General features: G+C 25.0%; 2 protein-coding genes across 3 annotated transcripts in view; both read left to right on the forward strand.

The window, feature by feature from the left end:
* LOC145834682 (uncharacterized) overlaps window positions 1–5,644 on the forward strand; it is a 13,431-nt gene extending 7,787 nt beyond the window's left edge. The window contains exons 8-11 of the mRNA XM_082942178.1: window positions 1–170; window positions 3,776–3,999; window positions 4,888–5,056; window positions 5,227–5,644. The exon at window positions 1–170 is cut by the window's left edge and continues 11 nt beyond it. Of these exons, the coding sequence (XP_082798304.1) occupies window positions 1–170; window positions 3,776–3,999; window positions 4,888–5,056; window positions 5,227–5,317 (654 nt within the window). The 3' untranslated portion in view covers window positions 5,318–5,644. The remainder of the gene's footprint in view (window positions 171–3,775; window positions 4,000–4,887; window positions 5,057–5,226) is intronic.
* A 22,367-nt stretch (window positions 5,645–28,011) lies between these two features.
* Window positions 28,012–56,605, forward strand: LOC145833869 (golgin subfamily A member 1-like). 2 transcript variants are annotated; one of them, XM_082941103.1, is made up of 19 exons: window positions 28,012–28,111; window positions 31,481–31,557; window positions 31,635–31,725; window positions 32,664–32,866; window positions 34,165–34,314; window positions 35,522–35,691; window positions 38,944–39,055; window positions 44,950–45,045; window positions 46,878–47,006; window positions 47,971–48,162; window positions 48,233–48,349; window positions 48,988–49,140; window positions 51,835–51,930; window positions 52,595–52,766; window positions 53,222–53,379; window positions 54,075–54,299; window positions 54,434–54,631; window positions 54,818–54,904; window positions 55,610–56,605. In XM_082941103.1, exons 1-19 carry the CDS (start codon window positions 28,036–28,038, stop codon window positions 55,676–55,678), a joined length of 2,571 nt encoding a protein of 856 aa, XP_082797229.1. In that variant the 5' UTR covers window positions 28,012–28,035; the 3' UTR covers window positions 55,679–56,605. The 2 variants fall into 2 exon arrangements, with proteins under 2 accessions (XP_082797229.1, XP_082797230.1); XM_082941104.1 differs by lacking the exon at window positions 44,950–45,045.
* Window positions 56,606–60,948: the final 4,343 nt, after the last annotated feature.

Below are 60,948 nucleotides of genomic sequence, written 5' to 3' on the forward strand. Positions count from 1 at the left end.
GTGCCTTCATTTTCTAGCAACAATAAGACAAAAGCACCTAAACCGAAGAAAAAACCGAAATCAGAGTTTAAAATGAATCCATATATGAAGGCCATGGTATCAAAACGTACTGAATCGCCATGTGATGACAAGAGATCCTCTAATAACAAATCTTCAGTTAACAATTATAAGTTTGTATGGTTAATTATTTTTAAGACTTATAGCTTTTTATTTAACTATAGTATTAATTAAGTACATAAATTTCTACGTGTATTTATTAAGCTATTACTGCTTTATAAATAATTTACAAAAATTGTGTATGAAGTTAATTTTTTATTGAAAAAAAAAGACAACAACAGGTTTTTTGGAAATTTATTTTTCAGTATTGTTTGCACGTTGATTTTATAGGTTGATATTCCAATTTTATTTTGTTTTCGAAACTACTATAGTATTTTTCATGGTTACATGACAATTCAAATTTGGACAACTCAAATTTCGTCAATTCAAATTCTTAAAAAAAATATTTAAAAGACTATATCTCGTTAAGTAATATAATTTTGACAAAAACAAAAAATACGTATGTAGATCTTATTAATATCTACAAGCCACTTTTTTTCATATTTTTAAAATCGAAAACACTTTTAAAGATATTCTAAAATTACTAAAAACTACTATGTTTTTTACTTTATTTAAACTATATCTCAAAAAATATTTAATGTTTTGCGAAAGAAAAAAGTGGCTTGTAGATATTAATATAACCTACATATATAATTTTTATATTTCACAAATATACATTACTTTTTTATTTGTGACTGTTTCACTTTTTTTTAAAGAATTTGAATTGTTGGAGTTTGAATTGTCCGAATTTGAATAGTCATGCACCCATTTTTCATATGTTAAAAGTAGTAATTTCTTTTGGTTCTTGAAATTTTGATCATGGTAAAACTTTGAAATTATGTTATGGTAGTTTACATGAACTAACAGTTTTTGTTTTTAAAAATATTATTCTTAAGTTTTTTAATCTTCTATAAAGTAAGTACTAGTTTGTTGGTCATACTATTGTAATATATACATAAAAAAATTGTGCCATAAAATATAAAAAAAGGAGTATATCCATGCTTTAAAAAAATTTATTACTTTATGTTAAACAATGCGTACAAAATGTAAACTTTTTATGTGTATACACTTAATAGCTTTGCTACTATTGATTTAGTTTTTAGATAGTTTAAAGAATTGTATGGAAATAAAAATAACGGTCATTTAGATTAGTTAAATACGTAAAACTTAAAAATTTATTTAAGAAGTTACGACTTTATTCTGAAACACGTTTTTTATTTTGTAAGTTTAGATTAGTGTTTTTTAAAACATGTTCTAGTTCGGTTACGAACTTAAAAAAAAAATTATATGTTTTTTCTCGTAAACTTTGCAATTTTATTAGCTAAAGGTGCAAATTAAAGTTATGAATTCAAGTTTATACACTTATTCTCTTTAAAATTTTAATTTTAGAAAAGTTTATTTGATTTTTTTATTTAACTTTATATTAAATGAAACAAAGTATTTTAGTATTAAAGTTTTTAATATATACAATATTTTCTTAATATTTATTGATTAAAATTATATCAACAAATAAAATTTCAAAACTATATTTACATATTGTTTTATTCATTTCAAACTTTTTCTAAAATTTTTGAATCTATTTTTGTTTTTATTTTCTACAATAGCTTATATAATAAGATTTAAAGAGATGTTAGGTTTTCAAAACTTTTTGTTTATTCTATTCTAAATTTTTCTAGCCGGTGTTATGTTTTTAGTAGAAAAAGTAATTAGTATACCATAATTTTTATAAAAAGTAACCATAGGCCACGTACTTAAATTAAATCATTCAATAAAAAATACAAATACTCTTAACAACTAAATCGCATTCAAATAATTATTTATAAGCACTACTGTATATATTTTCCATTTTAACTCTAATTTCGGGTCAAATGAATATTGTTTTCAGAACAGAGCTGTCTAATATCTGATTAGTTTCGAGCGATCTGTAAAGATAATGTTAGATAATAACATGATATGATGTGCTACATAAGTCTACAAAATAAGTTTTTTTTTTTTAATCTATCAGTACTGATTTTTTTTTAGTAGTTAGTTCATATAGTTATTTGTCTTAACTAAAAAATATTGCTCTATTTACTGAAATTTAAAGAGCTTATTTAAATAATAATGTGCAAATTAAATATTTTATTTACTACCAGGTTTTGGTGGCAAAAAATTACGACCTTTTTAAGTATAAATAATAGTAAACTGTCTAATACTTAGTTCATAAATATTAAAAGCATTACAATTTAACAACACAAAAATATAGCATTTATAACTTGAAAATTAACAATAATTCAAATTATGGCAATTCTGCTACTGTATACTGAAATCAAACTAAGAGCACTATTCAAAGAACTTTTTATAAAAATGCTCAATTTCATTTGAAATGCTTAAGTTGTTTTAAAGCTAAAATACACATAAAATGACAAGAAGTTTCGCTTGATGGACCGTACTTTGCTCAGTCGTACTCTATATTAAAAGCCTACTTACTTAGTCTACAGCATTCATTTCAGCAGTTATACTTTTATTTTTGATCGAAATCACACTAAGAACAACTATTATATGTTTATTGATGTATGTTCAGGCACGCAAATGTATTTCAAGTTGATTTAGATGTAAAAGTTAGAATTGTTGTATATATTTATATACTTTTATTTTAAATAACATTGGGTTTCTCTTTTACTGTTAGTATTAAAAATATATTTAAATGTCTTATAGCTTTTAACAACCATTAAAAGAGCATATAAAAAGTGTAAAGATAAATTATGCCACAACTTTTACCGAAAGCTTTTATAATTTTAAATATTAAGAAACTTGGTTTTTTATGTTATTTAATTATATATATCTAAACTAAAGATTTTATTTCTTGGATGTTGTTTGTATAAAAAAATCTTTGTAATTACTTTAAAAATTTGAACACGACTTATAGTTGTTGAAATGTAGATAACAGACAAATATGCCTATGTTTAAAATTTTTTATACTAATTTTCAGTTTTATATTAGATATGATCGTTTCTCGTAATATATTAAAAAAATACAATGTTAGTTTTTTAAACTTTTTAAATTTTTTAATTAACCACTAGGAAAGATCAATTATTTAAAACTCAGAGTGTAAATTTCCTTTATGTTGTAAGCAATTAATTTCTCCATTTTTTCTTTTATTTTATACATCGCAATATTAAGAGATATTAATACTACAAAATAACAAATATTCTTAAATATATACCGCAGTTATATCTACAACTTAAAGTAAAAAAACGATATTCACTGTAATTATTTTTGTGTTAGCTACTGACTTATACATTAGCTTGAACTTTGCACCGTATAAAAATATAAGGTTATACCAATATGCTTAAATTAAGTTTTAAAGAATTAGTACTGTCAAAAATTTATCATGTGTATTGTCTTATAAAGAAACTAGAATTTATTTTATCATTCAAATACTTATTTTCTAACCTAATCTTAGCTAAAAATATTAACCTAAAGTTGTTTTAAAACTATGATGTAATTTGTAAAGTGACTTTTACTCACTTGTTGTCTTAAAAACTAATGAATTTTGAGTGTTACTTCTAAATGAATTTTCTAATTAGTTTATTTTATCTTGTACTTTAACTAAGTTTGATTAGTTTCAGTTTAATTCAGTTAGCTATTTTTGTTTGTTACTCTAAATATAGTTCCACTAACACATCATACTCTACAGAAAATCAGTATACAACATACCATCAGGAACCGTTTCCAGCACTACAGTCAGCGAAACTAACCGACAGACTAGTAATTATGGAAATTCCAATTACAACGAGGCAGTTTCCAGTAGACCTTATTACCAAAAGTCTCACAAGCGACCTAAAAAGAAAAATAAAAGTTTTCATATAAATCCTTACATGGACAATCTTGACTCAGATGAATATGATAGCGATATGGATGGTTATTTTTTATTACTTTTATTTATATAACAAAAACATAATTTTAACTATTTCAAATAGAACATACTTGAATATATATGTTTTTGAGGATAACACATTATTTAAGTTCGTTTAGTTTATTTATTTTTATTTAACGAACGGTCTGAAAAGATAAAAGCAGCTAATAAAATACGAATTAATGATCTAAAATTTGAAATTTTACTATATAACTATTAAAGTTGAATTTTGTTTTAATTCATTGTTCAGAAAAATTTTTGATAGTTTATTAGTAGCAAGCTTCAACACAATTCTACAGTTTTAGACACCAAACTTTAGTTTGGTTATTTTTCTGATTGTTTTTAAATATAAATTCAATACTTATACAATTTAAGAAAAAAATCAGTATGATAAATGTATAATCAACAGTTGTCAACAAAACTACATTTTAAAATGGTTTTTTGATTTTTAAATAAGGGATTTTTTTAACTTACAAATGTAAAACTGATACAAACAGAGTTTCTTATAGTTGCCCGGCCCTAGGGCCGAGATTAAAAGAGTGTGTTTTTATTTTTATTGAATTAAGCATTATGATGTTAAAATTGTTAGACTGCTTTATTTAAAATACAAAAAATTATGTTATCAAAGTAATATACTTCGATTTATATATGTGTAAATGTTAAAACCTGTAAATTTAATAAGAGCATTTATTTACTAAATTATTATTTTCTTAAGAGAATTTGATATATCTAAAACTAATTCGTCTTACAGCTCGTATTTTTTTGTTTTTATTTGTTGTATGAAATCTTGGCATATAAACTATAAATTTATATAAAAACCAAATAAAAGCATAAAATGCTTTAATTTTTTTATTAATTTTTTAAAAGTTACTTTTGAAATCTTCATTTTATAGACTTCATATGCGACGACCAAATCGAAGGTGCTGAGCAAGTGAACTACAGTAAGTTTATAAGAAAATTTACCAAGTACGATCCTAGAAAGTTTAAGCATGAAAGTGAGTACGATATTGCTCAGATGGAAAACAAATCTTTCAAGTCAATTCAGAAAGAAGAAAGTAGGAGGTATGTCTTTGATTAATTTGAAAATATCTGCATAAAGTTGTTGCTAAAGATAACGAACTTAACATAGACAAGCATTTTATAAGTCTTGTTAAGTTTGTACTTGGTTTTATATGCTTTGTAATATTAATTTTATATAAATTATATAATAAAGTAGTTATTTGTTATTTCAGTTTACGCATAGCCAAACAAGAAGATGCAATTGAAAGAGAAAGAGAACTGAAGGAAGCTAAAAGAAAGCTTAAGAAGTTGAAAAGAAGATGATATTACATTTATTAATTCTAGTTTAATTATTATAGCAAATTCTTTTCTTTCTTTTATTTATGCATTAATGCAATATTTATGCGTTTATTACATTTTGTATCAGGTTACTCTTCCACAAGTGTTTACTTAGTTGTAGTATATTTTAGAAGAAATAAAACATTAATAAAAAACAAACAGTTAAAGAGTTTGTCTTTATTTTTTGAATTCAGTTATTTTTATTGTTTATATTCGTATCTAAATTAATGAAAAAAAAACTAAAGTTTTAACTTCAATAATAGTTTACTTAGATATATTTCAATTAATCGTAGTTTAAAGAATTAAAAAACAGGTACTAATGTTCAACTAATTGCTTACTTTCATACTGACTTGAAATGATTTAATATGGTATGATATTGTTCCTATCTTATTAATCTTGATAGTAAATTAGTTTTTTAATAATCTTTTAACTTTAATATGAAAAAAATTTAGTAAACATTTTGATTTTTAATATATACTTATGTAATATTTGTTCTACTAATCTAATTTAAGTACATTCTTTTTTATACTCATGTTTATTAATTAAAATTCACAGTTATTGTAGTATACAGATAAACTTTTTTTTTTCAAATGATGGTGTGTTTTAGAATTTTTCTTAGTAATATTTACTTTAACACTTTCTTGTTTTTCATTTTTTATAGCAACACTTGGTATGCCTTCCACTCTTGACTGTTTAAAAATTTTTAAAGCCTCAAAGTTTCTTTTCAACTTCGGTTTTGAATCCAAACTACAAAAAGTATATACAAGTAAATATGCATTTTGTTATTCTTGTAAGAATATGTATTCTTAAAGAAAGTATTCTCAATAAAATATACCACTTTAGATACTAAAAATGATAATGTTGTGTGTATTTAGTTTAGATCTACTTATTCATGTCATAAACTATTTTTCAGTAATTTTTTGTTAGAAATGTTGAATTAGCTCCAAAACTTTTTTTTTTATAGTATGTAACTTATAATCCTGTTAAACTTTTTTTTAAAGATTATTATCAAAACGTACTTAGTGCATTTAAGCAAGTTAAGAAACTGTTACTGTTAGTAGTTTAAATTTTATATAGTAACTGAAAACCTTTGTCTAAATTAGGGTTTCCATAAAAGAGTGCAGCATTGCCCTTTTTTTGGTCGATTTTAACTGTTCAGTGAACAAAAATTAAAATTTATTTTTGAATGGAAAAAGAAGGGGGCAAATTTAAGCTGCTGAATTATCAAACTATAAGCTTTTTAATTTTTTTATGAAGTTAAATTTAAGAAATAGAGTACCATAAGTTCATCTGGAGTAAAACTACAAAAACATCATATTGTTTCTATGAAAAGCACTATTTTTATGAAATTAATAATCTTGATATTAGAAGCTTGGTTTTCCAATAGATTTTGTGGGAACGGGTCACAAGTGCACGGAATCATTTTAGATAACTAATCTAAATGTATGCTGAAGAAATTACAATACCGAATCACTTTTCAATAACATTCTAAACATCAAGCTACCGATTTACCTATAATGGATAGGTGTCATAAAATCACGAGCGTCTTTTTTGCACGAACTGACATTTTTGGACTTCGGTTTAATGAAATAATTTTAAAAGGAATTAGCAAACTGTTTATTTAATGGAAAACAAATTTAAACTTTTGAATTACAAAAGTTCTTAATTAGGACACTTAATGCTCGTGCATTTCTGACACCTGGGTGCATGACTATTAAAATTCGGACAATTCAAAGTATTGAAAAGTACAAAATTAAAAAAATAATTTATATTTGTCAAATATGAAAAATATTTATGAAGGTCCAATTAATATCTACAAGCCATTTTTTTTTCTTTTGCAAAACATTAAATATTTTTTGAGATATGGTTTTAATAGAGTAAAAAACATAATTATTTTTATTAATTTTAAACTATCTTGAAAAACATTTTAGACTTTGCAAAAAAGAGAAAAAATGGTTGTAGATATCAATAAGATCTACCAATGTAACTTTAATTTTTTTCAATTTTATATTACATATTGAGATATAGTGTTTTTTTAAGAATAACTGTCGGATTTTGAGTTATCCTAATTTGAATTGTCATGTAAGCCTGACACCTACCCATAAAAGATATACTAATAACTGAGTTTCTAAATTATTTTCGAAATGACTTTTTTTTTTCGTTATCTTATTAGCATACAACTAATTTATATGTTGTTTTAATATGTAGTTTTGTTTACTACTTAAGGTATTTTTTAGCTAATAAGAATGCCACTGGCTAAAAATAAAACTTTTTTGTGTACTATATTAACTTTCTTATAAAAAAAAATCATGTAATCAGCTTTAGTACATTCAATCAAGGAAAATTTTTATTATTGGCCCTTTTCTGATTCTTTTATTTTTTAGTTTTGACCTGTGAACCATGGTTTTCTATGGAAAGAGATTAAGAAAACTACCCACAAATGAAAGCTTACTTAGTTTTTTATGTCTTTTTCGTGAAGAAGTTTGTAATTTTCATTGTAAATTATACAATTTTTTCTGCCAAACTATTAGTCGATGTAGAAAGGGTGTTTCATCAGATAGATTCTTATATATATGCTACTTTTTCCTAACACCATTTTGCATTAAGAAACTTTTGCCAAAGGGTCACTATTGAACGAGAATAAATAAAAATTTAAGAAAAAATAATAACAATAGTAAAATTAAACTGAAAATTAACTTTAAAACTTTCTGTGAAATGTTAAATGTTTTATTAAAATGTTTCACTTCAAAGTCATAGGTAAAAGCTGTTTTTTTAACAAAATAGGTTCAAGTTAAAGTATTATTGAGGCTAAGTTTCTGATACAAAATAATAGTTCTTTTTAAAATAAAGAGTGGTTTATTTACGATTGTTTGGTATTTTTTGTGTTTAAAAGATATCAAATTTTAAAATTTTGCTTAAGCTTATGCTATATATTTTTACTTATCAAACGGTCAAAAAGTTTGGTCTAAAGACCTGGTGTAAGATAAACATTTTGGTTATCGAGATGTACACCACATGCTTTAACAATCTATTACGGTTTAATAAGAATTTATTTTTTTAAATTTAATTTTTAAAAGATAAAACAGACAAAAAAAAAATTAAAACTAAAATTCTGAATAGCATATTTACTTAGAAAAATGTAAACAAAATGTACACAAAAATTTTTCTAACAACATTCAAATAAAAAGAATAGAAATACAAAATACAGTGCTCAGTGCCCTGATGGGTGTATATATTGTCATCTTTAATTATAGTTAAGTATGTGTGCTGTGCCCCAACTGGAGTCTTGAAAAAGATGTACAGTTAAATAGGTTTAAGCTTATTCTTTACTGGTTTAGAACATTTAAACTAGTAGTTAAATTAAATCATTACCTAACAGTAGATTAACTTGTTCAATTAAACTAAATATATTCTCTACTCGTTTACTATTTTACTTTTTAATCATTTTTAGTGCAGTTATCTATATAAAAAACTAACTTATTCTTGTTCTGTATTAGTTGTGCCTAAACTTGGTCTAAAGATTGAAATGGTATAATCAAAAATTTATGTTAACTGAGCTTGTCTCTCAGCTCACAAAAATCCAGACTTCGGCATCGAAGATAACTTTCACTGATTTTTTTTTTGATTTACATTGTTAACATTTAAAAGAATTAAAAAAAAAATCTATAATAATTTTGCTATATATTATTGTTATAATAAATTAATTCCACTCATTTATGATTCAGTGGTTAAATTGGGTAAAACCTTAATTGTGTAAAAACAAAAAACAACAACTAAACACATTTTTGTTAATTTAAAATTTACTTTTGTTAATAAATCTTGTGTTTAATTATTTGATAAGTTTTTGTAATATAGTTGTTACATTAAATCTTGTACCTCTACGATTAGGTTTTTTTCCTGACAAAAATTGATGAATCAAATTTAAAAATCAAATTTATTTTGTTTGTTTATGTAATAGAAACAAAAAGCTCTGTAGTTTAAACTTAAAAAGAAATGTTTTAGATAATTTAAGTTTGTTAAGTTTTAGAGTTTTATTTCTTTACAATAGTTGAATATTTATTTTTATCTAGTTATAAAATAAAATGATATCTAAAACAGTTCTGTATAGTACAAGTTTAGTTAAACTTTGGTTAAACAAAACTTATTTCAAACTCAATTATATTTTTGTTATTATCTAGTTTTAGTCAAGTAAAACTTTTCATAAAACATATTTATGTTACAATAAAGTTTTAATACAGTTAAAATGTCAAACGCCGTTATAATTTCTTTATAAGTTACAATTTTCTATCATGCTTTAAGGAACTTGTCTTCGTCTCAAATAACACCTGTAAAATCTTATAAACATTTAGTTTAAAAAAAAAAATGTTAAATGAAAAAAAAAATTGAAATTTAGTGCGTACTTTACGCGTGTTCGTACCTCTTACAGCGCATACCTTACCGATGTCTTTAAAAGCACATTGTACAAATTTGGACCTGGTAGTAAATATATATTAAATCTCATATATAATTTTAAAAAAATCCTGCAAATAATGTTGATTAATGTCTGACTTGTGTGTATAACTAGAAAGAGTTTTACTACAAAATAATGGACAAAAATGTTTTATGGCATTTATTTAGAAACAAATAATAATAAAAAAATAAAATTCTTTATTTTTTTATTAAATTCGAGTTTAGTAAAAATTGATAACAAAACTCTTTTTTTCTAAAGGGTCCCACACCAAAAGTCAAACTCCAATCCAATAGATATTTTCAAATTAAAGACAAAGAACCATTCTCTAGAATGAATAAATAAAAAATTATTTAGCTATTAAGATAAGGAAAATAATTGGGTCTAAAGTTTGGACATTTTTTGAAGTTCTTGAAAAACGTTACCAAGCAAACTTCACACTCCTAGTTAATGGACGCACATTATCAACAATATTTACATGAGCTTTTTGTAATTTTTACATTGATATTCTATTAATATTTACTACCAGGTCCAAACTTCAAGAAGATGCTTTTTAAAAAATAAAGACATCGATAAGGTACGCTTAAAAGAAGTACGCAACCGCGTAAAGTACGCTCTAAATTTTTATTTACTACCAGGTACAAAACAATGCACCCACATTTATCTTTGATAACTAATGAGTTTTTAGAAACTTTATTAAATACTTGTAACTATAACTATTTACAGATCACGGAAAGATATAAAAGTTTTGTAAGCAAACACAAAATGATGTAAATTCTGATGACATTCCAACTTCGATCGACATCTTAAAATTTTGTTGTGAGATAAATAAAAATGATATGACTATTTTTATTTATTTTAAACTTTAGATATAAAAAGTATAAATTTTGATAACTTAAAATAGTACTGCTGAATATTCCACCAATGCGTCGCTGATTTGTTTAAAATTTGTAGCGCTAAAGAGCATAAAAAAGTTTTAAATTTTTAAAATTATTACGAAACCAGGGACAAAATGATGCGATAACATTAAAAAAGCAAACATATTGTTAATAAAAAATCTAAAACAACTCTAGTGTTTCAAAGATAGATGTACTAAGTTAAATTTGAAAAATAACTAATTTAAGTAATATAACATAAAACAGTTAGTTTTTAATAATTTAATTAGTGTTTTTATAAACCACTAAGTATTATTAATTTTTTTAATAATTACCTATAACAAACCAAATTTACGTAAATTTTAAAATAAACAAGTAAAAGAAACGTACTTTTGGGTAAAAAAATATAAAATAATCAATAGTGATTAAATTTTTATGTTAAAACTCGAAAAAAAAAAGAAAACCTAAAAACGTTATAACTTAATAAGTTTCAATAAAAACAATGGTATTTAGTACATTTTGTATATAAAATAAACAATAAAACGTCTTTTAAACGTCATGTATAGATCAATTTTTTGTATGTAAATATCAAAGTATTATTAAAAGATGGTTTGATGAGAAGTTTATAGAAAAATTAAGCATAAATAAAATTTCACGTTTTAAGAGACAAGAATACACTTTATAAACATTTTGAATTCTACTTATAGTTATAACCCTTTAATACATAAATGATAGAATATTAAATATATTGTCAAAACAGGTTTACCAAAGGAATTAAATCAAGGTTTGTACAATCAAAAACTTTATTTTAAATTCTCATTGGTAGATAACCCGTTTAGTAATGAATTTTATTAATTCTTTGTTCTTTAAAACAAAATTTTTCATTTGTATTTAAGCTGTTTTCATTGAAAACACTCAGAGAAAACAAAATTTTAAATAAAAAATAACACAAAACGCTTACAAAACATCTTGATTCGAGATTTTTATCACATATAAACAAAAAATAATAAAAAAAATATTAAAGCAAGTTTTTAATATAAACTTAAAATAGTTTTTTTTTTTACGAAAATAAACATAAAAGTATAGTTGAAAAAGTTTTAAAATTATTGAAAAACAAAGCTCTAAAAATAATTAAGAGTTAGTTTAATAAAGGAGTAAATTTTATGAGATCGATATAGTTTAGAAATAAAATGAGTGTAAGGGGTAGGCGTAGGATTTTATTAATTGTAGGTTAAAATATTAAGCTTATGCTTAGGCATAACAGTTTAAATTAAAGTAACTATTACTTTAATTTAGTTTAAGTAAGTCAATTATCTTGTTTGTTTTATGTATTAACTTGTTGTGTGTATAACGTATAACTTTTGTTTTGTTGTTTGTATTTTTTTAAATAGCAAGTATTATACTTGATTAAATATAATGATTAAATTAATTTAAATATTAATTTAGTTGTTTTGTTATGTTAACAAAATAGGTACATAATTAATTATATTATCATATTTTTATTGAATTAGTATTTATGAATAAATTTCAATGCAAAACTTTTTGAAAAATTGTTAAAATATTTACATTTATAAATGCAAAATGTGCTACTGGTTAACATGGACGAGTGGTTAAGGCAGTATATTTTTGCTCAGAAACACCTGTGTTAGGGTTCAAAGCCCACCACTTCCATATTTTTATCTATTTATATAATTATGTAAGTAACCACATATAGTTATAAAAAATAAATAAAAATTCAATTATTATTTATCTATTACATTCAAAGAGTATCTTTAAGAAGTATGCATCCGTGTAAGATAAGGATAAGTTTAAGGGCATAGGGGGGTCAAAACACTTTTTTTAGAATGTGATCTTATTTTATATATTTTTTACTGAGCTACAAGATTTTAAAAATTCAAAACAACTTTTGAGATATAGCCGGTCAAAGTCGGAGGCAACAATAGGTTCTTTATGGGAGGCACAACTAAAACAGCAAACAACTAGAAATCACTAAGAATATATCTTCTCCTAGGTTTTTTGAGATAACTACCTCAAATTTTTAGGAAATGTTCCTTGCAATGTTTAAAAAATTCTTTTGCAAAAAAAAATAAAAATTTTATAATAAAAAAAAAAATAAATGTTTTATTTTTATATATATTTTTTTAATAATTTTAATAATTCCTTGCACCAGTATTTTCAAATATTGCAAGGAACATTTCCTAAAAATTTGTGATAGTAATTTCAAAAATGCTAGGAGATATATCTTTAGTGAATTCTAGTTATTTGCTGTTTTAGTTGTGCCTCCCATACGGAACCTATTGTTGCCTCCGAGTTTGACCGGCTATATCTCAAAAATTGTTTTGAATTTTTAAAGTCTGTAAAAAGCAACTTGTAGCTTATTAAAAAATATACAAAACAAGATCACATTACGAAAAAAAGTGTTTTAACCCCCCTATGCCCCTAAATTTATTTTTACAGGGGGGTTACATTTTTTCTTAATGAATAACTGACCTTTAACTAATATTTATTTCTAAAAAAAAGTGTTTTAACCCCCCCATGCCCCTAAGTTTATTCTTACCTTACACGGATGCATACTTCTTAAAGATACTCTTTGAATGTAACAGATAAATATTTTGAAAAATTTGTGCGTACCTTACACGTATGCGTACTTCTTAAAGATACCCTTTAAATATAAAACATGTATGTTTTAAAAATTTAGTGAGTATCTTACATGGATGTAACCCCCTGGCCTCAACTGTAATTTCCTTATGCTTATTTAATGAAAGAATCATAGTTATATAAATAAACAAAAACATGGAAGTGATTGGCTTTTAACCCCCTATACCCTTAAAAAAAGTTATTGTGGCAAATTAGATATCTGTTGTTCAAACAATGTTTTAGATCCAAAACAAAGTTATAAAAACAATCAGAGGCCTAAGTTACCCTGTGAACTTTATTTTATACATTTAACCTGAACTTAATTAAAACTAACTATAACTGTAAATATTATAAGCTAATACTTCAAGAAATAATATAAATTAAATCCTAATAGATACTTGTTTGCCACTCTTTGAGTCATAAAATCTTCTGTGAGTAACCTTAACCTTCCCAGAGTTTTTTTCAAATCCTTACATACTTTTAATAAGCTATTTAAAAAAATTTCCTGAGGTTTTCTTAAAAATCTTAAAACTGCTTTGAGTTTCCCAGAGTTTAAAAAAATTTAAATTTTTGTGAGTTTCCCTTAAATTTTCTATTGTTTGAAATTTCTCTGAGCTCATTAGTGTGTGGCAATCATGTATATATATTATTACACAAAAGCCAATGTGAATTTGATAATTATCTAGTATGATGTTGGCACCAATATCTAACTGAAATTATATTGTATTTGATGTATTCTTAACTATAATTTTTGGCTAAAAATTTATATTTATAAGTACATAAATTGAGTTATATATCAAAAAATTAATAAAACTTAAATATATAATTGCTTTTTTTAAACAATATAAAGCAATTAAATATTTTCAATTTTTATATTGATTATGATATTGTAAAACATAATCAATCGAATACTTTAGTTTGTCATAAATAAATTTTATTCTCACTATGCATTTAAATGTTGTTTAAAACTAAGTATATTTCAGGCTAAACATAGTTAGCATAAAACATTGATTTTTAGCCTAAAATAATGGTTAGAAAGACATTAAATTCATTATAATTTCAGCTTGACATTGTAGCAACTTCATCCTTGGTAATTACTGTAAATTTTTAAACAAAAATAATGGACCCCACCACTCATAACCTTATATTAGAAGTTAAAATAAATAATCCTAACTTAAATTATTATTTAATATTTTTTTCTCATCCTACAGATGTATTACAGTTAAATTGTATACAAATTTCCGAAACTAGTAAGGTTTAATACTTTTACAGACTTTTGAATTTTAAACCAAGTCTTTTGCTAACTTGTAACAACTTGTGGCTCCAAAATATGATAAATAGCATCAAAATTTACGGTTGGATAGCTTTATCTCTATGAAAATAGATCAGCCAATCAGCGACACATGTGTAGAATATTCAGCCCTAGTCTATTTCGGTTCTCCTTTTAAAATTTCAATCTAATAGTATTATGTCTAAAAGTAGATGCTAGCACAATACTTGGACTTAATAAAACCAGAATTGTGATTTGAGTGTTTTGTTATATTCACAAAAAGATGCACCGTATTTAGGCAATATAAAAGAGTAAAACTATTGTTAAGTTGTTTTTTATGTCTACAGATACATTGACGCACAATATTTATGCCTTATAAAACAGTAAAACTATGATTAAGTTGTTTTGTTATTTCTAAAAATACATTGACGCACAGTATTTATGCCTTATAAAACAGTAAAACTATGATTAAGTTGTTTTGTTATTTCTACAAAATAGACATGCGAATAGTATCTATAATTAATAAAATCTAGGTTAACTTGTTTTTTTTTTAATTATATGCACCCCCAAAACTTGTTCTTTTTAACGCTAAAACCTTTGATTAACTTGTTCTTTATGATTATAAGTTATTGCACGCACAATAGTTTTGCTTCAATTAACAAAATAATTTTGATCGCACAACATTTGTGCTTTATAAAACAGTAATGTTAAATTGTATAGCTTTTTTTTTAACTTTTACTTTATTTTTTACGAATAAAACGAAGTTTTTCAAATGAAATTTTTAGAGATTGTATAAACTTTAAATTAGAATAATATTAATGTTTATTAATACTAAATCAAAATTAATTGTAAAATTTAAATTAATAAGTAAACTTTAAATAAATCTAGTTCGATTATTAACTGCATCAATTTTCTTCACGACAGTTAAGGCAAAATAAAAAATATTAACAATATTTCTTATTTTGTTTACAAAATTAACCAAGAGATTTAAAACCATCAAAACTTTACAGACTAAAGAAGTTTTTTTTAAAGCACTTGACTATAAAAAACCGAAAATGTTATGAAAACTTTAATGAAGGTTGGCGTAAAAAAACTAAAATTATACTTATTTAAGTTTACAACTTGACAACTTAACGAACTTATAACTTAACGAACTTATTAATATTTGAACTTTTAAAAAATAGATTTCAATTCTAATTGCAACTTGTTTTAGCTAAAATTTAAAATCCATTTAAAATACTTTGTATTACTTTACAAAACACACCAAAACAATGAATATCTTAAGGAGTGTTTACTGTTTATAAACATAGAACAACGATTCTTATACTGGGGTTAATTTACTTTTGGCGTAAATTCCTTTCTTTTAGGGAGTAAATTTTCTTTATTCATGTTATGTGAATTAATGTTTAATAATAGTATTTGTAGTTTATTAGCTAGTGTTTAACTGTATTTTTTTAGAGTTATATAAACTCATTAATTTGTATGGTTTTTTATAATCAAGCTTAAAGTTCAGAAAATCTTTTTTTTTTTTTTAAATAAAAAATTATTTTGTAAGTTGGGGGTAAATATGATAATAATCATCCAAAAAGGGGTAAGATATATTTGTAGATACAACAAAACAACTTAATAATAGTTTTACTTGTCCTAGACGAGACGTTAAAAGATATCCGTCGTGTGCGATTCAATAACCGAAAGGTTCTTCATTCACCAGGTCCTGGGACCAAATGTTAAGAGCGTTATTTTTTGTCGTTCAATAAATAATAAAATAAGTAAAAAAAATACTGTTTTCTAAGGCATAAATACTGTGCGTCAATGTGTTTGTAGAAATAACAAATTAACTTAACTATAGTTTTACTGTTTTTAAGGTATAATACTGTGCGTCAATATATTTGTAGACATAAAAAAGTTATTAAACCATAGGTTTTCTGTTTTATAAGGCATAAATACTGTTTGCAATGTATTTCTAGAAACAACAAAGAAAATGAACCATAGTTTTACTATTTTATAACACATAAATGCTGTGCGTCAATGTATTTGTAGAAATAATAAAACAAATTAACCATATTTACACTGTTTTTTAAGGCATAAATATTGTGCGTCAATGTATTTGTAGAAATAACAAAACAACTTAATCACAATTTTCCTGGTTTTATTAAGTCCAAGTACTGTGCTTGCTTCTGCTTTTAGACATAAAAACTACTAAATTAAAATTTTAAAATGAGAACATTCTAATTTTAACAAAGTTTGATTTTTTTTCTCTTCATTTTAGTTATATTTATTTGTAATAAGTAGTTATTGTTAATATTATTTTACGTCATCAAAATTTATAGTTTTTTATATCTAAAGCTTAAAATAAATACAAATAGTCATATCATTTTTATTTATCTCACAATAAAATTTAAAAATGTCGATCGAGATTGGAATGTCATCAAAAACTACACCATTTTGTGTTTGCTTAAAAAACTTTTATTTCTTTCCGTGATCTGTAAATAGTTATAGTTACAAGTATTTAATAAAGTTTCTAAAAACTCATTAGTTATCATAGATAAATGTAGGTGCATTGTTTTGTACCTGGTAGTAAATAAAAATTTAGAGCGTACTTTACGCGGTTGCGTACTTCTTTTAAGCGTACCTTATCGATGTCTTTATTTTTTAAAAAGCATCTTCTTGAAGTTTGGACCTGGTAGTAAATATTAGTTGAAAATCAATGTTAAAATTACAAAAAGCTCCTGTAAATATTGTTGAATAATGTGCGTCCATGTGTTTGTAGAAATATCAAAATAACTTAATCATAATTTTACTATTTTACAAGGTATAAATACTGTGCGTCAATGTGTTTGTAGAAATAAGAAAACAACTTAATCATATTTTTACTGTTTTTAGGTTTAATACTGTGCGTCCATTATTTTGTAAAAAACCCTAGTGAGTCTTTATTTGGTTATACACACGAATAGGGGCACATGCTTTTCAACATTATTTGCAGGAACTTTTTACTATTTTATATGATACTCAATATTTACTAACAAGTCCAAATTTCTGTGATTTCAAAAAGTAAAGACGTCGTAAGGTAAGAACTTTGAGAGGAACGCACCCGCGTAAGGTACGCACTGTTTTTTTAAACTTTTTTTTGTAACGATTTATAATTGGTTTGAAATACTTTTTTAAAACTAAACACTTAAAAACTTTTTACAGGTGTTATCAGAGACGAAGACAAGCTCTTTAAAGCAAAGATAGAAAACTTTAACTACTAGTGACATTATAACTACGTTTGACATTTTTACTATATCAAAAGTTTATCGTCAAGTAAATTGAAATTTAAGATTTTATGAAACAAGTATTAGACTAAAACCAAAAAAAAATAAAAAAAAAAACATTTCATAATATGTTTAAACTAGTTTATAAAGTATAAAGTTTCTGAAAAAAGGGACTTTTGCTGAAAGTATGTTTAATAGTTATAATCTAAGTGTTTTATATACACTTGCATGTAAAGCTTCGATAGATATATATTTACAAACTTCAAATATGTTTCTTTTGTTTTTTATAAATAATTATTTTTGTTTCAAATCAGGTTGTCATTTTCATTCAAAAAGCTTGTGCCGATGATTTACGACTTCGCGCACAATGTTAGTGTAAAGTAAATGGTTTTACAAAACATGTTGAGTAACAAGAGTGCAGCAGAATGGGCAAGTTTCTTGTGTCAAGTTAGTTAAAGAATTTATTAGCTTTCACTCAGACTCTTTACATTTCGTAGTTATATTGGAATTATCAAATTTTTAAGTTTAAAAATTTAGCTTTATACAGTAACCTGCCAACTAGGTACGCACTTTCAACCCAGATCAAAAATGCGTACCTAGCCGGCAGTGCGTACCTAGAAAACTTGTTTTATTAATTACCTACATTTAGCTGAATACAAAGATTTTCAAAAGCTATTAAAGCTGTATTTATTCGTAAAGATTTATATACGTATGACTGCGTACTATACCGAAAGCTCGTTATGTAATTGTGTTTTAATAAATAAACTCATATATACTAACTTTATTGGATATTTACATGATTATACAAATTAAAAGATAAAAAGTTATTAATGTTCTTTAACCATATCTAAAAATTTTTTGTATTAAAAAAAGACCTCACGTAGGTCTAATTAACACGATCAATAAAATATATTATATTTGGAAAATTTAACTCTAATTTCGAAATTTCAGTTATGTCAAAATTCGCTAATTTTTTTTTTGTTAATATTCCTCTACTACTACAATGTATTGCAATACTAACACTGAAAACATAAAATGGTGCATAATTTTAAGGTTTGCAAAGACGCAATCGAAGACCAACAAACTATAGGAGAGGTAGGTGTGGTCGTTGAAATTGACGAAATCCCCCTTACATCTAAAGCTAAGTACCATGTTGGAAGACATATAGTGAGGGAGCACACGTGGGCGTTCGGGGGTATCGAGAGACACACGGGCCGAAGATTTTGTGTGTCTCTCGGGCTTGGCGGTAGCCGAAGCATGCCAAACCTTGAGCCGCTCATTAAAAAACATATTAGAAGAGGATCTATTATAATGATTGACTGCTGGCCCGCCCGCCTACAATAATATAAGTTATCTTGCTGACGCAAACGGGGCGTCGATGGGTTACTGCCATTACACCGTTAACCATAGCGTAAGTTTCGTCAATATTTCAAACCGTTGGGCTCATACCTAAACGGTAGAAAGGTTTTGGGGAGATCTGAAGGATCACATAAGTGTTCGCGGCAAAGGGCTAAAAATAGAAAAAAATGAGTCTAGATACTTGTTTTTGAAAAAAACAAAGTTAACAAGTTTCATTGTTTGTTACTTGAGTGTGGGAGGTCATTCCCGTACGAAGAAGAAGAAGACTAATTTTTCAGATAACTAAAAGTAGTATGTTTGTATTACTTAAAGGTTTTCGGTTCATAAACAACGTTGATAATACAAGTAAAAGTTTTGATATAGTAAAAATTTCAAACGTATTTGAAATTTCACTAGTAGTTACAGTTTTCTATCTTTGCTTTAAAGAGCTTGTCTTCGTCTCTGATAACACCTGTAAAAAGTTTTTAAATATTCAGTTTTAAATAAGTACCTCAAACCAACTATTAATAGTTAAAAAAAAAGTTAAAAAAAAACAGTGCGTACCTTACGTGGATGCGTACCTCTCAAAGTTCTTACCTTACGACGTCTTTACTTTTTGAAATCACAGAAATTTGGACTTGTTAGTAAATATTGAGTATCATATAAAATAGTAAAAAGTTCCTGCAAATAATGTTGAAAAGCATGTGCCCTATTCGTATGTTAAACCCTTTGTTATATGTAGATTGATGGATTTAAAAGTGCATATAGAATTAAATGTGATGTAAATCAACTATTTGACCTTCAAACAGGGCTGCTACAATGTTGGGAAAACTAAACAAAAAAGACAAAAGTTTGAAAATTTGAAAAAAGTTACTTTGTCAGTTCAAATTCTTGAAATTCCTTATTTTCCAAAGCCTTCAAATGGTAAAAAATGAATTAATGTGTTTCAAAGTTAAAAAAATAATAGAATATAAAAAACTTTAATTTTTTTTTATAATGAAGTTTAATTATTTAATTTTTAAAATTTTGTTTCATAAGAATTTTCTAAATTTATTAAGGAACACTTCCCTAAAGTTTGAGGTAGTTATCTAAAAAAACGTAGGAGGAGATATGTTTTAAGTGAAATATCTATTTTTTTTGTTTTAGTTTGCGCCTCCTGTAGGGAACCTATTGATGTCTCTGTCTTTGACCAGCTATATCTCAAAAATTATTTTGAACTTGTAAAATATGTCAAAAGCATCTTTTAGCTTAGTAAAAAAATATAAAATAATATTAAATTGTGAAAACATTGTTTTATCATCCCTATACCCTTAAATTAGTTTTTATAATAAAAAGAAACATAAATATATATAAAGTTGCTTATCTGGTCCTCACTTGTCCAGCTCCTCACTTATCTGGTTGATTTTATTCAAGAAGTAAATTTATTTATTTAATCTAGTTAAAATCAATGCTTAATTATAAACAAATGTCTAATTCTATTTCAATAACTAAGCAAGCAATTTATAGATATGTGACTAATCTTAAAAAAAATTAAACTTGATGTTATAATTTATATTTTTGTGCTATATAAATATAAGAGTACCACACTGAGTACTACATTAAATTATTAATTTCAATTAAACTGGGTTGTATTTAAGAAAGTTAGCAGGACATACTTTAAGTCAAATAGTACACAACGGACCAGATAAAACTTAAAACCAGAAACCACAAGAGAAATTGTTTCACAATTTATCAGATTCTGTGAGTTTTTTCTAAGAAACAAGAACGTTATGTCAAAAAGACCTCAGTTATCTCCTTTTTCAGAAAAAGTTCCAATATTAGTTAAACTGTTCATGATGTAATTTGTTTTTGTTAAGGCCATAGGGTAATAGAATACTTTTTTTTACAAAAATTAACTTTGGCTTTTGTATGAAAGCTTCAAGTACAAACTACAAGCCTTTTTTTTTAGAACTCAAAAATATAATTAATTTTTTAAGTATTTATATTTTATTATATGTAAAAAATTTTCAATACAAATATATAGACCAGGGGCGTCGCGTGGGGTGTTGCACTGCCGCAACTGCACCACCTTGAAATTTTGTAAGAAAAAAATAAGTATCTATAACGTTTTCGTTATTTTTTAAACGAAACCTCTTTTAAAACTCTAATTTTGAAAACGACCATTTTGCCCACTTCACTGCCGCAAACTCTTATCTGACTGCCGCAAATGAACTCAAAAAAGCAAAATTTCTTCAAGAATTACCGCAAAATCAATATCTTGCGGTAAGTAAGTTAAGTTGAAAATTCCCTAAAACAGGACTTGCTTAAGTATCATCTACAAGCTATTGTCAACATAAAGTAAGAACAAAGCTAAGCTACTGCAAAGTGCAAAGGATTAAACTTAAGTTTATGTACCACCATGATTTTTTAAATTTAAAAGATCACTTCTATTAAAAAGAAACAATAAAAGAACAAAACTTGTCATAAATTACATATTTTGAAAAAAATAGACAAAAAACCTAAATCACCAAAGTCTTAAAAATTTTTTTTTTATTTAAATTTGCATACATAAACTTAACTATAACTGATTATTGTTATCATAAAGTTAATAAGATATTTAATTAAATTATATTTAAATATAAAATTTGAGTGCTGAAAATAAATGTGAAGAAGTTTATTATAAACTTCTAGTTTACTCTTACAGAAAAATAATTTAGATTTATATTAAATAAAAATTAGTATTATTGATACAGTCACATATTTAAATAAAGTAAATAGCTTTAACTTAGAAATTTTGATTACTTAGAGTAGTTTAACATTTTAGGAGAATTTAGTCTACTTTATATGACTTATGGTTTAATTTTTTTATTAACAAAGAAAAAATTTTAGATAAAATTGCTGAAACATGGTTGCCTTGCCTCATAATCAGGATAACTTAGAAATTAAAAAAAAACTAAAGATGACCCAAGATAAATTAAAACAGACCAAATTAGAAAAAAATTCAGGCTGACTAAAGCTGTTTTAGTTTTTTACTCTGAAAATAACAAGCTTATTTATAATTAAAAAATAAATGTTTTACCCCTATGGCCACATGAAAACTAACTAACCAATTTTTTTAATGCTATAATGGTTACATATTTATAATTTATCTTTAAATTTCTTAAAAAGTAAACAGCCTCACCAACTAAACTTAAAAAAGTTGAGCTCCTGAGAAAAATACTGTCATCAAAATGAAAAACAAATTAAGTTTAAATAAAGAAAAGATACCCTTAAAGAACTATTGAATTTTAAACCTCCAACAAAAAAACATTAAATTTAGAAAAAAAGTTAATAAAAATCTAAATGTTTGTAAAAAAAATTGTGCAAAATTTCGAGGGGGAAGGTGGGGGGGAAGGGGTGTATAGGCTCTTTTTTCATGTTGTTCTTGTTTTAACGTTTTCAGAAAGCTAATAGTTACTTTTAATAAACTTGAAATTTCCAATTAAACTTTTAAATACAACTGGTCAAAGCCAGAGAGTACAATGATTTATTATACAAGGAGCAAACCAAAACACCAAAAAAATACAATTTTACTGAAAACCTATATTATCCATAATTTTTAAAGCAATTTTTATCAAACTTTTTATCCTACTTTTTAGAAAATTCTATACTTTTGTTGAAGAGAAATTTTAAATTTTTAAGTATCAATATATACTTTTATATATACAAAAAATAATTACTTTTGTTATATTTTTTTTTCTTAGTGTTTTAAATATCTATTTTAGCAAATTGTTTTGTTTTATAAAAGAAACATCTAAAGATTTTAAGGCCAACTTATAAAAAAAGATATTATTATAGTGATTTGATTTATTTGTTGTTCGAGTTTATATTATATTAATAAGGATTCTTTTGTACCTCTGACTGTGAATTACCATATCTCAAAAATTAATATGAATTTTTTATATTGATAAAAGATGACTTTTAGTTAAATTAAAACTGTATAAAATAACTTCAGTAAAATAATTCTTAAGTAGATGATAAAATTGTTATAGAAAAAAGTCTTATTTAAGATAAAAAAGAGTTTTAAAGTAGGGGATTTTTTTAAAATTCTGCACCACCTAATAAAAATACCACGCGACGCCACTGATATTAGACCACAAATTTTTGGGGTCAATTTTCTCAGAAATTATTTAAATCTTAAAATCTATCTCCTCCTTCATATTTCAAGAAATCTTCTTCAAAATTTTAGGAAATTTTTCTTATATTAAAAGAAAATAAACGTTACTTATGAATTTTAACAATTAAAAAATAAATAAAATTTTATGTAAATAATTAAAAAATAATCTTATTTGTTTTCAAAAAAAAATGTTTACATAAAATTTTTTAAACGTTAAAATTACGTTTTTTTGTTATTGTATAAAGATTAGACTATAAAAGTTTGAAGAAGATTTCTTGAAAAATGTAGGAGGAGAAGATTTAAAATTAAATAGTCTTTTTTTGCTGTTTTAGTTTTCCCTTCCCACAAGGAACCTATTATAAGGCCGGACTTTGACTGGTCACATATCAAAAAATAATTTGAATTTTTTAAGTGATAAAAAGCATCTTGAAGCCTAAAAACAACTCTATAAAATAAGATCAACTTGTAAAAAACATGGTTTACACCCCATGGCCTTAAGTTAATTATAAACTTGACAAATTTTTGTTTTGTTTATTTTTTGTCAGCTTAAATTCTTTAGATCTCGAAAAAAGATAAAATAAATTAAATCAGTTGATAATTGAGTGTACGTTTAATTATATGCATTGCCTAATGTTAAAAAAATAGGCTATAAAAAAAGGGTAGTTATCAAATTTGCACAAGGAGGCAAATTTGCATAAAATTGCACAAAGACACTTTTGCATGAGCAAACAATTCTTCAAAGGTTGAGTTTTTTTTTATAAATTTTTATTCTGTTTTTTTTTTTACTATCACTGCTACCCCTAACCCTTACCATTGGTCGGTAACTTTTTTTTTAATAATTTTTTAAAATATCTTTTTTTTATGCTATCACTGTTACTCTTAACTCTTACCCTAGGTCGGTAGCTTTTTTTTCATTTTAATTAATTAATTTTTAATTATAAACCTTTTTTTTTTAAATAATTTTTATTAGTTATTGTTTTAATTTTGTTTTTACTATCACTGTTACCCCTAACCCTTACCCTTGGTCAGTAACTTTTTTTTTCTGTTTTTTTTTAATATTTTTTTTCTGTTTTTCTTATACTCTTGTGCAGAAATTGTAACTTGTGCAAAGTTGACCCTTGGTGCAAAATTGTCTGCGTACAATTTGGTCCCCTTGTGCAAAAGGATCTTTGTGCAATTATGTCTTTCTGCAATTTTGACCCATTCACATTAAAAAAAAATTATTTTGTTCTTACTGGGCCAAAGACTAATCAGGCCTTATATACAAAAAAGCTTGCCCAACATGCCTGATAAACAAGGAAGCACTGTACTAAAAACACTTAAAATAAAATCAGTAAACTTTGAAGGAATTCATACAACTTGAAAAAAATATCTGAAAAACAAGTTGCCACTCTGAATTCTTGAGGCTAGTTCACAATCACTCAGGCTAGCTTTTTTTTGCTTTAAAGAGTTGAGTTAAAACTATATAATATTCAAAGAAATACAGTATAAATTACAATTAAAATAAAAAGAATAATTATATAAAACTTAAAGTGACATCACAATTAATATTTAAGAAGATACCTTAGTTCATCTCTAAAATGATGTTTAGTAATATTTATATAAACAGTTTTAACAGAGCTTTTTTAGTCTGCTAATGTGTTGAAAACTAACCCTAAACCTCCTGTGAAAATAATAATTTTTAACACCAGTGTGTTTACATAATATTATAAACATAGTACAGCATATTGTTCTACATGATTTTGGACAATGCTTATAACTTTTTGTTTTTAATCCTAGTCATTATTTATTATGTTGATTTAGTTGAGCTGACATTAGTCCATCTTACTTGTTAAAGTTTTTTATTTTATTATTTTTTTATTGGTAGAGCTTTTGTTTTATAGTTAAGATTTCTTTTTTGCTTAACCACAGTTGATAAAATAAAAGTTTTTGTTTATTAGAAATAAAAATTTAGTTTTTAGATTTCATGAATCAACTTGTAAAACTTTAATTAAAATTAAAGCCACAAGTTTTAGTTTTGGGAACTTTATTGTTTTTAATACAAAATTATGATTTACTTATAAAGAATGCTAGTTGATTATATCTATTAGTTTAAATTTGTTTTATGTTTTACACTATATATATATATATATATAAATACTATTTCATCTACTACCTAAATAATACTTATGTCTCTAAAAGTTAACTTAAAATATTATCAATACCATTATATTTTATACTATTATCCCTGCTTACATATGATTTAAAAAAAGGTATAATTTTAGAAAGGTGAGTTAAGAATATTAAGTTTTATATTGAATATTAGTCATTAGAGTTTTATATCTTCTTTTTTAAGCAGTAAGAATTGTTGCCCTAGTGCTATAAAAATAAAATATAAGTTCCATATAATAGTGATAATAAATTGTAACTGTAGGAGAAAATCTTATTTTTAAACATACTTAACAATTTGACATAAGACAATAAAACATTTGTTTTTAATAAACTTAAATAAAAAAATTAAGAGGTTGAAGTGGGTGTAAAAGGGAGGTCAGGTGACAACTGACTTTTCTGTGACTGGATAAATAAAAATATATAATGGTCTAATAAAACTAGTTTTACTGTTTTAGAAACTGTTTTTTTTTTTTCTATAAATAACTAGTTTTATTTTTTCTGCTTAAGTAATTCAGAAGATATGTAAAATTAAATAGTTTTTTGTACTTTTTTGTTGAAAAATTATTGAAAATTGAAGTTTTTGTCATAAATTGCTTGCATAAAATACACAAAAGTACCTGAAATACTTTTTTATGTCTATTGATATCTTCTTTAACTAATAAAAAACTATGATTAAATATTAATAATTAACTACAGATCAGTATTTGTACTTTGTCAATGGTCCATCATCCTTGGATTTATGAATAAGTTTAAGTTTGAAAAAATGTTAAGTATCTTAAGTTTCTTGACTAATATTGTTTATACTGGAAACAATAACATATCAAAATAAATCACAAGGATAATCAAATGTAATTTTTCAGGTATTTATGTGTAGTTATTGCATGCATAGATAGTTAAAGAAGTTTTAAAGAGTATATTACATTTTGAGCTCAAAACAACAGGAACTTAAAAAGTACTTTTAGTAAAAATCAGCTTGAAAAGAAGGTACTAAATAAATATAACACTTATTATAATTTTTAAGTCAGCAAGAAAGTCAACAGCCACTTGTCTGCCTACTGTAGTGGTGAATACCAGGTTGCCAAAAAACCTGAAATTGTGGAAAAACCTAGAATTTGCCAATTTAAAAAAAAGCCTGGAATTAGAGAAACAAAAAAAAAACTTGCATTTCAGACAAAATCCACTAAAAAACCTTAAATTTTAAACTAATTTCCTCTTTTAAGAAACAAAAATTCAAAAAGATACGAAAAATCTATCATAAATTAAAACAAAATATATCATTGAATTTTTTTTACTAAAAAACACATTTAAAGTAGCTTTACAGAATGTTTTAAGTGTTTTTATTCTATTTACAACACTTTTTTAAACTTAAGTTTAATTTTGGACCAAAAAACTTGTTTTTTCAAACTTTAAAGAAACTTACAAAAAACCTTTGGCAACCTTGTAACTAGCAGTAAAAAAGGAGGTATAACTTGATAAAATTAGTAAATTCCTTACAAAATTATTTTTTATTGTTTATTATTTCTAAATTAAGTGGGTTTAAGCTATTTTGTTGAAACTAATATTAAACACCCATCTAGTTTTTTAGCTTGAAAAGTGTCAGTTCTGACAAAGTGAATTGTATTTTTTAAATTTACTATAATAATAATAATTAAAATAAATTGTGTATTTAATTACAGATCATGTTAGTTAATTATTTAAAAAAAAGTTTCAATAGTGTTTTGGAAATTCAAACAAGAGCTTTGAGCATATCTTCTGTTGCTTATGGGGTTCCAAAACACCGTGTTTCATATGAAATTCGCAGAAAGAAAAAGAACAACCCCATTCATCAGCAAAAGATAGCAAAAGGTTGGCACAACTGGATTGATTGTCCAAACTGTGGAGAAAAGATGAAAAAGTTTCATATGTGTGGCAACTGCTATAAGCATACCAGGTTTGAAACTCAGCAGTTGAGAAAGTATCTGGATGAAAATGATTTGGATTTAAGTGATGCAGTAGCTGTGCAGTACAAAGATGATACTCTAAAATCATCTGATTTTGTTGTTGACAGAAATAGACCTGTTGGATGGTTTGACCAAGCTTTGTGGAACAGTAACAAATAGATAAAATTAAATTTAGTCTCAGATTTAAAACTAAAATGTTATCATACAGTTTAAATATATACAAGTATGATTTTTTTTACAAACTAGTTATTACAAAACATTTTATATCCATACCAAGACAATTAAAATTTGTCTTTCAAGAGTATTTAAAGTTGTGCTACTAAAATAGTAAAGTTTAAACAGTTTTTTTACTAGATGTACAAGTTTAAAATAATGTTTTGTAATTACATTGAGTAAATATTTAGTTACAAAATAAGTATTGAAAAAAACTATAATAAGGTGTTAATCCTAAATTTATAATATTAAAACCTTTTGAAAATCGCTTTTTAACAAATAGTGTTTTCTCCTAAGCTAATATTTTGTTAGATAATTGAAATTAAAGGCTATATAAGTAGCTGTTGTATCTTTGTGAACATTTAGGGGTTTTTATTATTTATACTTTTTTTAACACACTTTTAAATATTTTTCGTCTAGTGAACAGCTGTAAGTAATTAAGATGTTTAAAAGTCTAAAACTGAAAATTGGAACTACAGAATCTCAAAATAATAACAAACAAAGTAAGAATAAATTAGGTGAGTTTTAAATGTTTAAAAGCCTTGAAAAAATGAATGAGATGAACAATTTTTTTTAGTTTTAATTCGTTTAAGTTATCAGAAAATCAATCTAATCTATTTTTAAATAATAATTTGTATGTTATTACAAAAACATGATTTTTTTAGACAAAGCAAATTTATATACTAACTAAACGATTGAAGTTAATTAATTGTGTTATTTAAAAGAATAGAAAAGAGTTTTTTATAATTTTAAAGAGGTTAGGATGATTAAATAAAACTAAGATTGCTCAAAAATTGTTAAAAGAGATAAGTTCTTAGTTTAATAGTCTATTTTGCTTTTATAAGGAACTTAAGAAAGCCTCTAACTTTGTTCACTTGATCTTAAAAGTTAAATTGAATTTTAAGGAACTCAAAAAAGCAACTTAATTTTTTGTTTTTCTATGAATTTTTAATTTTAAATTTAAAAAGAAGCCTGTTTAAAATTGGATTAAAACGTTTAATTAAAATAGCTTCACTGATCAGGGTCTCAAGTTTGTTTCTACATTCTTTTGGAATATCAAAGTTGTCAACAGTTATTCTTTCATCTTTACAAATATTACAATTACATACTAATGTCATCAGATACAGCTCGGATATGTGGATGACATATTCTGTGTTTTCCAAAAAGATGTTTCATTTGAAAATTACCACAAAAAATTAAACAAACTACATAATCAATAAAGTTTACCTGTTAATTAGGTGGAAACAAACATCTATTTTGGGCATTGAAATAAAACTAACGACAGAAAAAATAATAACAAAGGTATACAAAAAATAAATTGATACAGATGTCTTTCTAAGTTTTAGTGCAATAATACCAATTAAATGGAAAAGGACTTTAATAATATGGTTTTTGGATAGAGCAAAAATTATAGCTACTACTGATACAATTTATAAGCAAGAAATCACAAACTTAATAGAAAAATTCATAAAAATTGTTATCTATAGAAATTTTTTGATGACGTAATTGAAAGATCTATTAACAACAGCAAAGAGTGCACTAATGAGATACTTAATAGTTCAAACTTCAAAAACATCCTTAAAGTACCTTACATTGGAAAACCAAGTATTGAGTATAAAAAAAAAACTAGAAAAACTACTAAAAATTTATATTGAAAACTTCAAAGTTATTTTTATCATACGCAAAATAGGTAACTACTTCAGCAACAAAGACAAAACACCTCACGAACTGAAATGTAATGAGGTCTACAAGTATAAGTGCTCTAAGGATAAGAGCATCCAATATATTACATCGAGACCACTAATAGAAAAGAGTCGAAGAACATCTAAAAGGTAAAACAGCTGTATCCAACCACATTAGTAATTGTAATATTTATAAAGATGAAAAAATAACTGTTAACAACTTATATGTTTTAAAAGAATGTAGAAACAAACTTGAGACCCTGATCAGTGAAGCTATTTTAATTAAAAGAAGCAAATTAACTATAGTTATCCATGCTTTAACGGTTTGTAGTTGTTTTATAGATGTAAAATATTAAGTTTTATGTAAAATTGAACTAGTTATTTTTAACTTGTTAAAAATGTCATATAAAAAGATATTTTTTACCTGTATATTTTGACTGTAAATACTATTTTAATTTTTTATGCTAAAAATGTAAAGTTTTTTAACTGAACTACTAGTTCTTTAAAAGATTTAAAACATCTTTTTCAAGTTATCAAATAAATAACAAGTATTTTATGTTAATGTTGTTTTTAATTGCTTTTTAATTCAAAGATGTCTAAATTAAGAAAAATAAAGTTAAATAACCTCATGTCAACTGATATAACTTTAGTTGTAGACAGAATTTTTTATTTTGGTTTTATGCCCCCAAGTTTATCACAATCTTAGTTTGTGACCTATAGTTTTACATTTTTTACCTGTTTCTAGTTTTGAGCTACTGGTTGGCATTGTTTTTGTTATAATTAAAACTAAGGTTTTTCTGAGTTTATTGCTTTACAAATGTATCTCGCTTATGCGATAGTCACAAGCAAATGAACTAATAAGTTACAATGGATAAATAATATATATAGCTTTAGCTTTGTAATTAGGGTACGTTGATAATTAAAAAAATTTAATAAAGGTATAGGGAGGAGGTAAAATATATTTAAAAAATTATGTTGGAACAGAATTTTAAAAAATTGTAAAATAAAATTTTTATATTAAAAATAAACAAAAAAAAAAACAGTTTTTTTTTAGTTTTTTTGTTATAAAAATTTTATTTTATAATTTTTAAAAATTCTGTTCCGACATAATTTTTTAAATATATCAAGTAACATTTCCTGAAAATTTGAGGTAGTAGTTATCTCAAAAAAGGTAGGAGGAGATAGATTTTTAGTGATTTCTATTTATTTGCTGTTTTAGTTTGCGCTTCCCATAAGGATCCTATTGTTGCCTCTGACTTTGACCGGATATATCTCAAAAATTATTTTGAATTTTTTTAATCTGTAAAAAGTTTAGTAAAAACTGTAGCTTAGTAGCTCTGTAGCTTAGTAAAAACTATATATAAGAAGATCAAAAACCAAAAAATGGTGTTTACCCCCCCTCCCCCTATGCCCTTAATTAGCATTAATGTAAAATACAACAATAACAAAAAGGCAATATATAAAAACTAAAAGTAGTTACAAAATTATAAAATAATGTATAAAAACAAATTTATGTAATTTAAACATAAATCTAAACAATTAAGATTTCAAATAAAGTTCTGTGAAATGCCTACATTTTCCAAAATCTCAAAATTAAAAGTTTGTTGTTGTCTGCAAATGCAATTTCAAGTCTCTTCAAATTGCAGAGTGTGCAAATGTTTCCTTCTCTATTTTGATTTTTTAAATGATTAATCTCCCACTTGATTATTTTTTCCAATCAATGGTTTTTTAATTTTTGATTTTGTGGAATTATCTACTTAATCTTGCACTTTCCTTCTTTATTGCTATTCTAAAGAATTTTTTATGTTTATAAAATCTTGCTTTGAATTGTTTCCCTAATGATCCAATACAAATAATTTCCTTATTCTTATGCACAACTGTTGCTTTGTCTTTGTTGTTACTGATACTTTGAGGATTCTGATTGAGGCTTAATGAGCTAACACCTAATGACCATTGGTAATTTTCAGAATGTAATATTTTAACTCATAATAGTGTTGATTGTACAAGTTAAATTTACAATTTGGTAAAAAATGTAATTTCTTGATTGTTTGGACTAAAGTTACAAAACTCTAATTAAAATTAGTGTCTAATATATATTTTTTAGATTTCTCTTAAAGTTATTATTTTCTACTCTTATACTTCTTAAATTTTTCTAAAAATTTTAGAGTGTTTTCATTAATTATAAAGATATTTGTATTAATGTAGATACGAGCAAAAGGTCAACTTCGAACATTTCAAGATCTGGGAGCATCAGCTCTTTGAATTTGTCTGAGAATGATTTGGTTGGTTTATTTAAAAAAAAAATATTTTGATTTTCGATTAATATTATGAAAAAAATTTTGTAAAACTTAATCTTTAGACAGTTGAATCATTATCTAATAAGGAAGATTTACACAGTGCCTTGCTAAAAACTACTGCCAAACTAAAAAGAAATGAAGTAAAATTAGCTGGTATGTTTAAAGTTTTTTTATTTATTGATAAATGCGACTTTAAGAATTACTAGCTAAAAAAATTAGTTTATTTTGATCTAAACTGTGCTTTAATGATTTTTAAGTCTGCTTAGTAAATCAATAATGAAAATTTTATTGAAAGCACTAGATCAGGGTTTTCCAAAGTGGGTCATATGGCTCCCTTTTGGGCCAAAGGGGATAAGGTGTGATTAGTAAACAAGTTGTAAGGTCATAGTTTTTAACTTTAACTAGATATTCTTAAGTCCATGATTAAGAGCCAAAAACAAAGTCTTGGGTATATTTAAGGGTAGTTTTCAAACTTATAGATTTTTAACAGTTAAGTTGATTTTAACTTTGTCAAAGCTGAAGTTTTTAGTTCCAAACAAAGCATCATTTATCAACGAAAATCATTTATAAGTTATAAAACGATTCATATGTCCAAATAAGTCCAGCAAACATCACCCAAGTACTCCCTACCCTAGAACTTTTTTTTTAAGTGACTTAAATTTTAAATTAATAATCAAAATACTGCTCAAAATTATTAAGAAGTTCAAAAACATCAAGAAAGTTAAAATGGTAGCCAGATCAAATTAAATAGTTTTGAAATCCTTAATTTAAATTAATTTTTCATATTTTTTCTACATTAAAAAATCAAGAGCTTATTAAATGAAATTAATTCATAAGATATCAAATCTCAATAACAACAAAGTAAGTTATAACAAAAAAAAAAGGATTTAAAAAGTTACTTTATTGACAGCATAATTATATTTAAGAACTTATAAAATGTTTTTATAAGAAATTGTTTATTAAAACTATAGCAAACTAAGTTTTTTTTTTTTTAAGTTATTTTAATTACTGTTTTGGAAAACACTACTTTTTATTAAACATTTATTAAATTCAGAGTTTTTATTATCTTACAAATGTCCAAATCATTTTAGATTATAGTAGAGAGTTAAAAGAACGTACAAGAGAGTGTGAAAAATTGACGATTGCTTTAGAGAAACATCAGGATTCGTCACTAAGAAAAATAAACGAGCTCAATGATGATTACACAAATCAAAAGGAGAAGCATGATAAGATAGTTACTGAATTAGAAGGCAAGGAAAAAAATCTGAATGAAAGCGTTGAAAAACTTACTTTTGTTAGTATATTTGTTTTATTAAGTTGTTGGTGGAAACTTAAGTTGTATAAAATGTTTAATTTCAAGAAAAAAACAACGTTTAAGTTTCAAAACTTAGCCAAAAATATTTTCAAAGGTAAAAATGGTTTGCAATGAGATTTGATAATTTATATGTTATTTTTTTTTTTTACGTATGAAATATTCAGTTTGTAGGTTTAAAAACAATAAGTTTATTCATAGCAGAAAAATCTGCTTGAATAAAATGGTGTATAATTTACTAGTTGGCTGTTTAATAATTTTAGTTTGTGGTCATTTTGGAGGGAACAAGGTATTATTTTACATAGATTAAAATTGTCTATTTTCTTAAAGCATGTACTATAAGCAGGGTTGCCAAAAAACCTGGAATCCTGTAAAAACCCTGAATTTGAGAAATATGAAACAAACCTGAAATTTTGAATAAAACTCCTTAAAAAACCTGGAAAAACCTAGAATTTTAAACAACTTGAACATTTTCATTAGAAAATTTTCGATTTGACAAAAAAAAATTATAGTATAGATTAAAAAAAATTGTCATCATCAAAAACATTAAAAAAAACTCATTTAAAGAAGCTTTACGATATCTTTTCAATGTTTTTATACTATTTAACACAGTTTTTTAACCTTAAACTTCTTAAACTTAAGTTTCTGGTAAAAACAAATAGAACAGTTTATTCTGATGTATAGCTAAACGAAATTAATTAATAAACTTTTTTAAATGAGTGACTTGTGTTTAAATTTTTTCATTATCAGTTTTCAAGAAAATTTAAATTTTACCTCATAATATTTTTCTGTTTTTCGAGCAAAAAACCTCAAAGTACTTTATAACATACCTTTAATTTTGAAAATCTTTCATGTATTGCAGTTTATAAAATATTAAAGATAAAAGTAAAAAAAATTAAACAAAATAGAATTTCTCGTGAATGACTTCAATATTAGTAATAACTGTAAAAAATTTAAAAAAACAATACGTTTTGATAAATTAGTCTTTTAATCTTTTTATTTGAGCCTTCCATAAGAAGTATATTGAACTTCCAGACTTTGATTTCTTATAAATTAATATGCTATGATTTTTCTTATGCGATTAAACGTAAAATAGCTAATTACTAAAATTTCAAAATTAAATAAACTTGTGAAAAACGGACTCCTACGGCTCTAAAGTAGACGTATTGTTTCGATTTTGATAGTATAGATTACTTAATTTTGCAAATTTTACTTTTGTTTTTTAGTTCAAAGTAGTTTGTTTTCTTACTTTAAATTATTAAAAAAAATAACTTTAACAGGAAAACAAAAAACTCACTGATGTAGTTGCAATTTTTGAATCTGAGAAAGAAGAGTTTGAATCGCGTAGGAGAGAGTTTTATCTTAAGAGAGACTCCGAAGAAGAAGTGGTTGATCTTCAACGACAGGAAATAGCAAAGTTAAAGCACATGGTTAATTTCTTCTTGTACGCAAAAAATATATGTTTATTTTTAGTAATTGTTATGTTTCCTCAATTTAATTTTTTTAAATTTATTTACAAAACAATGTTTTACACTTTTGAACTAAATCAAACGAGATCATTAGTTGAATAAAATCTTATTCAAATATAACTTGAATATTAGTTATGTTTCCTCTACATTTTCAACCCATTAACAAGTAAAACGCCTAGACTGTGTTTATATTATATCATATATTACTTCACTGGACTACTCTAGATAATTTAAATTTTATGAGAAAACATTGGATTTCTTTTACAAAATTGCAAAGTCTTAAAAGCGTAAGGTTTAGTTTTTTAGCCTATTGCTAGACTAATTTTTAATTATATAAACAGTTGTTCGTCATTAAATACATTTATTTCGAATAAAATATACTAATATTAAGATTATGAAAAAAAAGTGTTTTACTAAAAATAAAGTACACGATTTTTTTAAAGTTAACCTAGTTTCACTAAAGGTGTTCATCAGTTATAAAAATTTGATATTCAAATAGAATTTAAAAGTTTAGACATGAAATGTTATTCTGTTTTATTGATCTACTAGAATGCTGCTCCCACGCTTAGTTTAACACTGTTTTTAGCAAATATTTTTCATTGTGTTGTTGTAAATACTGAAGGTGAACTGTATAAAACGTTCACAAAAACTTTTTTCTCTGAAAATAAATGTACTTCTATGATAATAAAAGTACTATAGTATCGACTAAGATTTATTTTATTCCATAAAAGTCCACAAAGGTTTTATAAATCTCATCTTTGCATAGTTATTAAATACAGAAATTATCCATATTATTCAGTAAGTATATAAAAATTATTATTTGTTATGGTAAGTGCATAAAGTTAAATTAAATTTTTAAATCTATCAACAGAAAATAGTTTCAAAAACTCAGATAAAAAATTTATTCTTAATAAAATCCGGGCATTCAAGCAAATATAATTTACTTTTAAAATTCACCTTAGATTTTTTTTGTTTTTTTTTAAACTCATGAATTGCAAGGCATAAGCTATATAGTTATTATATGCTAATATTTTTTTATTTTCATTTCTACAAAAATTTATTTTTCCTCTACCATACCTGTAAAAATTTTTGTTATTGAGTTTTTATTTGTTTTAATTGTATTTTTGTTGTTATGTAAAGTTAATAGTAAATAAATATCTAATTTCAGTTAATGAACAGCGAAAAAAAGATTAGTAAACTGCAAGATGATTATACTGCAACATCTAATAGTTTATCTGAGGTACAAAGCGCTTTTAATCATGGAAAAAACCAATTTGAAGTTGTTCAAAAAAAACTGGATCATACATTAGAAAATAATTCCTTTTTACTAAAGGAAAAGTAAGTACTAGTATTTAACGATAAATGTAGTATGCAAAATATATATTTTTTTAAAACCATTCGCAATTAGAGTTTAGGATTTGTATAGTAGGATGCTTATAAAAACGGCGGCCTTTGAGTTTTCAGCTTTTTTTTTACATTTGGCAAATATCTCAAAAACATCCTGTGCAAAATTTGAGATTATTTGAAGAAACTTTCACGCAGGCATCATTCGATTTTCTGAAAACCACCGAAATGCAAACTGTATGGGAACCAAAACATGTTACCTTAGAGTTTTTAGCTGAAAAATGTTTCTCATGTTGTAATTGTCACAAAATCTGCAAACTTTAAGAATTTTAAAGATGATTTAAAGAATTTCTTATGGAGGCGCTTCTTGATTTAATGTAATTTTTTGTAAGTTTTATAGAATTTCCAGTATTTTTCAATAAGTCAAGAATTTCTTCCATGAAAGTTTCTTTATATCGTCTTAATTTGTGCACAATGTGGTTTTGTGATAATAACCACATGTAAAACATTTTAAGCTAAAAACTTTAAAGTCACATTTTTTGTTCCTATACAGTTTGCATTTCGGTGGTTTTCAGAAAATCGAATGGTACCTGCGTGAAAGTTTCTTCAAATAATCTAAAATTTTGCACAGGATGTTTTTGAGATATTTGCCAAATGTAAAAAAAAAAAAGTTTAAAACTCAAAGTCACAAATAAAGTCAAAGTATTTAATTGTGCCTCAGTGTATTGAACTCTATGGTTTTTCTCTATATATTTTAGGTGTCTTAGCCTCTTTTTATACCTTTAAATCAAACAAGGTTCTAGGTTCAATCCTTGCAATATTTATAGCATTAAGTTTCATTTCAACTCAATAAATCTCTTATTTTTAGCTAATTTGTTCTTTGCCCACCTAAGATTAGTTTAAACTTGTCTTTCATGGTATTAGACAAGCTTGATCTTAGGTGGGCAAGGAACAAATAAGAAAAAAAAACTCTGTATACACATAAACAGTTTTTATTTTAAAAATTTTAAATATATGTACCATTTGATTGAAAACTTTTTTTGTAAACAAAAAAGTGGGAAAGTTCCCAAACTGTAAATAATCAAATGCATTATAAGAAAACAGGCGGTATAGTAGGTATATTTGCTACCTCTTGTTTAGTTACGCACTTTTGCTGTGGACACAACCAGGGTTGCCACTCGGTCAGGAAAAGTCAGGAAAAATTTAAAAAATTGACAGAAGTCAGGAAAAAATGGGGGGTTTTGAAAATAAGTCAGGAAAAGTCAGGAAATTTGATAAAATTAAAAAAAAAAGTTAGTTTTTGTCAGTTTAAATTTACAAAATTATTTTTTTCTAAAGCCTTGAAATGGTGAAAATTAATTAAAAGTCAGAAAAAAATTCTAAAATTTTCAAAAGTATTTAATTTTATTTCTAATGCCTTCACCTGGTATAAATTAGTTAAATATCCTTAAATAAACTGCAAAAATTTTCTATTAACATATTGAACAAGCAGATTTTGTAAGCTTTTTAGTATTGATGATCTGTAGCAAGGACACTTTCATAGTGAAACTGTGATATATACACAAAAGTTTATGTAGCATAATTTTAAAATCAAAGTGTTTTTTATTTAAGTAAATAATAGAGTTCTTTATAACTAAGCAGTTAGTTTAGTATTTTAAGTAACAAGTAAATGTGTATACTTTACCTCTTTATAATTTTTTTAAAGTTGTTTAAATTTATAAAATAAGTTATAAGAGAGGTATATGCCAAGATTAAGTTTACTTATTATTTGTATTTTTTGTAGAGTAACTTAAGTTTTAAAGTAAATAAGAGTATATTTATTTGTTACAAATTTTGTACTAAATGATAAGAGGAAATATTTTATACAACAGATATAAAGTTTACTTTATTATGTCTTTTTTTACAGTTACTTAAGTATATTCTTTTTTAACTGGGTTTTAATTTAAGGATTTTATATTAAATAGTTTCGTTAGTATTTTATTAAACTAAGTAAACAATTTATATAAGTAAAACATGTTTTAAGTAAATACTTTTTATTATTAGATATTTTTAACTTCTAGGTTGTTTAACAACTTATATGCTAAGTCTGACTAAAGTTTGTTTATCTAGATACATTTATGCTAGGAAATGCTAAAAAAATGTTTATAAGGTAATAATACAAGTATTTTGCTGATAGAGCTGTTTATTGCAAATACATCAATCATACAAAGATGGTTTAAGTGATGTACTGGAAGTTAGATGATAGAATTCAGCAAAAAACTGTTGTTTTTAACCTGTATTAAAATTACATTGAAAGCTTTATATAGTTTCAAGTGTTAGATTATGTATTTCAGAATAAGTTTACTTAAGAGTTTGATTTAGAAAAGTCAGGACAGTTTTAGTTAAAAGTCAGGAAAAGTCAGGAAATTTTTCTCAGCTTGATCAGTGGCAACCATGCACAACGTTTGTTGATTCGTGAGAGGTAACTGTACAGCTTAATTCATGTTATAACTAAGTTTTTAAAATAAAAAAATAAAGAATAAATCTGACTGAAAAATGTATTTTACCCACTAAATTTTCTGAGTTTATTGAAATAATTTCTATGCACACTTCTGTGCTCAGGTGCAAACCTTTAATATCACTAGTGCTGGATTCCAAGTTAATAAAAAACTAGCACGGTAGATTACTCAATAAAACATCCTGTGCATAACTAATCTTTTATTAAATAAAAATTTAAATGGAAAATTTTATTTTTTGATTTAACAAATTAAGTTTTAAGAAGTGTAGGATAAAAGATAAAACTAATATAAAAATTTTTATCTTTCCTTAAAATTTCTGTGCACTGTAAAAACAATGTGATGCACAGATGCTCTCTTAGTAAAGTTACCTGTAAGAATTTAGTACAATAAATTATATTTTAACTTACGTCTTAGTTGATAACTTAAATATTTTAATAGAAATAAGATAAATTGTTTATATATTTTTGTAGTTCTATAAATACAAACTTTTAACTTTTACAACTACTCCAATTAACAAGTTTACAGTTTTTTTTTGAAAATAGGTGATTCTTAGTTAGAACAACAAATTCGGTATTTAACATGACTATGTAAAAGCCAGTAATCCTAAGTAAATTAAAAAATTTTAGAATAAAATTCTGCCTAAACATTATAATAGTTTTAAAGATTGTAAACAAATAGTAAGATGTAATTTATCTTTTTAAATAAAGTTTAGAAGTCAATACTTGATATAAAATATTTTGACTAATAGTGAGAAATTGCAAGGTGACGGTAGACAACAGCAAGCAATCATCAAGAAACTCAGTGGCGACAATGTTGACCTGAAAGACAGAAACGGTAAATTATTCGCCCAAATCCAGCAGGTTTGCAAGTTTGAAAAAAAGTTTTAATTTTGTTTTATTAACATTTAAGATCAAACTAACAAAGGATTTAGCTCTTTAAGGTTTGTGATAGTAAAAAGTTAAAGTCTAAAAAGGATATGAAAAAGAGGATTTTTAGGTCAATAGCATCAAATTGCTTGATTATGCGTTTTAGTTATTACTCACTACTATTTACAATGTCTGTATGTCCTTTTATAACACTTTTATTTATTATCACAATAGTTATATAGTTGTCGATTGTTTTAGAGTATGTCGCTTTTGGAATTTAGAATCAGTGTATATTGTAAATAAAATCAGTTTCTGAACCTTTTATCTTTCCCATTATGAGAACGATCTATTTTAGAAGTGTCTGTTAAAAAGAATTTCATTCAGACGAATGTTGTTGTATATAATCAACGGTTTACTATCATTTCTAACTCGCTATCATTTCTAACCCGATCACTTCTAACCCGATCACTTCTAACCCGATCACTTCTAACCCGATCATTTCTAACCCGATCACTTCTAACCCGATCACTTCTAACCTGATCATTTCTAAACCGATCATTTCTAACCCGATCATTTCTAACCCGATCACTTCTAACCCGATCACTTCTAACTCGATTACTTCTAACTTAATCACTTCTAACCCGATCACTTCTAACCCGATCACTTCTAACCCGATCATTTCTAACCCGATCACTTCTAACCCGATCACTTCTAACCCGATCACTTCTAACCCGATCATTTCTAACCCGATCACTTCTAACCCGATCACTTCTAACCCGATTTAACCCAATCATTTCTAACCCTATCATTTCTAACCCGATCATTTCTAACCTGATCATATCTAACCTGATCATTTCTAACCTGATCATTTCTAACCTGATCATATCTAACCCGATCTTTTCTAACCCTTTCTAACCCGACAATTATTAACCCAATCTGTATCAATATATTTGTTTATTATTGTTTTAAAATAAGGATTTGTTTTAAAAACAAATTAGTCTCAACAAAGTTCTTTTTTTAAAGAAATTTAATAAATTTTGTTTAAAATAAAACTTAATGTTCAGATAGCTTTGTTGAAATTTTATTTTTGATATTCTTTGCTATTGGAAGTTTGTTATCCTACGCTAGACCCAGGCATCAAAATTTGGGCCAGTTAAACTGAATGCCACTTAACAAAAAGACGCAAATTTATATTTATTATAATAAAAAACTATAGTTTTTTCTAATATTTATAGATTAACAGCAAAAGAATTTAACACTTTTGTATAATACTAATTGACTTATTTATATTTTGAAGGAGAAGGTTTTTAACAAACTTTGTTTTAACTTCTGAATAAGCAAGTTTAACATCAATTCTTTCATCGATCAGTGAGTTACACTAAAATTAAACATAGCTGCACAATATTTCAATTTAGAATTAACTTCCACTTTCTTTCCAACAAAAATCCTTCACTTAAAAATTCAGCAACACATATTGAGACAATTTAGTAAAATATTTCAATGACATTAGTGCAGCAATCAGCAAAACAGTCTCAATTACGCACTTTTTCATTAAAAGAAGGTTCATGGTTACTTTTATAAAATTCTTTTAGAACAATACTAGAATGTCAGAATTGAAACAAACTACATAAGTTCATGAATAAAATTTATTTTTGTTCAAAAACCAATCGGATATACAGATCCTGACTTTTATAAATAGGTTCTGTACATTTGTGCAACCGTTTTATATTTCATTGTTTTCTTATCAATTGTTTTTGTCGCTTTGACAAAGCATAATCGATACAATTACAATAAATATTATTGGGATTAAGGTACAGACAATTGTAAAAAATATGAAAAAAATTAAGTGCATTGACTGACCACTAAATTTAAAGTCCAAAGCACATTAGGAACACAGATTAAAAAAATATCTATCGAAAGTATTGAAAAATCTTGTATTATTTACAGAGGAAAGGCGTTGCTAACAAAATCAAACTATAGAGTTACCCAAGTTCTACATATTATATCAATGGTTTATAATGGTGTATTTTCGTTAGGTTTATAAGTCAATGGTTTATTTTCGTGGTTGTTATTTATTTAAATAAAGTTAAAATGGATTAAATATTAAGTGTAGTTAATTAGTTTTAAAAACCATTACGAAAATTCTAAGTCTTCTGTCTTCTAAAGATTATATATTAAGTTTTGATAGTCGTCAATGTAAGAAATATAATGAGTTTTGCAGCCATTAAAGACTATTCCGTACTTTTTCTTTGAAGAGAATTTAAATGGTTATATACATTTTTAAAATATGGAGACCAGATTGGCAAGTTGCATTCAAATTTAAGGCGAACTTATATAAAATACAATTTTTTAAGAACATTAATATCAGTATATATGAAACTCGAGATAATACAGTTAATAAAATTTAGTAATCGTAATTAGTATGGTGGTTTCATTTAAATTATTATTATTAAATTCTAAGTTCTTAAAACGAAAGTGTGTACTGTTTAAATAGTCAAAAGTAGAGGTAGACGTTTTTTTAATATTTAGAACCCGTCATTTACTAGAAGTTCAATCTAATTTTATTTCTTTTAGCCAATGGTAATTTATATTTAAAGATTTAATAAGATATATTACATAATAAACTTAACTATAAAAGTTAAGTGTCGAAAACTTATTATTTTGCTTTTTTTTTCTTTCAAAATATGATGTATATAAAGAAAAACAAATTTACATTTGTCATGAATATTTAAAAATTTTAAAAATTTAAAATTGCAAAAACAGCTTCTCACGATTAATAGTAGAAACTTCTTTAAAATATTTCTTAATATCTTTTAAAAGTTATTGTATTACAGGTTTCCAAAAACACAAGAACTTAAAATTATTCAGCGAAAATTAAATATGAAATATGAGTATAAGTTACTTGATTAGTTTATATATTTTTAAAATTTAAAATAAAATAATAAAATTTGTTTGTATTGTGAAACTCTTATATAGGTTTCTAGAAAATTAGAGGTCCAAAAAAAACACCGTGAATAAAGTCAATAGATTTCAAGCTGGCTTTACTGTAATGAATAAAAAGTAAATATGTTGCGTGTAATAATCGTCTGAAAAAATAGTTGATTAAAGGAAACAAAAAACTTGATGTAGTTTTTAAAAAAATTTGCTTCTAGTTATACTTAATTTAACTATAATTAATTTATTACTCTATTTCAAAATGTTTTCCAGTACTTATTTCGTTTATACTTACTTTATTTCAACTGTTCATAACAAATTAAATTTTAATGATATTTTTGTCAACTAAAGTACTAATTTAAGTCGTAATTAAAACATTTTGTATGTTATATAGATTTAAGTGAAGGTTTTAAAGAAGATTACCTGGGCGAGATTTGATTAACCTCGGACTTGTTATACAAATAAACATGAATGTTTAATTGTTAGTGACTTTTTTTGCTTTAGGAATAAGTAAGAAATTATTAATGATGTGAAATCAAGACGCTCAATCGATGTAATATACTTTTACAGTTTGTTCTACGACATAACTGTTTTAATATCTAGGTTATACCTAAAATTCAGGCTTAAACACTTAATATAACAAAAGTATTTAATTTCTACTAGTGTTTGTTTAAATTCGATTATCTTAATAGGCCTATGTAAGTTGTATAACAATTAGTAAAAGTTATTAAAATGAGACTTAAAAATAACCTACTATAAATCGCTATTACATTAGTGAGCAATAATACAACATTTACAACAGACTTACATTGTAGTTTTTGGACCGTAATATAAAGGTTTTTGTATCTGAATATTACAATTGTCAAGGTTCACTTTTTAAAATTTGCTTATGTTAAAATTATTATAGTCACGTGAATTATTATAAGATCCAACTTAAATATAGTTATAAATGCTTACTTTAAAATCCTACAAAGAATAGTTCAAAATATTGTAAAGTAAACGATTTAGTGAATTGTATATTATTAACGAAAAACGGCTGTTAAAGTAGATTGAAAGAACAAAAATATATGAAATAATGAAAAAAAAAAGAAATTATGTGTAGGATGAAATATTAAAAAATAAGGTGATAAAAGTAAATAAAACTTATGTTTAGTTGATACTAAAGTTTAAGTTCATACTAACAATGTTTTTTTACGTAACACAGGAAAATCATAATGTTTTAAAGAAACTAAAAAAAAATACTTTAATAATTTTATAAGACTAGTTTATTTTTGAAGCAATCTATATCAAAATTAAGAGGTAAAATAAACAAGTAGAATGGGTTAGAAATGATCAGGTTAGAAGTGATCGGGTTAGAAGTGATCGGGTTAGAAGTGATCGGGTTAGAAATGATCGGGTTAGAAATGATCGGGTTGAATCGGGTTAGAAGTAATCGGGTTAGAAATGATCTTGTTTGAAATGATCGGGTTAGAAGTGATCGGGTTAGAAGTGATCGGGTTAGAAGTAATCGAGTTAGAAGTGATCGGGTTAGAAATGATCGGGTTAGAAGTGATCGGGTTAGAAATGATCAGGTTAGATATGATCGGGTTAGAAATGATCGGGTTAGAAGTGATCGGGTTAGAAATGATCGGGTTAGAAATGATCGGGTTAGAAGTGATCGGGTTAGAAATGATCGTGTTAGAAATGATCGGGTTCGAAGTGATCGGGTTAGAAGTGATTGGGTTAGGAGTGATCGGGTTAGAAGTGATCGGGTTAGAAGAGAACGGGTTAGAAATGATAGCGGGTTAGAAATGATCGGCTCCCATAATCAACAGAGAAGCAGGGACAAGTTATTTCAATGTACAAGTTTTAGAGAAAAAAATTTTTTTATACAAATAAAAAAGTAATTTAGATTATTATATGTAAACTAAATGGGACTGAGATTTTTAATTTATCAAGTTTTTGAAAAGCAGTCAAAGTATTTAAACTGCTTTTACAATAAAAGTTTTTTTTTATGAAATTACTTAAGTTGTTTGAACATTCTAAATAAGTTGATAAAGGAAACACCGTTGTCCCATTATTTTATATATAAATATCTAAATTACTTTTTTATTTATGTAAAAAAAGATCACTTTAACTAAAACTTGTATTTTATTAAGTTTTTTTGTTAATAAAGAAAACAAATATTAATAAACTTAAAACTCTTCCCCGAGAGTCTAATTCGTCTTGCTACATGGCATTAGTTGTTGCGTACTTGAAACTTTATTGGACAAACAATCGTAAGAATTTATAATTTTCTATCATCTAAAGATGTAAAATCATAAAAAAAAAGAATTCACTAACTTTATTTTTAAATTATGTTTTAAATTATGTTTTAAAAATACATGAATTTAGCAAGGTTGATATTGTAGAATTAAAACAGTGAAAGTTTTCATTTTTAGTACTTTTTTTTTCATTTAATTTGCTATTATATAAAATAGTAGTTTGTCCTTTTTTTTTTTTTTGTATCTAGTCATACTAGATTGCTTCTAATTATTTAATAAATTCAGTATTTTTTTGAAAATTGTACAAATAATAAGTTCTTATAAAGAACCTTTGAAAATTACAATGTAAATTAGCAAGGATTATCACTTACAGCTGAACCAATTATATATAAATAATTATAATTTTAGATAATCCAAATAAACATTTTTTCAATACTTTACTAATCATATCAGCAAACGGTAGCTTTACAGTAAAACATATAACCATTTGTAGATAAGCAAATACAGCTTTCTTTGGTTATGACTTTTCTTTATGGTCTACTGAGAGCTTATAGTCTGATTTTCCAAGTTGTATGATCATAATTTATTCTAGAATTCATTAATCTTATTTACAGTGCTTCATTGTCAAAAACTTTATAATGTTAAATGATATTTTAGTGTAAATTTTTGTTTTTCAATTTCAAACTTTTTTTACACTTGAAAAAAATTTAGACTAACTGCAAACTGAACTCTGCTGAAAACGATTCAATTTACTACAAAAATAAATATGAAAATTTGAAACATTCCAATAATAGCTTAGCTAACAAGGTTACTTTAGCATGTAGCATGTGAATTTGAAGCATTAATTTATAATTTTGTTTGCCTTTTAATTCAAGTAATCATGATTTTATTTTTTATTGAAATTCATATAATTATAAAATAATAATATTCAGTGCTTGACAAATAACGAAATTAAATATGTTCTAATTATTGCTTTTTAATGAAAAAGGCTTGGACTTAGTGTTGATATTTCAATATATTAAACCAGCCTTATTAATAAGATACAATAAATTACTTATTTAAGACAAAGTTGTGGATGAAACTTGTTATTTACCACTAATTTTAATAATATTTTTTTATAAACTGCAAAGTTGTAGATTTAGACACAAGTTTCATAGAGGTTCTTTCAGTATAACTATTATAGAAAACGCCTAAAAATAAAATTGATATTGATAAATATTAGCTTATTTTAAGTCAGTTTTTTATTATACTTGAAAGAAATAGAGAAAAATTTTCAGGGTTATGTTGTATCATTTTTTAAATATAAGATATAGTAATTCAATTACTAACTGGTTAATTTAACTATTTATTACTCTGTTGATCACTCACAACAAAGTTATATTTAAGTTATCAGTTTTGATCGATTCAAGCTTGTGTATTTTTATTTTGAAAATCATCAGCACAGCCACTTAGTTAAGAAAATAATACTTTATGCAATAAACTATTTTGTTCTCAATTACATTATATTGGATTATTAGATAATAATATGTATTAATAACAGTTTTATAATGAATAATAAATAAAAATTTTGAAAGTAGCTATTAAAATACCTAAGTTTATATGTCTTTAAATTTTTATAAAATGAGCTAAACTTAAAAACATTAATAAAGATTTGATATCATGTTATAAAAGTAATTTTAACGACTATATTGTGACGAAGTTCACTAAGAACTTTTAAAACTTGTAAAGTATAAATAAATTATAAATGTAGATACTTCAATATATAATGGAAAAATCAACTAATGGTTGTTTTATAAACCTTTAAGTTTTCTTGAAAAATATACCTGTAGGTTTTCAAATGTGTTCTTTTCAATACTATATAAAGAAGATTTCTTACACTAGATATAACGCTGCTTTGCTTTAACAAAATAAGTTCCAGTTATAAAAAAAAAGGCCTTGTACTGTTTTTATTAAGTTTCATTCTTAACTTAGCTACGTTGTTTCTAAGTATTTAAATAATTTAATAAAACAATATACATTTGATGTAGGTAAACAACTTTATTATTTTAGATAGATAGTATTAGATGTAGCCATAAAAAACTTCTAAAACTAAATCATAAAGCAAAATAATTTTGTAGACTCAATTGAACTTGAATTTTACTTTAACAACTGTTGAGTGAAATAATTTAGTTTTTAAATTTTTTTTGTTATTAGTGTGTTGTAATTTTATTTAAATTCAAATAGTGGTTATCTACAATTTTAAATCTTTTAAAACAGTTTAAAGGCTTAAACATTTTTTTTCGGGTAATACTTTCGTTAAGCTGTTGCATATATTGCGTGATGATTTTTTTTGAGTTTTTTAATATTTATCATTTATGTTTACTAAAATATATGTAAATATTGCTATTTTGTATTTTTCAATTTAATTGACCAAGTTTAAAACTAATTTAATATTCTAATACATTTTTTACCTTTTACGTCTTTAAATAAAATATCTTCATACGCAGTTTAAAGTGGAATGAAATTATCTCAAAAAATAGTTTAAGATCACATAACAATAAAAAAAGTAAACTCCTTAGCTAATAAGCCTTGCAACTATACACACATGTTATATTTAACAAAATGAAATTTTTATTTTTTTTCATTGTATATTACTACAGGCTAGTTCTGGATTAAACGAGAAGCAAGCCACAATCGAGCATCTGCAGGATAAGTTGAAGATGCTTGAAATGACCAAAAGCACATCTGAGCTTCCCGGTGATCAGCAAGTACAAGCTCTTATACAACAGGTACAACAAGAAAATAAACTATTAGAAATACTTTGGTATAAGTTGTATGTTTTCTTTTTTTGATACAAATACTAAGCTTTTAGTTTTTTATAAAGTAAAACAAATACTGAAACTTAAGTTTGACATATTTGTTGACGCTTCTTAAGTCAGCTCATTCTATTTTAGAAAATTTAGGTTTATCTAAAACAGCTTTCTAAACTTATGTTAATTTAAAATTTTATAAAAAGTTTATCTATACTTTTTTTTTTTATCTTAAAAGTTTTACAATTATCGAAACTTCAGCGTTACTTTATTTTAGTCCTATTATTTTTTTAAATCATTAAAGTTCAGTTAAAGATGTGTTTTGCTGATATCTCAACTTAAATGTTAAATTTTTTGTTGAGTTATGTTTAGACTTTAAACAAAATTATATGATCTCTAACAGCAATCTTAATCAGTTTTTCAGTATATTCCTATTTTTTATTTTTCTTAGTAGGGCATTTGCTAATTGAAACTTTAATTTTTTGAATGCAGTATTTTTCTGAAAGACGTTAGCTCATAGTTATATGTATTTAAAAGTAAAGTTTAAATACTTTTTGTACTTTAAAAAAAGTTCATTAATAATTACTGAAAGTTTTAGATCTTTAACTTTCAAAACCTTGGTGATAAATTTTTAGTAGGTTTTCTTAATCTCATGAAATTTGCAGACAAAAGATTTATCTTCTACATATGTATGGCAAATGTGTTACAAAGCAACTATAATTTCAATTATAATTAATTTTTAAATTTAACTTTTAGTTTTTGTGTATGAGCCTATTTAAATTTTGTAAAAAGTAGTCTAAGCAAGAAATTTACAGCTTATGTATTTAATTTCAATTAAAAAATTGCCGGAGACCTCCAAACATTCTAAATGTAATAGTATTATATTTTTAAAATATGTAAGCTCTAAAAGTTTCAAGCTTTTATTAATTGTTTATGTTTACAGAGAAGTGAGTTAAAATTAAAGTTGGAAGAATCTTCTCAACAATTACTGAGTATCAAATCAGACTGGTCAGACAAAATTACCAAGCTGGAAACTCAAAAAGCTCACTTGAATTCAAAAATTTCTGAAGATACTTTTGAACACAAAGAAAAATGTAAAAACTACGAAAGTAAAATACATTCTTTAACTATGCAGGTTAGATTTTTTAATTGTTGGATGATATTATTTTTAAGATTAATTTGAGTAATCGTGATCACTTCCATAGGTTAATCATCTGACTGGAGACTTAGAGAAAAGCAAAAACAATTTAGAAGATTTAATAACTCACAATGAAGATTATCTTCAGCAAATTGCTGATTTAGAAGCAAGTAAAATCGAACAGGTCAACTTTTTTTTGATAAACAGTTTTTCTTCTAATTTAGATAACAGAAAATAAATAAGTCTATAAATTCAAACGTTACTATGGTTCGTTAATATTCAAGCATAAAATAAAACACTAGTATGTGTTTTATATTTACAACGATAACGTGACTTTATTTAAAATAAACTAGTTTTTAATTAAAAATAACTGCATATACCTTAGCATGTTAGAAATACACTAGACAGAGCAAATTTTAAATTAAGTTCATATGTTTCCCTCTAACACACAAGATTACGAACTTATTATAGTTTTTATAATTACAAACAACTGTTTTATGTGAAATTTTAAGCATTCAACTTTTCTTAATACAATTTTTGTTTCTACAGAAAAAAACTTTTTTAGCTAGATTTTTGTATCATTAATTTTTTTAAAGTAATTTTGCTCTACCTTGAGTATATAATATGATACTTTAAGAAACATCAATCATTTGATTACGCAATCTACACAGCTTCTATATATATTTTAAAAACTACTTCAAATGTTCTAGCTTTTACTACAAAATATTGATTACAATAATTTTGAAAAATTGTATTTGGATTTATTTTTAATATAAGTTGTTTTTCTATTTTGGAAATACTTTATATATGATATAAAAACAGAAAACTCTTCATGAGATGCAACTAAACCAAAATGAACAAAGTTACAAACAAGCAAATCAAGAGTACAAAATAAAAGAACAAGATTTCATAAACAATTTAAATGCCGTAAATCAAGAGTTAACCTTTACTAAAACAGAAATTCAGAAAGCACAGGTTTCAAACGTTACTTTTAGTCAAAAATATACTGTTTCTACCAGGGTTGCCACACGGTCAGGAAATCAGGAAAAGTCATGAAAAAATGGGGTTTTTTAAAAAAATGTCAGGAAATTTGACTAAATGAATAAAAAAAGGTCAGATTTTGTCAGATTAATTTACAAAAATCATTTAAAGTCAGACTAAAATTGCAAAAATTTCCGAGAAATTTACAAAATTATTTAGTTTTCAATGCCTTCATCTGGTATAAATTAATATAATATCCTTTGTAAAACTGCAAAATTTTTCTATTAACATATTGAACAACTACCCTACTTGAGCAATCAGTTTTTTTATGCTCTTTAGTATTGATGATCTATGGCAAGAACACTTCCATAGTGAAACTGTGATATATACACATGGTTTTTTTGCATTTTTTTCGTTATGTGATATCTCTTATGCAGCCTTTTTAGACATTGTACCAGAGTACCCAGCCTGTTGTTGCCTAAATGCATGAGAACATTTCGTTCTTGGTAATTAAATTGCTGCGCATCATTATGAAAGACGTGATAGTTATGAACCTCAGCTTAACCAGTTATTCAAGGTTGAATAAAATAATCAAGCTTCCCTAAAACCTGCCCTTGATCTTGGTTGTGCTGCAACCAACTTGCTTGCAAATTTGAGGAAAAAAGACCTAGTTAAAGAACAAAAGGTCTTAAATTTCAACAAAAAATATAGATTATTTATATTAAAAGCGGTTGAAAATCTCCAGAGCAGAATGGCTTTTGGAAGAATGTGCCTAAATCCGCATAGCCTTAAAAAATTAGGAGTCACAATTGTTGTTAAGCGTTTTGCCAACATTGTGCACTCCTTAACATAGTAAAAAATGTGCTCTAACTCTGAAGGTGATCTCGCATTGAACAATTTAGAACTTAAGTAAATTTTCCAATGAATGCATTAAAGTTTATAAGCTTCAAGCAAAAGGAAGATTGTTTGGACCAGTTCTATTTTGAAACATTAAAATTTCCTGCCAAATCTTCTCTCGGAAAGTTGTTGCAACCATTATTTGTGTTGCACAATGACCAGGCTGAGGTCGAACTAGATTAAGTATTAACAAGGCTCTGCTTGAAGACAGTATGAAATGAGAAATTATTACATCCAGAAGAAGAGTTATATGTATGCATACAAACTAGAACTGTATCAAGTTAAAAAACACAAGTATTTTGCTGATAGAGCTGTTTATTGCAAATACATTAATCATACACAGATGGTTGAAGTGATGTAATGGAAGTTACATGATTGAATTCATCAAAAAAACTATTGTTTTAACCTGTATAAAAATAGGGTTGGAAGATTTATATAGTTTCAAGTGTTTGATTATGTATTTTAGAATAAGTTTAACTTAAGAGTTTAGATTTAGAAAAGTCAGGAAAATTTTAGATGAAAGTCAGGAAGTTTTTTTCAGCTTGATCTGTGACAACCAAGTTCTACCTTTATTTTAGAATATTTTTATGTTAATTGTTTTCGGTTAAGGATAAAAGTATAATTGTTAAAATTTAAAAATTACTTAAGTTTATTATAGAAGTGCATAAGCTATTATACAGTTCTTTTATTTTCCAAATATTAAAACTTAAGGTTTGACATTAAAAATTTTTTTCAAAGTTTGTATCTAGACTCATAAAAGTATTAATAATTATCTCGTTTAACCACAAAGCTACTGTTTTTTTTTTAGTTTGACAGTGGCGTCAGGTTGTAACAATTGATATGCTGCAAAAACTGTTGTCCACTTGCAAGATCATACCAGCAAACAGTATCTTTGTGGTAAAACATGATAACTGTTTGTAGATTGACATCTACAGGTTCTTCGGTTACGACTTACCGACGGTTAACAATAATAACGAAACCCTAAAACCGAAAGGTCGTCCACCGAGAGCTGAGAACTTGTGGTCTGATGATCAAAACTTGTTGTAAACAATTTTTGAGCTTTTACTAGACACTGGCTATGGTGTATTTTGTCGATTTTTAAAAAAACTTTACATCATTAATTAAGGAGATCAAGTAAAGTTGGACTTTTGCAAACTTTGAAAAAAAATGTGCATTATAAAATCACCTTTAGTATTTAAAACTATTTTAAAGAATAAGCTTCGATAATAATGTCCTACGACGTCTTTCATCACAGTCTTTAAAAAACATAAAAAATCTGTAATTGGCAAAAATATTCTAATATACATTCAAGCTTTTACTTATAACAATTGGTTATGATTTTTTATTTTTCTATGTTTTTATTGGACTATTTATTTATAAACTAAATCTATGCAAGCATGTACGTACAAATAAAAACAGCTTTCGTTTCTTTTTTCTATAACTTAGCTTGCGTACTATTAATTACACTTTTACAACTTAGTTTAATATTTATCATTTTAAATGTATAGTGTTGAGTGTGTACTTTTCTCTAAATATGGCTAAGTATGTCTTTTATTTATAAAATTAAGCCTTTTATATTTTTTCAATTAAATTAGTAATTTAGGTGTATTTTTTAACCTGATCTGTAATCTTATTATTTTCTATAAAACTAACAGTTACGTTTATCAAGTTAAACATACAATAACTAAGTAGAAGGTCAAAAAAGCTTATAATACTGTTTTAAGTTTAACAAGTGAATTTAAATTATTAAGTAAAACCATGTTAAAGTAAAACAAAAACATTTTTTTACAGTCAGTTTCAAACGAAGAATTAATTGAGAAAAGCAAAATAATAACAAAACTGAAAGAAGAAGTTTCAAATTTTGTCACAGAGATATCTAAAATGAAAGTTAGTTTTACTCAATTAAATGGATTGACTAATTATAAACACTTCAATTTCTCATAGTTTTGAAATTTTTAACTTTATTTTTTACAACCATGTAAGTCATCTTTAAATTATTTAATCAAAAAACTGTTTTTTAATCAGTAACAATATTATAGCTTCGATTGAATATATATCTTTGTTTTTTTAACATCTAGCTAAGAAACTTATAAGTAAAACAGTCAATATAATAACGATGCTTAAGTATCTATAAATAGATCAGGGTTTCCTAAAGAAGTCTCCATTTTCATAACCCATCAAAATTTTTCCAAGTGGTCGATTATGTAAACTAGTTTGGGAAACCGTGATTTAGTTTAAGAAAATATTTCAATTCGACCTTGTTGGTTTTTTATAGAATTTAGTATTTTATTTTACTAAAAAGACTTCAATATTTTTTTGACCTTATAAAGTACAGCATTAAAAAAATTAAATACTTTATGTTTGCTTTCAAAGGTATTTTTGAAATTTAAGCAGCTAAAACTATAATCCAGCAAAGTTTGTATTCAATTTAAAATTTTCAATATTGCATATGTTCAGAAAAGTATAATATAATTTTCACTATAGTAACACAAATATATGTTTTTTTTTATTTTACCACTTTCATGATTTAAACTGTGAAATATTTTATTAGGAGTCTGAAAAATCTGCTGAAGTCAAAATTGAAAACTTAGAAACAAATATAAAAGGTACTAATGCAACAAATTCAACTTTAAAAAAAGATGCAGTGGAAAGTGAAAAGAAAATAAAACTTTTAGACTCAAAAATTAAATCTTTTGAATCGAAACTAAGTTCATCAACTAAAGGTTGGCAAATAAACCTTGATATTTTTAAATGTAAGCCAGCACGAAGGTATGGAATATCTTTAGTTTTAAATAAGAATTAACAATAGTACTAAGTAATAAATTATAAAAACTAATTGACTTACTAATTATTTTAAAAGTCTAAAATATATTCCAGTTAGTATAAATGCTGTTTTATCATTAAAATACTTAAATAAATATAGCAAACTTAAAGACCTGTATGTAACAAGCTACAATTAAAAACTTTTTAGTTATTATTCAGAGTTTATTTAAGACTATCTAATATTATTTGAAATAACATAAATTATTTATTACATAATTGAAACTAAAACATTTTTTTACAATAGTGTTTGTTTATGTAGTTTAATTTTGTTTTAATAAAAAATCATATTTTATTAAATTGTTGTTATACTTTTTTATTTTTTATATAGCACTAAACTTTTTTATTATACTTACAGAAATATCAAAGTTGGAAAATGAAAAACTTAAGTTTAAAAAAGAAATCGAAACCCACAGAGAATGCATGGAAAATTATTTTTGTAAAGTCTTTGAAAATGACAAAACAAGCACAAAATTGAAATCTTTAAATGAAATAGTCCAGATTTTGATGGAAAAGGTATTAATTTGTCAATATATTATTTTTTGCAGATATTTTTTTTACTCTTAAATAAGCCTGTGGCAACTGTTTTAGGTTGTTTTATTTTTTGGTAAATCCAGGCAATTAACATTGAATATTATTTAATATCGTTTTTTATTCCTTTTCTCTAAAGCTACTTTAATAAAAATTAAGTTTCATTCTAATTTTATTATCAGTGATTCAATAGCTGTTTAGAATTCATTACCCTACATTCTTATTTCATAAAAAGTTTCGAAAATTATTGTTAATATTAACCTTAATTTAGTCTCAAAATAGGTTATATATAAAACTGATATGATATCAAATATATTCAATGAAAAATAAAAATGCATAAATTTTTCAGAGAAGTTTAAACAGTTACTTATAAAATTATATTATCATGCTTACTTAATAACATACAACTTATAATTTTAGACGTTAAAGTGTGTTAACTGTTAGTTTAGTTTTCCAATCTTTAACTTTTTATAAGTACATGAACAAATCTTATGATTTTGAAACTTTTTCATCTGTACTACTTAATTTTCATTATAAAATAAATCTAATAAGCTAAGAAATATTTTCAGTTCATTAATCTTATAGCTTTTATCTAAAGTATGATGAACCCTACTGAAATAATCAATATGCAATGATTTAGTATTTTTTCTAATAAATAATACATAACTATCTTATTATAGTTTGAAGAATTACAAACCATAATAGAAAAACGAAACGGTGAATTACTAAGTTCTAAAGAAGAAATCGCTAGCCTAAAGAACAATCAGTCTAATGGGTGCAATAAGATTAAAGTACTTGTTGATGAGAGACAGATATTAGAAGATAAATTAAAAGAAAAAGAGAGAAGCTTGAAATTAATGACTCAGCGCGTAAACGACCTCAAAAAAACTCTTAGCAGAGAAATTGTTAGTACTTAGATTTTGTTATCAATTCTCTTTTGTAATTGTTTTGAAAAAAATATCTTTCTCTCCTTCTTAATTACATGTTTTTTGCGTTATAGTTTTCAAATAATTTTGATTATAAAATATTTATCATTCAGCAAAGTAACAAGCAAACAAAGGTAGAAGCTCCAGTCGTTCCATCGACTTACCCAAAACAGCCCATTATGACGTCAGTGGAAGTATTTGACGATAGCACCTCTTTATTGTCACCGGGTTTGTCAGATGACCGTAGAGATGTGCTTGTTGAATACCTCAAAAATGTACTCATAGAATTTGTCTCTTCAAGTCAACAAGAAGTAATTAAAGTTTTGTTTATTTATTTTACATGGTACTACTACTTAATAAAATGAATTTTTAAACTACCATTCCATTTTTGATTGAAAAAATTTGGTTGATTGTTGAGTAAACAGTTGAATATTTATGTTTGGTAAGAAAACCATCATAGCCGTAAAAATAGTTTTATCTATAATTAATTTCAACAGGCTTTACACCTAATAAAAGCAATAAGCAAGCTTCTAAGTTTTACTACGGAAGAAGAACGAAAAGTGCGAGAAAATCTTCGAAACAAGGTTAGTTTCGGACCTATTTAGATTTAAAAATTTTAAATGAAGTAAGCTTTCTTTGCATTTCAGTTGCAGAGTGTTATTAACTCATAGATATTTTTTCAATTTAACATTTGTAGTCAGATATTTATTTAACTTAATAACTGACCCTTCTTTATTTGTTAACAACTGTTCTTATTTTTTAGAAAGCACCCTTTAAAAATTTAGATTTTGTAAAATGTATATTAATCAGTATATACTAAAAAACATTTTTTATCAATTTTTATAGTTTAAAAATAAAGCCTTAAGTTAACATAGAAGTATTTTTTACTTGAGCTTTTCGAATTAAATGATATAAATAGCAGGCGTATAAAACTTTGTTATACTATTTAAAAATTAAAAGTAAACTAAGTTTGGAAACATAAAAAAAAAATATATTACCAAAAGTATTATTTCCAAAATAACTTTATTTTTAAGACCTGGTGTAACAGGATTAATGAAGTTTATAAGTTAAATTTCTTTTGAGTAATTAGAATTATGTTTAAATTTACTTTGAATTTTAGCTTTTATTAATATTAAAATATAAGTTAGATTTATTGTTGCTTGATAAAAAAATAACTAGTTTTTGATTATTTGTGCTAACCCATCTTGTTATTAATTTTACAGTATTCATATTCATGGTTCAGAATATTATAGCTTAGTAATATATATAGCTTATTATTAATTTTGCAGTCTTCATGGTTCAAAACGTCTACGTCAAGAAAATTGTCAAAGAGTAAAAGTATCAAAACAAAGCGTTGAAACTACGTACTGATGTCTAAAAATTTGTTTTGTCAGTATTTAGTTTAGTTTATTCTTTTTAATGTAGCAAACGTTACATAGTTATATTTTTAAAGTTTAAGTGCTAAGTAATTTTGTTCACAGTATCATTACTTTAATTTAGGAGGTAAAATGTTTGACACCTACGTAAATTTTTAAGCTTTTCAAAACTTTAGATTCGTTTTTGTTTTTACTTTTATTTATTCTAGTATTTTAAAAAAATAGTTTAAGTATATATTACGTGAGCATTTTTTCATGTAAACTCAAAAAGCTTGCATGACACTTTTTCTAGATAAATAATAAAGTGCAATTTCACCTTTCAAATATTTATTTCCATCTTTTTTGATTTTAAAATACTATTGCTTTAAGTCCCTTAAAATACTTGATGTTATTTAGCTAATTCAGCATGTTTTTCATTCTAATGATCAATTAGTATTTAAATTTTTTTTATTTTGTTAAGATAAGCTTTCTTTTTATTGAATTATGTTTAGTTTTACTGTTTTTAGCAGTAAAGCTATATTATCTATAGTGCGGTGCAATATGTTATTTTGTTTTATATATTTCATATACAATTAATACATGTTACTATAAGCTAAAAGTTAGTGTAATTATATTTTATTTCTAACAGTTTATGGCAAATGCTGGCCTCAAATGTATAAATTAACAACAAATATTATTGTGCCTTAGCAACTACTAAGTATCTCATCTAACTTTACTCACATTTTAGAAAAAATATTTTAAAACTGCTTCATTTAAAATTTTTAGTTAATTGCTAGTTTGCACTTTAGTGGTTTATTTTTCTTCTTATAGTTTAATTGCAACTTTTTTTTTTCTTTTGTATATTTTTTGTTTATAAGTGATTAAACTTTATAAGAATATATTATGTACTAAAGTACATGTACTTTATGATTCTACTTCTGCTCAATGAGCTTATCAGTAGAGCAAAATCTGCAAAAATACATTGAAGTCATGTATAAGATAGCATTAATGGTTACTAACTATTTTAAACCTATAACTTAACTTGTTCTACTACCAAATTTTGACATAAAGTTAGTGTCTAATAATTTCGTTTATACATAAATACAATGTATTTTTTCAGATATATTTCTAATGATTCTGTCAATAATCAAAACATTGTTTGCAAAATAAACTTTTTTTTAAATAAATGTTATTAAAAAACTTTAAAAAAAAGTTTTTAAAATGAAATATGATTATTTTACTAAACAATTAAAAATTTTTGAGCATTTTTACAAAATACATAAATAGATAATAAGGATGCAACACAATTTATATTCTAATAGGTCAAGCTCCAAAATTTTAAATTCCTTTTAGTTGGAATTTTTTTTGAATTATCTCATTTAATAAATGTTTGTTGAATTTTTTGTACAACGATAGTTTAATAAATTAGCCCTAGAATGTTTTTTTTTTTAATTAAATAATTTTATGAGGTATGTGTAAAGCACGGTTTCCCAAACTTTTTTTTTCAAATGGCCCCCTTTACAGAATTTAAAAAAGCCATAGCCCCCTTCAACAGCATTACTCAAAATCCATAAAAACACCTAATAATTTTTTTTTGCTCTTCCACTGCAACTTCAAAAGTTTATATCTAATATCTAATGAAAGTTTCAAATAATGACCTCATGGCCCCCAAGGAGGCCGTTTGGCCCACATTGGGAAAGCTTGGTCTAAAACCACTATTTAAACTAATAAAGTATGGCTAGTTTTAATAATTAAATATTTTATTTTCATAATCTTAATAATTAGATTGTTAGACCATCAAGTGTACATTTACTTTTTTTTTCTAATTGGTTTTTGAGATGTGGCCCATTGAATTTTTTACAAGAAAATCACTTTTCATGTAACCAAATCACAGATTTTTTTGTTTTTTCTTAAATGTATTTCAAATGGTTCTGAAAACGATGTACTTAATAAAATAAAATTTACAATATCATACAGTGTGTTATAGAACGCTCTTAACTCATAATCGATTCCTTTTTTTTTTCTTAATAGAAAATGTGAAACAAGACATTTAAAAGCTAATTGAATTTATTTCAGAGTAGTTCCGAACCCAGTGTCATCGGTAAAACACTTAAACAACTAAAAATCTAGTGGTGAACAATTTTGTTAGTCAGCGGGTTTGACTTTCTAACAAAAACCTTCGCAAGCCGCGTAACTTGAACTTAAAAATTTTTTCATAACTCTTTAAAATCAAAATTGTTTTAAAATTCTCTAAGCACTACCGCGTACTTAAGAATTAAGAGCACATTGCAGAGTATTTGTTACAAAAAAGCACAGGTTGTATTTAACCAAAAAAGTACGTTGCCGTTCCAAAATCAATCCAGAATCTTATTAACCTTCAAAATGACTTGTAAACTAGAAAATAATGCCAGTACAACAAGTATTTAAGTTTAACATAGAACCTAACTAGCATTACTGTAATAAATTAAAGACCAGGGGAGAGGACGCGGAAAATTTACCAATGTTTATAAAACTCCTTAATTTTAAAAGTTAATTTAGTAAGACAAAAATACTGCTATTACAACAAATCGTTAGTAAACAGAAATTTATTTAAAAATAAAGTTTTACAATATAGTAATGATTTTGATATATAATAAAATAAATAATTCTAATACAACAAGTATTTAGGTATAATATAGGGGTAGATGTCTTTTTTGCACGAGCGTCACTTTAGCACGAGAGGTTACTTTTGCATAAGTTGAAAAATAATTTTTATTAACTTTTTTTTTTTTTCTATAACTATTACCCTTACCCTCGGAAGGTAAATTCTTTATTTGTTTGTTTCTTATAATTCGTTTTTCCTGTGGTTTTTTGATTAATAATTTTTATTAGGTATATATTTTTTTCTCTATCACTGTTACCTATAACCCTCGGTCGGTCTTTTTTTTCATTTTTCTTTTATTTTTTTATTACTATTTTTTGTTTATGTTTTCTATATCAATTGATTTTTATTTTCTTTACAATTTATTTTTCTTTTGATTTAATATATTTTTGACTCTCGTGCAAAGGTGACGCCGTGCAAAAGTGTCCTCTTGTGCTAAAGTGACGTTCGTGCAAAAGTAACCCTTCGTGCAAAATTGACGAGTTCCCATAATAAAGATCCTAACCAACATTACTGTAATAAGTTAAAGACAATGTAAAGTGGGGTGGAGCATTAGAGCAGTTACTTCACATAAAAAACGTAAAAAAAATCATTACTATATTATAAAACTTAGTTTTTTATTTCTAAATAAACTTCTGTTTACAAACGATTTGTTGTAATTGCAGTATTTTTATCTAACTAAATTAACTTTTAAATTTAAAGAGTTTTAAAAATATTTGTTAATTTTCCGTGTCCACTAACAAAAATTCAACACCTCACCCTTAAGAGCATTTTCTCCATATGACTAGGATGAAAGATTATATGACAATTTAAATACTTTAAAAAGTATCTAAGAATCTATATGTCAAAAATTAATAGATATTTTAAAAATATGTATGTGTAGGTATCATTAATATCTACAAGCCGTTTTTTCTTTTACGCAAAATTTTTTAATTTTTTTGAGATTTTATAAAATAACTATGTTTTAAAACTTATTTTAATCATATATCAAAAATTTTATTTTTAATTAATTGAACCTTACAGCTGTTTTCTTTTCTTTATTTTTTCTTTTAGTAGACAGCTCCCCTTAAAGTACTGTAAAAAAACTTGAATTGCTATGTAACTGGAATTGGTAAAGCTTCATAGTTACACAACAAAATTAGATAGTTGGCTTTTCAATTGTAATAAGCTTATAAAAACTTAGCTTTAATTAAAAAAATAACAAAGAATATTAGTTCATTAACTACAAAACAAAACGTTTACAACTATTATTTATACAGCTTTTAACAAATGTAAGGCTGCTATGCTATATTTTAACTGCAAATTTCCCTAAAATAAAAGCACGAGCGTGAACTTAGCTTGAGAGCGTTTTTTAGGAATTTTATAAAAATGTCCAAATTTAAACCCAGTTATTTTCCTTATCTTAATATCTAATATAAAACTTTTTATTTTCACTCCAAAAAACGGTCCTTTGTCTTTAATTTTAAAAAACTTATTGAATTTGGGTTTGAGTTTTTTTTCTATTTTTTTAATTATACAACCTTTTCTCCGATTTTTTTTTTCAAAATTTTTTATTTAAACATACTTATTAAAATGAGTTTAATGATGATGTAAATTTTTATTTCAATTTCATTTTTCTATTTTTTTTTATACCATAAGCCTGAATAAACTTTTCAGAAAATTTCCAATTTTGCACGATTTTCGTTTTTCATATATACAACTTTCTATGCAAAAATATTTTTTTTTTTAATAACTTTTATTTTTAACAGATTTGTATAGTTATGTTTTACGATGTTGTGATATTTTTTTCGCTGTTTATTATTGCTTTTAAAATATATAATCCATAGAAGTTTTACCTAAATTCTTAGCAACGCTATTTGAGGGATTTCTTGCTCAAGTGCTAAGAGTTTAGGTAAAACTTGTATGGGTCATATATTTTGAAGGCAATAATAGACTGGCCGCCCCACTCAAAAAGTCAAACCCCAATTCAATAGATTTTTTTTAATTCAAGACAAAGGACCGTTCTTTAGAAAACAAAACGTTTAATTAGCTATTAAGATAAGGAAAATAATTGGGTTTAGGTTTGGACATTTTTATAAAATTCCTAAAAAACGCTCTCAAGCTAAGTTAACGCTCGTAATAAAAGCAACTGGAATAACTAGCTATGCATACATATAAAGTATTAGTCGGCAAACTGCAGGTCAAATGCGGCCTTCAAAGCAAATATATGTAATTCGCGATATTCTTTGCTAACAACGCACTATTTATAACTTTCAAGTACTAAGTTTTTGTATTAAAAACTTTTATATAGGATCTTAATTTATTTATTATTTTACAAACAGAACCTAGTGAAGCAATGTTATAACAAATTTTCTCAGGACTGTTTTTTATTAGACTTATATAATTTCTTTATAAGTTAAGTAAAGAAAAAGTATTGTGAAAATTTGCTTTTATTTTGTTGATATTTAATTTCAGAAAATAAAAATGATTTCAGTCTTTATTTGGTTTTGCCTTAAAATATTATTTGTTTATTATGACTGTTTTATAAAAAAATTATTTAAGTATCAAACGGAACTTTTTTTGATTAATAAACACAAAAGAAAATTTGTTCTTATATCGTTTATAGATTTTCTACAAACTCTGTTTCGAAATC

This window comes from Thalia democratica, chromosome 4 (assembly GCF_965202585.1).
Source record: "Thalia democratica chromosome 4, ktThaDemo2.hap1.1, whole genome shotgun sequence".
In the NCBI taxonomy this organism is placed as follows: Eukaryota; Metazoa; Chordata; class Thaliacea; order Salpida; family Salpidae; genus Thalia; species Thalia democratica.

Excerpts from the sequence above, each read along its gene's own strand:
- LOC145833869 (XM_082941103.1), top strand. The coding sequence starts at position 28,036 with ATGTTTAAAAGTCTAAAACTGAAAATTGGAACTACAGAATCTCAAAAT. Across the intron at positions 35,692-38,943 it reads TCCTTTTTACTAAAGGAAAA|TGAGAAATTGCAAGGTGACG; the intron begins GTAAGTACTAGT and ends TTTGACTAATAG. Across the intron at positions 45,046-46,877 it reads ATAATAGCTTAGCTAACAAG|GCTAGTTCTGGATTAAACGA; the intron begins GTTACTTTAGCA and ends ATATTACTACAG.